The 60,948-nt window shown below is 33.0% G+C and overlaps 5 protein-coding genes across 6 annotated transcripts; 2 read left to right on the plus strand and 3 right to left on the minus strand.

Moving 5' to 3' along the window:
• The first annotated feature begins 18,026 nt into the window (after window positions 1-18,026).
• LOC145585821 (transcription factor bHLH14-like) lies at window positions 18,027-19,652 on the plus strand. Its single transcript, XM_081642536.1, has one exon. The coding sequence runs from the start codon at window positions 18,144-18,146 to the stop codon at window positions 19,515-19,517; it is 1,374 nt and encodes a 457-aa protein (XP_081498662.1). The 5' UTR covers window positions 18,027-18,143; the 3' UTR covers window positions 19,518-19,652.
• Window positions 19,653-29,924: 10,272 nt separating this feature from the next.
• Window positions 29,925-31,335, minus strand: LOC145584507 (uncharacterized). Its single transcript, XM_081641333.1, has one exon. The coding sequence runs from the start codon at window positions 31,333-31,335 to the stop codon at window positions 30,322-30,324; it is 1,014 nt and encodes a 337-aa protein (XP_081497459.1). The 3' UTR covers window positions 29,925-30,321.
• Window positions 31,336-33,322: 1,987 nt separating this feature from the next.
• LOC145585822 (GRF1-interacting factor 3-like) lies at window positions 33,323-37,526 on the minus strand. Its single transcript, XM_081642537.1, has 5 exons — window positions 37,386-37,526; window positions 37,159-37,285; window positions 35,195-35,271; window positions 34,215-34,299; window positions 33,323-34,134 (listed from the first exon to the last, which is right to left on the minus strand). The coding sequence occupies exons 2-5, from the start codon at window positions 37,237-37,239 to the stop codon at window positions 33,709-33,711; spliced, it is 669 nt and encodes a 222-aa protein (XP_081498663.1). The 5' UTR covers window positions 37,240-37,285; window positions 37,386-37,526; the 3' UTR covers window positions 33,323-33,708.
• Window positions 37,527-39,180: 1,654 nt separating this feature from the next.
• On the plus strand, window positions 39,181-44,431 carry LOC145585823 (putative protein S-acyltransferase 12). Of its 2 annotated transcripts, XR_014100732.1 has the most exons (8): window positions 39,181-39,762; window positions 41,646-41,871; window positions 42,227-42,318; window positions 42,672-42,798; window positions 42,894-42,979; window positions 43,356-43,431; window positions 43,549-43,629; window positions 43,938-43,985. XR_014100732.1 is itself a non-coding variant. In XM_081642538.1 (7 exons), exons 1-7 carry the CDS (start codon window positions 39,559-39,561, stop codon window positions 44,052-44,054), a joined length of 933 nt encoding a protein of 310 aa, XP_081498664.1. In that variant the 5' UTR covers window positions 39,184-39,558; the 3' UTR covers window positions 44,055-44,431. The 2 variants fall into 2 exon arrangements, 1 of the variants encoding a protein (XP_081498664.1); XM_081642538.1 differs by lacking the exon at window positions 43,356-43,431 and having other exon boundaries at window positions 39,184-39,762; window positions 43,938-44,431.
• An 11,711-nt stretch (window positions 44,432-56,142) lies between these two features.
• On the minus strand, window positions 56,143-60,684 carry LOC145584508 (uncharacterized). The gene is made up of 9 exons (XM_081641334.1): window positions 60,510-60,684; window positions 59,419-59,716; window positions 58,359-59,319; window positions 57,486-58,069; window positions 57,219-57,393; window positions 56,961-57,092; window positions 56,730-56,867; window positions 56,425-56,616; window positions 56,143-56,334 (listed from the first exon to the last, which is right to left on the minus strand). Exons 1-9 carry the CDS (start codon window positions 60,553-60,555, stop codon window positions 56,143-56,145), a joined length of 2,718 nt encoding a protein of 905 aa, XP_081497460.1. The 5' UTR covers window positions 60,556-60,684.
• Between the last annotated feature and the right edge of the window lie 264 nt (window positions 60,685-60,948).

Here is a 60,948-nt window from a genome sequence, read left to right on the forward strand (position 1 = left end):
ACCCATTTAAACGATTAGAGAGCCTTTTATGTACACCCGGGTGTACTGTACATCCGGTGTCATTTGCTCATTCAATCAATAAATGAGTGAAAATATTATTTGCTCATATGTTGATTAAATGAGCAAATGGGTATGTACATACATCCGAATATATATAATAAATTCTTTAATTGTGGCATCCAGTGTGATAGAGTACAAAAAATGTGGGGTAGGAAATGCACCAATGTGTGAGGTAGAGGTACATTTAGCTTTCCTTATCATGATTCAGGGTGCCTACGTTGCCTAGCTGGCAAATGTCTTGAAACTAAATGACGTCAGAAATTTATCTGACGCAGTGACGCCACTCTAACCAAGAAGGCAAGGTATCCATCTTTTTACACTTTGATTACGATATCTGGTTTTTAATTTAGCACGTGACTTAAAATTCAGCATGCCTACCAAAAATGAATAATACTTTCTCTGTTTTTATTTAGTTGATATCTTTCTTTTTTCATATTTGTCAACGCACTATTTTGATGATTAATATCTCTAATTATCGACATTGTAAAATTATAAAAAGTGGATATTAATAAAATATACATTAAGACGATTTAAACAAGATCCCACTTGACTATGTTTTGTCGTAGCTATAAATCACAAATACTAGTCAAAGTGTAATTTGTGAATAGTGTAAAAGTCAAACGGTGTCAAGTGAAAAAAAAAACGGAGGTAGTATTACGGAGTGAACACTTTATTCAACTATACGTATATTTATGAAGGTGTGTAAGAAATACAAGAGTATTAGGAGACTCTCCTCAATACAGATTTTACCTTGATATAATATAAATAACTTTACTATACGACTCTACGAGTAGTGAAGTATTCTCTCTGTTTTTAAATACTTACTCCACTTCTTATTTTCGATCAGTTTTAAATAATTGCGCTATTTCTTTATTTGGAAAGGTTTTACAATATTTAATTTATTTATCTCAACTAGTGGATTCGACGTAAATCGGTTTTTATTATCTCCTTCGATTCTTTTAACTACTTTTGTAATTTACAATTTTTTTTATTCTTCCACTTATCCCACATCTCCATATTTTATTATTATTCCCGTTTTCTTCTAAAACTCCGCGCATAAAGAATGGAACAATAATTTAAAAATGGAAGGAGTAGTATGAGTAGCATTTGTGGTGGAGGCCATCAACTACTTTCTCTGTTTTTTGTTTTCTTAATTTTTCACTTATGGCGTTGGTCAATATATTTCTTTATAATTATAATCAATAATTTATTCTTAATAAGTACAAGTTATTCTCCGTAAAAATAAAAATAAAAATAAAAACTAAATATTATGATACATAGTAGTTTTTATTATTATTGATTCTAACACAATTCCGTATGACTATGCTTTTAGTCACAAAAGATGAAAAAAAGGATGTGAATAATGTTAAAAAAAAAAAAAATTTGATTACGTAAAAAAGAACTAAGTAAAAAATTGAAAACCATTTGTTTTAATATTCCATTTATTTTTTTAAAAAAAAATAATGCGTACAAGTATATGTTATTTGTTCGTACTTGCATTGGTTGCTTTGAACTGAGCTGAACTTATTTGAACTGAATTGAATTGAATATTTTACGAGAGAAGGAAATTAAGATAAGAACTGAACTGAATTGAATTTATTAGAGCTGAATTAAACTGAACTAAACAGAAAATAAGCCGAAGAGAATAGACTCTTATGGAGTACAAGACACTCAATAATAATAATAGTATTGACAATATTGTAGGAATTGGATCACTCATTTAGGTTTCTTTTAAAAAAAAAAAATTGAACTGCTTAGTTTGGCCTTATTATGTTGGATTTACTTTAATTCAATTCATTATAGTCCAGTTCAATGTAACTCATCATTATTCAACTTCAATTGAATTCAACTCAAAAGATTAGAGCCTAAGAGCCTGTTCTCTTTAGTTTCAGTTCAGTTCATCTTCGATCAGTTTTGTTCAGTTCAGTTGTACTCCTAATTTGCTTCTCTCATAGACAATTCATTCTAGCTCTATTCATGTAAATTCAGTTAACTTCAGTTCAATTCAACTCAATTCAGTAAAATCAGAACAGGCCCTTAGTATTGCCTATTGAATAAATTAGGTAAGTCATTATCTCATGAAAATGTAAAAGATTAGTTTTTTCAAGTCATTAACGTATTTTAATTTTGACCATGATCAGATAACGCACTATCTACATTTAGTCACTGTAGTATAGTTTTTTTTTTTTTTTTTTTTTTTTGGGGGGGGGGGGGGGATGGGGGTGAAGTCACTGTAGTATAGTGAGTGCTTATTCTGTTACTTAGAAGTTGAGTTGTCTATTACTCCCTCTGTCCCCAATTGTTTGCCCTAAATCATAAATCCACTTTATTAAGGTTTGGGCAAAAAATGGTGCACATGGGTTGACACAAATATCAATAAGGAGAGAGATAAAGAGAGTGCAAGTGGTAAAACATGCCAAAAGTAGTATGGGGTAATCTTTTGAGGACACCTTAAAAAGAAAAGTGAAGCAAATAATTAGAGACGAAAGGAGTACAAGAATACATTTACAAATTATATAAACGTTAAGAAAATTCATGTTACTTAAGATGAAAAAGAAGGTAAATATAGCTAGTGCCTTTAGTTATCATACCTAACCTTTTTTGTCAATTGAAGGCATCTATTATTCTATACTCCGTATTTACTTTTCCAGTGTATGTATTGTATAATTGAAATTGGTGTACTACTATACCATTTTAGAGATTTTATGAAAGGATCTTGCTAACGAGCATCGCGGGGCGTTAGTTAAGGAATAATTTTATTGGTTGAAAGAGTATTAAGTTACGAATGCATGATAAAATCACGCGTCGTTCAGTATAATTAATGTTAGTTTTACTCTAATATTTCCACTTTTAATTCCCTTATCTAATGTCCCAGGGCGCTCATTAGCTTTTGCCTTTATGAAATTTGTTCAATTCATGTTCAAGTATTTTACATTAATACAGTAATTTTAATCATATAATCAATGTAATTTAATTAATATTACGAGCACAAGTATGCAACGTTGGCTAAAGTATGGTAATGAACAGTAAGATTTTGACCTTTGGAAACAGACTAGACATTGAGACACAAGGGGGGATGAACGAATGAACAATCCGTTGGGATTATTAAATTAGGCTGGTCCACAAATAACAATTCTTTTTTTTTTTTTTTTTTTTTTGGGTGAAGGACAAATAACAATTCTGATCTTAATAAAAGATTAAAAGTAACCTTTAGACGCGTTTTGTTTTGCTATACAAACTGTAGTTCTGCGCATTCATATATACCTAGAACTACCTTTCTACGAGCACAATTTAATATTCCTTCGGTCTTAAAATAATACTCTTTTTTTTTTTATACGTAGTTCTTTTTTTATTTGAAATTAATTGCAACACTTATCATAGATAGCAGTTTTAATTTTTAAATATTCCGTAATTGAAACGTGACTAATTTCAGTAAATTTTTCTTAAGAATATATCAAAATTACCCATGTCGTAGGGATCAACAACTAACTCCCCTTTCATTATAAAAGGTATTAATTGTTTAATCTCTATTGTTTTCTTCCATACCCACACCCATATTGCTACTAATTTAGATAGAAAAATTATTAATTTTGATTATGATTATGAGTATGATTTTTTACTACTCCGTAACATAATCGATATTTAAAACAAAATGTTTTATTATTAAGTTACTTAATATCATATTTTTTTTTTAACAATGTAAACTATACAATATTTAATTATTTATTCTGTAAAATAATCAAAATAATGCATTGACAGGTTTAACTAGGTTATTAAACAAAGTAAGTCAAATTTTAAGTAGTATAAGATTGAATTACTTCCTTTTTTTGTCTTCCGTACACTATCAGTCCACCACTACCACCGTCCACTGCTAGTCCACCAGCATCCACCCGGACCAAATTTTGTTTTAAAAAAAACTACTCGTGCTACGGTGTACTACGTAAAAAGGATTCAAGTAACAAAGTTGATAAAATAAGAAAACGATTAAGGACCACATAATTGTAATTGTAATTGTAATTGTAATTGTGATTGTGGTATCATTAGTCCATACAGCCTTACTTCAGTGCAGTTCCTGTCTTTCACGTGAAATTGGTACCCACCGTACGGATTGCTTGCTTACTTCCAAAAGACCATCACATATCATATCACACCTTGCCAAGTGTTTAATTTGCATGAGATAATAGTCTCTAAGTATCCGTATTGGATTTGCTCCATAAAAAATTGTTATTCTATAAGATAATCGGATAAAGTTGATCAAAAATTAAGATTTTTTAAATTGATGAAATGAAAAATTAAGGTATTGTTTGGTTGATATGAGAATTAAATTTTCGTATAAAATTGTATTTCGTATTTTTGAGAAGTTATATAGAATTCTTAAGAATTTAATAACTTGTTTGGTTGACACTTTGAGAACTAATTTTGATTGACCTAAGGCTTGTTCTAATTGACTGAATTGAGCTGAACTGAACTGAATATTTTATAAGAGAAGGAAATTAAGAACTGAACTGAACTGAATTGAAAATAATCGAAAGAAAACAGACCCCTAGTCACCCGGGGGTAAAGATGTCTGGGTTAGGGTTAGGTGGGTCGCGGGTTGGGGTTTCATGACACACGACACGACACACGTAAGGTAGGGTGGGTCGGGTCGTGGGTTGGGTCGGAGAAGTTGAACACACCAGGGTTAGGTTCGTGGGTTAGACGGGGCGTGGGTGGGTCGAGCTAGGTTCGTGGGTTAGACGGGTCGTGGGTGGATTGAGCTGGGTTCGTGGGTTAGGGTGGGTCAAAGGGTGGGTCGAGGTGGGTTAGTGGGTTAGGGTGGGTTAGGTGGGTTTGGGTTGAGTTAGGTTAGTGTGTTAGGGTCGGGTGGGTTTGTGGGTTAGACGGTGTTTTAATTTTTACAAAATTAACAATTTGATGGCTTGCTCTTAATTAAGATGCCTGCGTATCCTTATATCACAAAATAAGGAATCAAAGCCAACGTAGTTCTTATATTGTACTTATTTTGGAATTTGGGGGAGGGAGGGCTTGGGCCTATCTTTAGAAAATTAAAATTTAATTTTGCAATTAAATTCTAGTTTTCGAAAAATAAGTTGTCTACGTATCCCGAAAGAATCAAAACCCACGTAGTTCTTAGCGAACCTGATTAAGACTTTTCTAGCCACCCATGTTTGTTGCATCATCATCCCCAGAAGCTGCATCATCCGTTGACGACTCCAATATCATCACAGGATCATCTTCATCGTCTTCGTCTTGCTTTAAACCTTAAGTTTTTCTTTCAGCTTGATCCCAATCTTTCTTACAATGCATTTCAAAGTTAAGCGAGATCTTTTTTCATCTAACACTCTTCTACCTGCACTAAAAGCAGACTCGGAAGCAACAGATGAAGCGGGAACTGCAAGTTATCTTTTGCAATTCTCGCCACTATAGGAAAACTTTTTTGATGTTCTTGCCACCATTTTATAATTTGAAAGCTGTTGTTGGTCTTATGTTGATATGAAAAATAATCATTAATAGCAAGTGTTGAAGAAGATGATGAGAATGATGTAGATGCTTTGTGTTTTTTTTTTTCATAACTTTATCAAGAAAACCAAATCTAGAATCGGAAGTACTAGTATTAGTTGGTGTTGCTAAATCAAAACCATAAATAGATGCACAATGATCATAAAGGTCTCCAAAAACAGATTTGCATTTGTTAATATATTCACTAACATCATAATCGATACCTAAACTTGTATAATAAAATTCTAAAAGATTTTCCAAACCTTCAACTTTGACACCGGGGTCAAGAATAGCAGCAATTCCGTAAATAATTGGAAATTCACTAAAATAAGTATGCCACTTACGTTTCATGCTATCAAGAACGGGACGAAGTTCATCAATCTTCATATGCTCTTCGATGGTGTGAACAACTTTAACACACTCGATTACGACTAAATGAATGTTAGGCTCATAGATATAAGAGAAAATATGAGTTGCACTATCAAAAGCATTTAAAACATCACGAACAAAAGAAGCATTAGTCCATTGACTTTCGGTTATTAACTCAATAGGATTAACACGAGTCTCATTGGAAAGTTGGGTCAAAATATCATGATACTTTATAGCATCATTCAACAAATTGAAAGTAGAATTCCACGGGTAAGGGTATCAATAGACCATTATCTTTTCTTAAGACCTTTCTCTTTACATATAGCTATGTACTTTCTTCTAACTGACTGAGTTATCCTAATCCATTTTATAACTGTTCTAATTGGGTTTAGCAATGGTTGCAACTCAGCGAGACCCTCTTGAACAGACAAATTCAAAATATGAGCACAACATCTAACATGCAAGAGACTACCACCCAATAACAGATGTAACTCGGAGTCATTTTTCAAATAGTCAATACACTTTATGTTTGCAGTTGCATTATCAAGAGACAGAGAAAAAACTTTATTATTCAAGTGGAATTCTTTTAAACAATCCAAAATACGAACTTTTATGTTAAAACCGGTATGCCTTTCTTCCATAGCTTGAAAACATAGTATACGTTTTTGAATAAACCAATCATCATCCACTCAATGAGCAGTAATGCAAAGAAAAGGTTCGCCCATACTAGAAGTCCATGTATCACTTGTAAAACTAACACGACCATCAAAAGTACGAAATAATTCAATCAAACCACTCCTATACTTATAATAAGAAGTTTGTGTATAACGTCTTAAGGTATTTTGGGGGACATGAGTAAATACAGGCTGTAATGCAATTTTATTAAAATGCTCAACATTTGCATTTTCACCGTAACTAAAAGGGTATTCATTAGCAATAACTAAAGTACTCATTTCATCAATCATTCTATCTTTATTATAAATGAAAGGTGTACCTTCGCTTGGTAGATGGCTCATGTATCCACCCAATTGTGTTTGGACGGCCATCCCACCCCCCGAATGACGGGGGCTATTTTCGAACAAGTCATGTTAATTTTGCAAATGCCGAGTCAAGGTTCCGGTTCCATCTCCCGTTTTCCAATTATATGGCTTCACATTTGCACCTAGCGCCTTGCAAACTAGGCATGTACATCTGAACCTCCTTGGTTGACCGGGTTGCCATCCCGGGGGTGTAACTTCAACTTGTTCAAAATGTTTCCACACCCAAGAAGTCATAGCTCGACCTTTACTTTCACCGCCACCGCCTTTCATAAATCAAATTATTGAAATTAATTTTTAACGCTATTTATGAAAATGCACTTTTAAAGTTAAAATATTTTAAATATAATAATTTAAACGCATTTTTCATGGTGATTATAAATTATAGAAAATTGAAAACTAAACTAACTTTATAATCATTAATAATAGTTTTTTTAAATATTCATTACAATAAAAATTAAATTAGAAATTACCTTGAGATGAAGGTTGAGATGTTGGTTGTGATGTTGGTTGCAATGGAGGTGGCATAGTTGAACTTGATGATTGGTGGGAGAAATGTTTTGGTGGAGACGTTTGAATATTTTGCCCATCTCCTAAACCATAATCTCAATATTCATTGACAAATTGGTTTAAATTTTCCGTATTAATTTCATACGAATAATTTGCACCACCACTTCGACCACCAATTTGATTTCTTCCCATCCCTTCTCTTGAACCCATTTTTTTTAATGATTACTAACTATAATATGGAGAAGAATTTTTTTTTTTGAGAAATTGTTTTTAAGAATACTAATAATAATATTAAGGAGATTTTTTTTAACAAATATAAACTCTATATAACACTTAATAACACTTGAGATTTTGAGAATAATTAAGAATTATTGAGTAATAAGAGAGAAAGAAAGATTAAGTTGTGTGGAAATTTGAGTGAAATGGAATTGGTATTTATAGGAAAAATTGAGGGGATGGTCATACAATTAAAAAATACTAGCCTTCTTTCAAAAAAAAAAAAAGGAAAAAAAAGAAAAACAAACTAGCTAGTACATTACACTAGCCGTTAGTTTTGAATTTTTACACTTAGTTTGGATTTTTGATACAAATTGTATCATACAATTATACAAAGTAGCCGTTGGATTAGGCGAGTTGGGCTGGTTGGGTTGGCGGGTTATGCGGGTTGGTGGGCTGGTGGGTTGGGTGGGCTAGTGGGTTATGCGGGTTGGTGGGTTGGGTGGTGTAATTCCTTGTATTTTTGTAACATATTTTCTAATTAGTATTCTCTTAAAAAGGGTATTTTAGTAATTTATTTTACTATTTGAATTTTGGAGCCAAAATGATATTTGAATTTCGGCGCCTAAAGTATTTTAAAACTTAATTATTATTTTTGGATTTTAGATAAGATTTGTTATCCATTTATTTTATTTTAAAAACCGGATTATTTATATATATTTCGGATATTTTAATTAAATAAAATTATATTTTACTATTTATTTAAAAGGGCCGAAAATTCCTAAATTATTAACTATGATTTTCGGATTTTCTATGTGTAGAAAATCTGATTTTCTTAGTTATTTTATTTAGTGAATAATTGGTATTTTCCTAATTAATTATTTTATACAAAATATATTATTTACGCAATCATTTTTAATCCTTAAAATCTAGCAAATATTTCCCAAAAACTATAAGTGGAGGTCCGAAAATATGAGCATAGATATGCTCAATATTTTCGGCCCCCATATGCTAATTTTGGGTTAATTATTTTGTTAGTTTTGTATTTTAATTATCTTCCTCAAATTCCTTATTTCCTTAATTTTATTTTTCCATCTCACAAAGATTTGATCATCTTATTTTCCTACCTTTTATTTCTCTTGATTATTCCCCAAGTAATCTTCCTTGCCATATTATTACCTTCCATAATTTTGTTATACACAATAACCTTAATGTCAAAACTTTCCATATTTCTTTATTCAATTCTCCAAGTAATTCATTAATTCTTCCCACATTCTCTTGCCATAATTCTTGAATGAGCTAGCCTATAAATACCTCTTCATACCTCTCATATTCTTCACACTAAAAACCCAATTCTCTTCTTCCCTCTTATTCTTCTTTTCCCTAAATATTTTCATACTTTTCTTCTCCTCTTTTCATACATATATTATCCCGTATACTTTTAAAGCTAGTTTTCGGGTACTTCTGGTCAGTTTTCAAGGAAGAGTTATTGATTTTGAAAAGTTATTAATATGAGATTTTATTCTCAAGTATTTATTTAAAAGGTTTTGATTTTGAAAGTATGTGGAATTATTAAAAAGGAGTTTGAATTATATTGGAATTCATTGGATATTAAAAGGATTTATTGAACCATTGAATTATTATTATTAATGCTTTATAAGCATGTTGGTAATCCCACTATGCGAATTTGGTATATTGATAAGGCCTTGGAATTTGTATGACCGGGTCTTTTCTCAAGAATAACCTTGTAATATAAAGAGACTAGCTTGGGGGGTGTGCACACTTGGGTGAGGAATTGGATTAAAAGAAATTGGTTCTTAATAAAGGAATTGGTTTTATTAACTATTATTTTGAATATTGAATCATTGGAATCGGTTTTAGAATAATGAATTTGGAATTTATTGGATTAATTATTGGAATTGATTTTTAAAGCATGTTTGCAAATAAATTGAGTTTACATTATCTTGCACTTATCGTACTTAGCATATTTTGCCAATCCGTATTTCTTATTTGTTTTGGTTCGCCCTGTTTACCGTAATGGTAAGCAGTGTTGACTATTTTCAGGTGGAGTCAATAATTGAGCATATGGAGTCCCGGGAATGATTTCACCTAGATTAGGAAGTGTTGGTCTTGTGTCTTTATTTTGAGTACTCAAAACAATGTTACTTATTTTATAAGTATTTATAAAAGAAAGTTGAGTTTCCGCTGCAAGTTTTGTTATTGAGTTAAGTATTTTGAATAGCCTTGCATAATCACGCGGTGGTAATACGCCCAAGCCTATCTCTACGGTATAATTATACGTATTATACTAGTAATTCCGTAGAAGGAGGTTTGGGGGTGTTACAGGTGGGCCGTGCGTAATGGGTTAAATTGGGTGGGTTCGTGGGTTGGGTGGGTCGAATCATGTGGGTCGAAGTGAGTTGAACGAGTTGAGCCGAATTACATGGGTCGAAATGGGCTGGGCTACAATTTTTTGACCCACGACAGAACTACCTTTGCAGACGGGTTGTGCCGGGTCGGATCCGGGCAGGACCCATTTGACCCACTAGCCGTGCGGGTCAGGGCGGGCTAGGTCCAACCCGGCCCACTGGCCACCTCTACCTGTGGGGGTGTTAGGCAATTTACTTCTCCATAAATTTCACTTATTTCATTTTTACTTACAAGTGTCAATCAAACAACTTCTCACTTTTATCAAATTTCATGTATTCTTACTTCTTCCATTTTATAGTTGTCAACCAAACAAAATCTAAGAATTGCATGGTTAAACAAAAGTAACAAAAGTAGAACACGTGATCAGTAAATTAGAAATTCCTTATATGGTTATTATACTGTATATTGCACCCCATTCAATCCGATTCGCTACTTTTGTTTGTTCCATAAGAATTACTCGTAACTTACTTTTCTTAATTTTTACACTTTATTTGAAAGGAATTAATTAGTTAATTCATGTGATGGGGTTAAATGTAGGGCTGAGCAAAAAAACCCGAAAAACCGAAAACCCGAAAAACCGATCCGTAACCAAACCGAAAAGTTGGGTACCCGAACCGTTTAAAGGATTCGGGTCGGGTACCCAAACCGTTTAGGAATTAACGGTTCGGGTAGTGGGTACCCGTTAACACAGTTTCGGGTACCCGAATTACCCGAAAATCTAAAATGTCAGTTTTTTTTTTAAAAAAATTGAAACAGAAAGTTTTGAAATGCTGAAACTCCTGAAAGCCGTGTTTTGTATTTAAAAAAAAAAAAAAAAACCAAACAAACAAAAGAAACGAACCCTAATCTCACTCACTTACTCACTCACTCAGCCTCCATCAAACCATCACCATCTCTCTCCTCCTCCTCTCTCTCTCTCCTCCTCCTCCTCCTCCTCTTCTCTAATCTCTGGTTCTCTGATCTATATTCTTTATCAGCAGTTATCCAGTTATCTCAGGTAATTATCTCTTTTCAAGATCTAATTATTTGCAATGAATTCAATTTTTCCTCTAATTAGTGAAACTCTTGTTTTCCAGATCTACAGCGTTACGCTTAGTCGCTTGTGAGGTCTCCATTGAAGCGGCTTGTGAGCTTTCGTTCTCTTCCATTGAAGCGTACTCTGAGACTAAGGTCTCCATTGAAGCGGCTTGTGAGCTTTCTCTGCTCCATTGAGATTTGAGGCAACTTCATTATAAGGTAAGATGTTTTTCTTAAAATCATCGAACATCAATTTCGCATTCTAGGGTTTATGATCAATTAAATTCAGTGTATTCAATTCTAGGTTTATTGTCAATTAAATTGGTAATGTGTGATTTTCAATAGCAATAAGGGTACCCTATGTTATTTATTTATAGTCAATCCTCTTCTCAAAATATATATGTAATGTTGGCATATTTTAGCTCGTATGGTAATGTTCAGTTGTTCACTGCTTCTCTCCATCATGTTATTGCTCAACTCTCATTTTTCCATGTTGACTTCATATATTGACTCTTGACCAATGCATGATCTGATGGAACTAGTAGTTGTCTGAAGCAAATACTTAGTAAGTTAGTATTAGATTTTCAGTATGTCATTTAATTGGAACTTTGGTAGCTTGCACTTAGTGGCTTATTGATCATTGTTTTGTGTCTGGTTACTAACTAGATTTTTTGAGTCTTTTAAAATGATTATTTTTTAGGCTTATTACTTTATAGTTTATAACTTTATATGATTTTCCAGTCTTGTTATTTGTATATACATGAGTGAACTTTTTGGTTAAACTAAATTTTTGTTTAGGTTCTTTCCATTACTAACTAGATTTCCAGTCCTGTTATTCACTTATTTGTGTATACAACTATACATGATTACATGGGTGAACTTATTTGTTTTTTTTTTCATTTGTAGGAGTGTATGGAATTTGGAAGTAGTGGGGAGATGGAAGACTCATCGGCTACAAGTCAAGCTCCTCCAATTCCTAGTCCTCCTCCTGAGCCTTGGGAGTATGAGCCAATGACGGAAAATAATGACCCCTTTGTGCAACAAAATCAATCAAATGAACCTTCTGAAGATGCTGATGTTGCTGCGCCCTCTGGTGAAACTTCAAAAAAAAGTAGAAAAAGGCGGTCTCCTCATTGGGAGCATTTTATAAAGAAGGATGGAGAAAACAAGGCTGAATGTATCTATTGTCATGCATTAATTGGTTGTGCATCACTTCATGGTACCTCCGGCATGAAGAACCACATATCGCGATGTAAGGCATACCCCCCAAACATTGATCAAAATCAGAAACTACTGTCCCTTAGTCAGCAAACTCTTGATGGGAATCTTGTGGATCAAAAGAAAGGTAGACTTGAGTTATGGAAATTCAATCAAGAAGATAGTAGGAAAGCTCTGGCAAAGATGGTGATTATGGATGAAATGTCCTTTAGAACGGTGGAGCATGAAGGTTTTCGCAACTTTATGAAGGTAACACAACCCTTTTTCATTATTCCTTCTCGATGGACAGTGACTAGAGATTGTTTTAGGATTTATTTGGATGAGAAAAAAAATTTGAAGAGTTTTTTTAGCAAGTGCACTTCACGTATAAGTCTGACCACTGACACTTGGACTTCTTGCCAAAATATGAATTACATGTGTTTAACCGCTCACTTTATTGACCAAAATTGGAAATTGCACAAGAAAATAATAAACTTTTGTATAATTTCTGGTCATTCTGGTGAAACTATTGGTAAATCTGTCCAAAAGTGCCTACTTGAATGGGGTATTTCTAGAGTTATGACTGTCACGGTAGATAATGCTAGTTCAAATGATGTGGGCATTCAATATTTGAAAAGGAGGTTTGAAAGTTGGAAGACTTTAGTTTTGAGTGGTCGGTTTTTACACATGAGATGTTGTGCTCACATATTAAGTTTAACGGTTAAAGAAGGATTGAAAGAAAGTGATGTGTCTATAAAAAGAATTCGTTGTGCTGTTAGGTATGTAAGATCATCGGGTGCTAGATTGCAAAAGTTTATGAGTTGTGTTAAACAAGAAAAGTTGGAGTCAAAACGTTTTCTTTGTTTAGATGTGGATACTAGGTGGAATTCCACTTATTTAATGTTGGAAGGTGCTTTGGCATATCGTAGGGCCTTTGATTTGCTTGAATGTTCTGATGGTGGTAAATTTAAGTCTGAGTTAAATAAGTCAGATGGTGTGCCTGAATCTAGTGATTGGGATCGTGTTGCCTCTTTTCTTCCTTTCCTTAAAATATTTTATGATGCTACTCTAAGAGTTTTTGGCTCGTTGTATATCACCTCTAATGTGTATTTACAAGAACTTGTTGGGATTAGTGTGTTAATCAAGAAAAAAATGTTGAGTAATGATGTGGGGGTGAGTTTAATGGCTAGTGGAATGAAGAAAAAGCATGACAAGTATTGGGAGAATGTTGATAATGTGAATCTTTTGTTGTATATTGCTGTCATTCTTGATCCTAGGCGGAAAATGGGCTATACTAAATGGGCAATTAATCAACAATATGATTCTGAAAAAGCTAAGTATTTGTGTGCTAAAGTGATGCAAACTCTGAATGAAATGTATGAACTTTATGTTTTTGAGAACCCTTTAAATGATTCCATTCCCCCCAAAACTTCTGATTTTCTGGAGGAAGTAGAAGATATGGACTCTGATGTAGATGTTGCGGAATTAGAGTTTGAAAAGGATGTGGGTTCAAGTGTTGGAGTGCAAGGGAAAAATGAGTTGGCCAAGTATTTAGAAGATGATAGAGAAGTTAATCCTGCTGGAAAAAGCTTTGATTGTTTGGGGTGGTGGAAAAAATATGGTGAAAGGTACCCAACAATAGCTCTCATGGCTAGAGATGTACTTGCTATTCCCGTTTCAACAGTCGCTTCTGAATCAGCCTTTAGCACCGGTGGTCGAGTGCTTGATTCATTTCGCAGCTCACTTTCAACTAAGATGGTAGAAGCCTTGATTTGTGCACAAGATTGGCTACGTACATCTCAAGGTCCACTTATACTTGAGGAGAGACTTGAAGACATGGAAAAAATTGAATCAGGTAACATTTAAATATTTTCTCTTTTTCTTTTTTATTTTTATTTTTTCCCTTTAAGCCTGATATCTTCCTTTTCCTTACTCTTTTTTTTTTTTTTTCTTTTTTTTTTTTTGAAGAAATGTTACCACTTGGTGAGGAACAATCCCTCTTTGTTGATGATGATTAGAGGAAGGAGTTGTTAGAGGCAGGAGCTGTTATTAGCTTGAAGGAACATTTCCTCTTTGTTGGTGATTGGACTAACTAAAGGCAGCATTTTTTTTTAATCAGACATTATTTAAGGTTATGTAATGAGTTGTATAAGAAATTGTATGTTTGGAGTTTGGAGTTTGGAGTTTGGACTTTTTTAGTTTTTTTTATAAGAAACTGTATGTTTGTAACTTTGTATGAGACTATTTGGTTGTTATTTTTTTTTTAATTCATGGACTATTTTTTTTTCTTTGTTCAGATGGTTATTTTTTTAAATCATGGATTTTTAATGTACTTGTCAGGTATTCAGGTTGAATTTTTTATTTTTTTTTGATAAGATATTCAGGTTGAATTTTTATAGTAAAAAAAAACATAAGTAAAAAAAAAAAAAAAAAAAAAAGAAAAACTAGAAAAAAAGCAGGTGTTAAATACATAAAAAGACCCAAACAAAAAAAAATCAGCTTATTAGTTCGGTTCGGATATTTGGTTCGGGTACCCGTATTTTCGGGTATCCGAATTTTCGGGTACCCGAACCTTATTGGATCGGTTTCGGGAATTGGTTTTAGCCTTAACGGTTATTGGGTACCCGAACCGATAACGTTATTGGAACGGGTACCCGTCCCATGCTCTCCCCTAGTTAAATGTAGTGGTAAAGAGAGTAAAATTTTGATTCCTTTAACTTACGATCAAAGGTAATGTGAGACAGCTTAAAAGGATGGAACAAACACAATAAGATGTCCAAAAATGAAATATGGAGCATTTCACTAATCTTAGTGGACTGAAAAATTATGTCATTTAAATAAAGTAGGTACGAAAACAATCACAGAGCTTAATTTAACCATAAAAAAATTTAAATTGTTTGTTGAACTAATTATTTAAATGACATTAAGAACCAATGGAAGATTGCAAGGTGATTCCTGTCACAAGTTCAAATAAAATCCTCTAGTTTAACTATATATATGAACAGAATTTGTTGGTTAAAATTATCAATCGACATATACTTTGTATTTCAGATGATAGATTGAGATATATTTCATCAACCTAATAATTCATCAAGGAGGCATCATCAAAGTTAAACCGAGTATGAGTACTACTTGTGTTTTAATAACTGTATATATCCCCAGTGTTGAAGGATTATCTCAATCAAAAATCGCTTAAGCTGATGGTTGAAGGTTAGGAATATATTTATACTCTATCATGCCCAATCATATGAGAACCCTGTGAACTTGAATCATTGATGCAACATGGGGCCATCCGCATACTTTGCGTAAAATATTCCACTTGAAATGATGGGCGGATGAAATTTAAACCCGTAGTCCATGTATCACGTTGGCTCTAATATCATATTAAAGGACAATCTCAACAAAAATTTAACTTGATGGTTGAAGTCCAGAAATATATTTTAATAGTTTTATACTCTTACCCAACATTTATTGTTGCTTGATCGGTAAATAGACTCAATAAGCAGCCAACGAGTACGTATAATGCATGTATTTTTTTCAGATGCAAGCAACATATGAATGACTTTACGACGGACGTCTGTGGACTGTGGTTTTCCCCCACTCGGCCACCCTAAAATAAAAATTAAAAGTTCCAAAAATGACAAAAGAAAAGTCCAAGGAAATGTTAATATCGTATTCCCTCCGTCCCCTTTTAATAGTCACTTTTGGTAAAAAAATCACGGGAATTAATAAATATAAAATAAAAAGTAGTAAAAGTAAATTGAAAAAGTAAATTTACATTAGGTATGCAAAAAAGTAGAGAGAGAAAGTAATTAAACTAAATGAAAAAGTAAAATTTACATGGAAAAGTTAAATTTGCACAAATATTTTTCCAAGTAAGAGAGAATTTTGATAAAAAAATAATATTAATGGTACTTGAAAAAAGCAAATGTGATTAACATTTTAGGTCAACAAAAACGACATAAGTGACTATCAAAAGGGGACGGAGGAAATATTTGTTTTAGAATTGCATGTATCCTTATCATTTACAACTACATTTTTCTTAATTTTATTAGGACATTTTTGCCCTTACTTTATGGTCCCTAGATTTCCTATTAATGTGCACAACATTTTCTACCTACTTTTTTTTTTTTTTTTCATACATTAAAGGGTCTGTTTTAATTTACTGAATTGAACTTAAATGATTGGAGCTGTACTAAATAGAGCTGGAATGAATTGTTTATGAGAATAGGAAATTAGAAATTGAACTGAATTGTTTGAAACTGGAGTGAACTGAACTGAAATTAAAATGAACAGAATAGGCCCTAAATATTACAAAGTATACTATACGAAAGTATTTTTTTGGATTAAAAAACAATGATGTAAACATGTAAATATATTTATATATGGAGTAAATTATTAAGCAAAATATGAACAAGGGATCGGGGTAGGGAAGGGAGGAAAAGGAAGTTCACAAGGGGCATTTTTGTATCTCATCTTACGCTCAAGAGTCAACACATTACTTTATTTGTGATTTTTTGGTAAGAAGAAATGAATGGACTTGAATATTTCATGTTTCTGAATTCAAAATCTTAAATCTAAACACATTGATATTTGAATTGTTTTGATGAGAGTATATAACTTGGTTGGCCTCAACACAAGTATCACTAACAATTTTGTGAACTGTTGAACAATAAATGACCAAACCTGTATTACTCATAGTCTTGATTTAGGCCTTGTTCTCTCCACCTTAAAAAAACAATATTAAGTAAAAATAATTTCAGTTCAGTAAAAATAAGTTCAGTTCAGTAAAACTAATTTCAGTTCAGTAAAAATAAGTTCAGTTTAGCAAAAATAATTTCAGTTCAGTAAAATTAATTTAAGTTCAATAAAACTAATTTATGTTCAGCAAATATAATTTTGTTTCAGTAAAAATAATTTCAGTTCAGCAAAAATAAAGTGAAGAGAACGGGGCCTTAGTCTGAACAAAAAATAATTTCCTTCTAAATTAACCAAGATAAATTAGTACTTCATACTCGTATTAAGTGGTGTAACGTAAAGTGTTCCATTCAAAAAAAAAAAAAAAGTGGTGTAAAGTGTTAATTCGATAAGACATTAACTTAATAAACATATACTCGGTATTAGTATACCACTTATAAAATACGGAGTATTATTTACCTATCAAACAATTATTCACCATGATAAAAAATTAACATGACCACATTATATTAAATTTAAATATTAATTCATATAACGCGGTCTTTTGTTTTGGCGAAAAGGATATGGTAAGACTTGAAGGCACATCAGCACATGTATCTGTATGTGGAGGCCAAGCCATCCAACCGTCCAACGGCTTATTTAACTAGGATCTAAACTATGATCCACGTCCATAGAAAATTCCCGCATATGCAACTATATCCTAAAAGGGCTCTCCGTCTAACCTTAAAAATAGAAAGTTTTTTTTTTTTGTGAAACAAAAAATATTTCAATATATATTATTGGAAAGTTCTCAAGTAGTAAATATAATCTTGAATTTTCCCCAGAAAAATCCCTCCCACAAAGTAGTAGTGATATAACAAGGTCCTTTCCCTATCCCTTATAATAATGCCATAAAGTTCTAGGCCCACCTCGGGCACGGTCCTGGGCCTATTAACCCTTTTTTTTTGTTTAAATAGGGTAACCACCTCACCTATCTTGTTCAACCCACAATCATCTGTCTCCTTTACTTTCCAATACCAAGTTTTTCTTTTCCTTAAAAATATTCAAAAAAAAATAAAAAAAAAAATCCATTTTTATAGTGATAATTAGTACAAGATTAATTAAGTCAATATGGATGAAAACATGGTATTCTCATCATCTTCATCGTCTTCCTTGATATCACCATCTCCACAAACGCTTAAACAACAACTCGAGTTTTTATTACAAAACCAGCAACACTGCTGGAATTATGCCATCTTTTGGCAAACATGTACAAATAACAATAACAACGTTGTCAACCCTAGTTGCTCGCTTTCCCTTGTTTGGGGAGAGGGCCATTTTCAGGGCATGAATAGCCCAACAACAAGGCCCAAGAAGAAGCCCAACCTAGTTCTTAGTGATGACTTTGATGATGGTGGGTCTTCCATGGATGACGTAGTCACTGATGCTGAGTGGTTTTACATGACGTCACCTTCCAAGTCATACCCTTTCAAGCAAAGAGCTAGTGGGTGCGGAAGTTCAGGTACTTTGGCTAAAGCTTTTACTACTGGTTCTTTGGTTTGGTTAAGTGGGGCCCATTCTCTTCGTTTGTATAACTGTGAACGGGCCAAGGAAGCCCATTCGCACGGGCTGCACACGCTCGTGTGCATACCCGTGCCTAATGGGGTTCTTGAGCTCGGGTCCGTCGAGGTTATTGAAGAGAATTGGGCTTTGATTCAGCAAGTTCATTCTTTGTTTGGCCCGTTGAGTAATTTTGATATCGGCCCGACAAAGCCCGAGTTGAGCTTTGGTGGTGGTGAGGATATTTCATTTTATGACTCGGGCTTGGTTGGTGCATTTAACACCAACCAAGCCCAACCTGCCAGCTTTATGGGCCCGTCCGAGGAGTATGATGACTCGGACGAGCCTATAAGCCGGCAACGGGTGGTGAGGAAGAGGGGAAGGCGGCCTGGCACGGCTCGTGAGGGCCAGGTTGCAGTAGTGAATCATGTGGAGGCGGAGCGACAGAGGAGAGAGAAAATGAATAGTCGATTCTATGCGCTCCGGGCTGTGGTCCCTATGGTGAGTAGGATGGATAAGGCGTCCTTATTGGCTGATGCGGTGTCCTATATAAATGAGTTAAAAGATAAAGTAAATGTCTTAGAATCACAACTTCATATGATGAAAGTTGATTGCAATATGTTTAGTAGTATTACTAATGACACCGGATTATGTAGTCCAAGTGGGATTAGTTGCAATAATAACAAATTTAATAGTAAGATACCACTCGAAATCGATGTTAGGGTTTTGGGAAATGAGGCGATGATTAGGGTTCAATGTGAGAACGTTAATCATCCAGCAGCAAGATTAATGAATGCGTTTAAGCAGCTAAAATTGCAAGTTCATCATGCAAGCGTGTCCACAGTTGAAGAGATGATGCTTCAAGATGTTGTGATTGTTAAGGTTCCACAAGACTTGAAGAGTAACGCTATATTGAAAGCTGCTATTATTAGTAGGATGCAGTAGTAGATTATATAGATAGGTCCATTTTCTTACTAAATTTAACTATGCTTCTTTTTCTCCTGTACTCCTTTAATATTGTGGACTTAAGGTGTTATGTTTATGATTTTATGAAAAATATTTTGATTACTTGTCTCATTACGTAATATTTTCTTCTTCTCTAAAGCTATAATTTGTAGCTTACCTAATGTGATGTTTTATGTTCCTTATGTAAAACACCCCCCCCCCCCAAAAAAAAAAACAAAAAAAAAAAAAAAAGATTATGTATCAACTTTCTAAATCAATGTACAATTTGTAACTTCAGTTCCATATTTATTGTCTTAGTACATGATGTAAAAGATAAACGTAAACAGTTGGTTAATAAGGCCTTGTTTGGTTGCAACAATTTTATGTAGGCACTCAAAATTCCTAGGAAATGCATTATTGACGTGTTGTTTGGTTAACTAAAAAAGTGCAAAATGGAGGAAATAGAAATTCTAGGAATTTCATTTCCGACATAATAGGGAATTCACTTACCCACCTCCCCCTAGATCATTCAAATTTCCTAGGAATTGTAATTTCCCTAATGCCAACCAAACAAAGTAAAGCAATTTCCTAGGAATTTGAGGAAGGAAATAATTTCCCATGAATTGTAAATTACCATGGGAAGTTAATTCCCATTGCAACCAAACGAGTCCTAAATGTTTGTTGATAAACTATTATAATGAAGTTTATTATCACCAAATTAAAAAGTAATAATCACGATTACTACTTGTTGGTATTTGGATCGTCTAGACTTGTGTGCAAGATACTCCCTCCGTCCCTAAACTTCGACCCTTTTAGCCTAATTTTAGTCCTAAAATAAAATAATCGACCTATTTGCATTAAAATACCCACCAATTTACAACAATATTTGTGCAAAATTAGTTTCCCCATATAAAATTTTGTTTTTTCATATTCCCTCCGTCCCCAAAACTTCGATCCTTTTGGGTTGATTTTGCGGTTATTAAGAAACTTAAATAAGAAGAAATAAAAACATATTAGAAAGATAAATTTACATGGGGTTTGTAAAAAAATAGAGAGATAAAGTATTAAAAATACATAAAAAAAAATAAAAACAAAAAAACAAAATTTTATATGGGGAAGCTGATTTTGCACAAATATTGTTGTAAATTGGTGAGTATTCTAATGCAAATGAGTCGATCATTTTGGGACTAAAATTAGGCCAAAAGGGTTGAAGTTTTGGGGACGGAGGGAGTACTACAATGCATCTTAATTCCTACGTTTAACAGATGAGGAAAACGGTTTATAATAAAGTGTATATAATCCGGAGTAGATTTAAAAGCATTATTACTACAATTTGCATAAGTAATTGTTTTATAAATCATGCTTTTTTTGTTTTAGCTTATCCGGGGCATGCAGTAGAACAAGGCGCAGCCATATTACTGTACGTAATAATAATGATCACACAAATGACCAACGAAAATTTGAGGTTGTATTGCTACTAATTAGTCTTAATCGATCATTATTCGATCTCTCAACGACAACCTAAGGGTGGGGTGAGGTGGGGTGGTGCAATTTTATGGTCATAGTTACTAGGGAGAGAGGGTATAAGTGTATAACATTCTTGTTTTGATAAGGAAATTACCAATACGACGTATATACTATGGTCATGTGTGGTTTATCTGATAATCATTTACTTGAACTTAATTAATAAAATTGTTTAAATTATCATTTACCCGAACTTAATGAAATTGTTTTTATCATAATTTCGAGTATGTTTATTTCACCATTTTAACTTATCGATCAATACTAAGCTTATATTCTTAATTTCCACCTCTTTTGTTCACTTATTCCAAGATAAATAAGCTCTAACAAATTTAGAAATATAAGTTCAAATAAGGGTAATAAAATTTACTCAAACTACATACATTTTCAAAAAGGAAAAAAATGTTAATAATTCCAAGTTCATATTAGGATAGTATGTTTGGTTCCTCTTGATGGAACTTATTACTCCGTATTCTTAAATTTGTAGTACAAAGTATAACTTTATAAATGAAATTCTCGTCAAAAAAAATTACAAATGAAATAAGCTAAACACAATATGTTTGTATGGGTTCCTTTCCCTAAAGTATCATTAATTTGGTGAATTAGGACATTTCTTTGCTATCTTTCTTTCAAAAAAAAAAATCCAACTTTTAACTACAGTACGTATAATGTATTATAATTTAAAATTACATTTGCTCTTTTTTTTTTTCCTAAAACAGGAATGCATTATTATACCCATCCGTTCTCTAGAATGTACTCATTTTTCCCAAAAGAAAAAATGATATTGAGACCATAACAAATTAACAATAGCTTTATAAAATGGCAAAAGCTAATGAGCGTCCCCGGGGCGTTAGATAAGAGAATTAAAGTGCAAATATTATAGTAAAATTAACCTTAATTACACCGAACAACGCGTAATTTTGTCATGCATTCCTAACTTAATACCATTTCAACCAATATAATTACTCTTTATCTAACGCCCCGGGGCGCCCGTTAGCAAGATCCTTATAAAATTATAATAGTAAAATACATGCGTGTTGAGTGTACATTTGTTTGAAAATGCGTCTCACTTGATTATTCTCTACTCAGTAGCTAAGAAGAGCTAGCCTAAGAAGCCTTCTATATATATTCCCTTGTTTACTTATCTAAATTTAGTTTATATGGACTTATTTAAACTTATCGAAATTTAAATTGTAAATTAAAATTGAGGAACCTTTATGAACACTTATTATTGCGAAATCGCACACCAAATAAAATAAAAAAAAATAAAAAATGGCTAAAGGTTGATGAATCCCACCGGTTGGTTTGATTTTTTAACCCATCGGTAGGGTGAAATTTTTTAACAACTCAAGATCTAAACTATTCTGATATCATGTTAAACTCACAAGAATAATTAGGAGAAAACGGCTTAAACTCTTTATGATTTAAGACCAATATATATAGGCATATCAATGTGCAAATTTTAATATAATACCTGTCAATATGTAATCGTAATTAAAAATATTGATAGTGAAAGATGTTTCTTGAATACAGTACAAAACAACACATAAGTTATATTATGGAGCAAAGGAAGTATATAAAGCTAATGTCTTGAAAAATTACATGTAATTTGACAAATATTAACACTAAATATCTTATCCAACTATATTATTGGATATTTACTAAATTGACTAATATAACAAAAGTGTTTATCAAAATGTTATTCTTAAATTAAATTTCAAAACTAACTAAATTAACTTCGAAGGAAAATTTCCTACTTGTATATGTTTTTTTCCTTCATCCCGGTTTGATTTTTTTTTTTCCTCTCTTATTTGGTGCTTAGAGAGCCACAAGAATAGGGGAAAAAATCGATCCCATAATCTTCTAAAATCGGGAGGGAAACTCTAATCACTTGAGTTATTCCTCACTCGTTAATTTGGTTTCGTTTTTCTTTTTTTTAGTCATACTCGTAAATAGCCGCTAATAGCAGGCTACTCTAGTAACGTACCCTACACAACCATTCTCATCACTCCCTTAAACCCTCCATGGCTCCATATATAAATCATTTATTATTCCACCTAATTTTAAAATTTTGTCTGGATTACTAATAATTGTAAGTTTGTTTCTGTCTATCCCTAATTTCGAGTAGTATTGTTCATTGGTGGTTGGTAGCTTAGCAAATCACTTTGTAGATCACAAATATTCTTGCTAATAATATTGCATTGTTATTTATCGTTTAAGCCCTTTTTGGTAGTTTCTTAAAAGAGTTACTTTACTGTATATTTTTTGTTAATAAGGGTCGGGGATAACTTAAGTGGTTAGAGCTCCTCTCTCGGTTCCAGGTGATCCTGTGATCGATTCTCATCACCTTGCCTTTGTGGCTTTCTAAACACCAAAAAAAAAAAAAAAAAAAAAAATTGTTAATGGAAAGTTTGGAGCAACTATATATATGGCAGATGAAATTCCGTGAGGTTGTATTAGAGAGTATAATTAAGTGCTTGTTTGATTGGAAGATATTTTCTTTGGATATGAAAATTTTCTCCAGGCAATAGCTAAAATATGTTGTGTTTCATTAGAAATTTCCTAAGAAATGTAATTTTTAAGTGAAATGTAAATTCCCACATAACATTGGAAATAACTCACCAAGCCCCTCTAGGTGGAATTGATACAATGCATACAACTTATATCATAGTGTAGGAAATACTAATCCTATAATGTCAACCAAACACTTTTGTACAACTTTTATGTAATTAGCAAAGAAAAAAACTTCCCATGATATATGACTTCATGTGAGAATTTATTCTCTTGTTGAACCAAACGAACAGTAAGGCCCTGTTCTCATTTGATTATTTTCAGCTCAGTTCAGTTCAATTCAATTCAACTCTAATAAGTTCAGTTCAGTTCAGCTCCTAATTTCCTTCTCTCATAAAATATTCATTTCTTTTCAGTTCAATTCAGTTCAGCTCTAATAAGTTCAGTTCAGTTCAGCTCATCTCATTTCAGTCAATTAGATTGGAAGTGAAATGGAGTTGAAATTTCTATTCCTTGCATGGGTGATTTTTTTGCTTAGTGTTACATAATATCATTGAGAATTGTTACAGAAATGTTGTGTTGAATGTCAGTTTTCCAAAGTTTGTATTAATTGTTTGATTTGGATTCTTTAAGTGTAAATACATATTAATAGTAAAAAATATATATATATAAAAAATCCAATTTAAGGGAAAAAGTAACGGTATTTTACTCGTAATAATTTAGCTTGTTTAGGAATCTAATTTAATAGCCATGATAGTAAATAGTTTTGTTAAATTAGCTAATTCGATAAAAGTTTTTTTTTTTTTTTTAAAAAAAAAAAAATATATGTATGAATCGCCATCTATAGTTAAAAATGAAAATGTGAGTAGTAATAAAAGTCAATATATATCAGATACAAAAATAAATAAAGAAGTACTTGTAATAATATGTCTGTCGGGCTAATATTTACATTGTACTGTACATGATATTCTTTACCTTCGATTATTTCTCCATAGACATAATTTTGATTTTAAATCATTATCATGAACATGTATCTGTAGTACCTTACTTAGAATAATAATAATGCACCTCGTGCTCAAAATTAGTATTTAATTGATTTAACTTTCTATTTGAATTTCCAAAATATTTTCAAGGCATAAAGAAATCAAGTTCATGCATACTTCTTTACTGGTTACTTTCACGAAGGATGATTCAAAGACTGTACCATCTCACTACTCGTTTATGTTATGGTTCATGTATATGATTGACTCTTTAATATCAATGTGGGCCCCACAAAATTTGATAATAAAAAAATTAAACTGCCGAGTGAAAATTGACCTCAGTGATTTGACCTCTTGTATAATTTTAATGTTGAAGTAATTCTTCTTTGACAGAAATGTGGAAATGTTCCATGAACCTGAATCTCTTTCTTGTCATTCTATATCAAATTTAAACATGTGATACAAAGAATAAAACGATGCATATCATATCTTCATATATACTTCTTCTGTTTTTAATTACGGAGTAATCTCAATGTAATACTCTTTACGTCCCATAATATTTGACACAATTTTCATTTTTGTACATCCCAAAATACTTGACACGTTTCTAAATATAAAATGAGATCACTAATAAAAAAATATTTTCCTGTACTTGTTTGGGACCACAAACCCCAAAACCTAGTTAAATCCTACATTTTTTTTTCTCCTCACTACCCTTACTTTCTCCACTTTTTATCTTCTTCCAATATAAAAATATGAAAGAGAATCCATTTTATAATAAACAAATGCTTTAAATGGATCTACTTGTATTTTTCTTAAACTATGTGTCCACCCCAACGTCCCAAGTATTCTGGGACAAAGGGAGTATTAAACTAGATTAAACCCCATGCAATATATGCACGTTTGTCAGATATTTATAATGACAATAAAATTATAAAAATAATATATATATAAAAAAAAGGTCTCGACTCACCAATATACGGAGTAATTATTATTATTATTATATATATATGTATACATATATATATATACATATACATATGTATATGTATATGTATATATATATATATATATATATATATATATATATATATATATATACACACACACACACACACACACACACAATCATGTTCGGTCATATTTTAATGCTTTATTTGTTCCAAATTAGATAAGATGACACGTTTTAACTTTTAGCACTATTCTCGAATTCTTTTTCAACTAACTTATATGTTTTTTTTTTTTTTTTTTTTTTTTGTTTTTTTTTTTTTTTTTTTGATAAGAGCTTATATGATTTATAGATAAATAAAAACATAGTCATATGAGATATTGTTGAGATCCTTTTAATATGTATTTCCAAAAAAATAACTTTTTTTAAAAAAATAAATAAATTATATTTATTGATAATCAGAGATATTTATCGTTGAATTTATGCATTGACAAACGTGATAAAATAAAAAAGTGTCATCTAATAAGGAAAGGAGGAACTACGTTTCAATATGAAATTTTGATTTCTTAAACTCTTAATAATTTTTATAAGGACACAATTATCAAAAATACATAATGGTGTTCAAACTTTTATACTATACTAAGCAGTAGCAAATGTGGAAAATTTATGAAACGCTAACATCTATATGAAACAAAAATAGTACTCCCTCCGTCTTTAAAAGTTTGACCCTTTTGACTTAATTTTAGTCCTAAAATGATCGACCCATTTGCATTAAAATATCCATCAATTTACAATAATATTTGTGCAAAATTAGCTTTCTCATATAAAATTTTGTTTTTTCATGTATTTTAGTACTTTATCTCTCTACTTTTTTACAAACCCCATGTAAATTTATCTTTTTAATATGTTTTTATTTTTTCTGATTTAAGTTTCTTAATAACTGCGAAATTAACCCAAAAGAGTCGAAATTTTGGGGACGGAGGGAGTATATGAACACCAATAAAAATCAAAGCAATGAATTTGTTTAGGAACAAAGGAGTATTATAAAATACAAGTACTCGTGTTAAAAAAAATATACAAATAATATAATTGGATGAATAAATGAGAGGATTATTCAATTAGTTTGTAAATAAAAAGAGACAACATTAAGGGCGTGTTCGCGTTAGCTTTTGAGTAGCTTTTAGGTACCTTTTAGTGGTTTGACTAGGTCAAACCACTACTTAACAAAAAAAAGTAAGTGTTTGGCAAGGTAGTGGTTAGGGTCGCTTTTGGTGGTGGAGGTAGCTTTTATGAAAAGTTAGAAATGTTAGCTTTTGAAATTAGAGGTAGGTTTTGAGGTAACTGTTGAAAAATTAATCTATAGTTTTAAATATAAAATATTAATTTTTATATGTAACAGTTAGTCAACTGCTACTTTACCGAACACTCATACTTAAATGATTTACCTTCACAAATAACATCTTGTTGACAGCTAACAACTACCTACATAACTAACATCTACCTTTACAGTTAACAGCTTTCTTCACAGTTATATTTTGCCGAATATGCCTAAAAGACCCATTGGCTTAATAGTTAATACTACGTAATGATGTTACTCGTACTTGTAACAAAATTAAAGATGATAGGAGACAACATTAAAGATAAGTGAAGTGTGAATCCATAGGCTTCATGTTGTCCACTTGTCTTATCCAACTTACAGCCAACAACGAACAGCCCAAGGCCCATTAATTACATTCGCATAAACACGATCCAAATTTCCCGTACCTTGTCGAAACTCGAAACTGTGTTTACTTTATTAGCTACGCCGTATATGCTCCATTTAGTAACCATGTTTGGATGAGAGATTCATGTTATATGATTTTAGAGTATATTTAATGCTTATATGTAGTCCTAAGGGTTATATATATCATTTTTCTTGTTTCAAATAAATAATAAAAAAGAAACAAAGGTAGTATTTAATTGAATTTCGACACAAGCCAAAATGTCTATTACTCGTAGCAAGCTTGAAAATAAAAAAAAAGAGATACATATAAAGTACTCCGTATATCTTTATTACAAATAGTTAAATATAGCAAGGAGGGCTTTTTTTTTTTTTTTTTTTGTTAACAATGGTAAAAAAAATTGTAAATATTAGAAAACCTTCCTTACGAGGGGAATTTCTATTGCGTAGCAAGGAGCTCCCTTTTTATTGTTTGACTAGATTAGTCTCGTGCGATGCACGATTTGATTAAAATAAAATTTTCTAAATTTGTTTACTTTTTCATACCACAATTAAAAAATAAAATATTTTCAAAACAAATAAAACATCAGATATTAATAAAAAAAATAGAGCTCATAGAAAAATTAAATGATGAAAAAATACCTGAGAAATAAAATTAAATTATTATTGTTGAATAGAATAGATCGTTTTTCAGAATTTGTTACTAATAATTATGTAGCTGGCCAGAATTTTAATAGAATAAAATAATATCACAAAATGATGATATCAATTATAATTTTGGAGGGAAAATTTTTAATAACAACATGACATGCGTCTAATTTTAAATTAAAATGATGTCAACGGTTACTACTTTAGTTTTAGTTATAGATTTTTTCTTACCTTTTTTTTTAAAAAAAAATAAAAATACAGTTGTCGTCTGCTGATGGTTTGGGCCGATTATGAATCACAAATGTTTTATGCAGGAGATGAGGATTGAGACTGTATAATTTTTCAGATCGAACCCACTTCGTTAATGGACTCAAATATTTGAGATAGATTTACTCCATCAGGAATTTAGAAAGCTTACTTCAGCCCACTTTATGTATAAGAGCTTTGCCTGTATCAACCCATTGCATATTAAGATTATTTCAGCTTTCGCTCTCATAATACTACGTATAAACCAATTGAATAAATATAATAATTAAATTTGTAGATTACTCGTATATGATGTATAAACCAATTGAATAGATATAATCTCGTCATTTATGATCTCTTATAATCGTTTATAACAGGGTGTTAGACTCAAAGGAATAAATTGAAAAGAGACTCGATAAAAACAGAAGAAATGGAGGGAGTATGCATCAACACGGCAACACTAACAGTGTGTTTGGATAGATTAGTGGGAAGGAAAAGAAGGGGAGGGAGGAGAAGGGGTGGAAAGGGAAGGGGAGGAGAGGGAAGAATGAAGAGTTTTCCTTTCAAATCTCTCCATTGTTGGAGAGATTAATTTCTTGCAATTTCTATCCCTCCATTTCTTTTCCTTCCTATTCTCTTCTTTCCTCATTTGCTATCCAAATGAGAGATAGTATCCCTCAATTTCTCTTCTCTTCCTTTCTCTCTATTTCCTTCAATCCAAACAAAGTGTAAGTATAAGCCTCGTTTCTCTTTTATTATTCCATATGTGATCTTCCTACTTTGACCAATTTTGTCTTACAAAAAGTAGATTTTACGTTTATGTTCACAAATTACAATGAAGCTCCCTTCGCTATTCTGCCCATATTTCTAGATCAAGGTCATATCCATCTCTATTTGCGAAAGTTTTGAGAATTGGAGGCTTTTACTTGTTAACTTGTTTCATGATTTAGAACAAAAATTAACATTTCTTTGTGTATACCATATCGAACCTGATAATTCTACTTCAAAATTACAATAGATCCTCTCCTAAAATGCTGTTAAACATTGATATAAAATACAGTATGCAGAGGGTCATAACTCTTCTACAACTACAAGGATCGTGAAAACTTTCAGAGCCACTAAATTTGCATCCTATTCCAAACAGACTAACAGTATGTTTGGATAAAGAGCCGGGAGGGAAAAGAAGGGGAGGGAGGAGAAGAGGAGGGGATCAAGGGAGAGAAAGGGGGGAAGGGAAGAATGGTGAGTTTTCCTTCCAAATCTCTCCATTGTTGGAGGGATTAATTTCTTACATTTTAATCCCTTCATTTCTCTTCCCTCCAATTCCCTTTCTTCCTCATTTGTTATCCAAATGAAAGATACCCCCATCTGTCCATTTCCTTTCCCTTCCTTTTCCTCCATTTTCTTCAATCCAAACAAACCGTAAGTACTTAAGAACTTACAATATTCAATAGCACGGAGTACGTAATAGCTTGTACTCTAGTAGGATGTCAAGTTGTCCACAAATCATAAAAAGCTTGTCACTGAAAGTCAATGTAGATACGTAATGCAAATTAATGGGAGCTCAAAACATTTATTTTTCCTTTCATTGGCTAAACTATCATTGCTTTATTAGGAGAAAGCAAGAGACAATCAATATACAAAATTACAAATTAATTCTCATAGGTCATAGATAATAAGCATAAGATATATTTATCTAGTCATTACGTATGAGTACATATGATTATTCCTTACAGAATTACAAATTAATTCTCATAGGTCATAGATAATAAGCATAATCTAGTCATTACGTACGAGTACATATGATTATTCCTCACAAAATTACACATAAACTCATTTTATTAAATCATGGCCTATCATTCTATAAATCACTTATACAGCCATAATTAGGCATAATGTGATGATGACATTAAACATAATTTGAGCTATACAAGTTAAATCTAGAGTCACATACTCACATGATGCAACTAATATACGTATTCAAACTTGTATAAATACATCGACTTCACTTTCCAACCACAAACTAATTAAGAAGATAAGACAAAACCCTTGAAAAAATCTTAGTACTTTGTTTCAATTCATTTCTTTATTTTCTACAACCGTATAATCTACACATTCGTGCAAATCAAATCAACCGTAAAACAAAACATTACTGTATATGTATCTGATCTCACACTATTTGCATAATGTCTTATCTACGTATGTATAAAACACAAAGTCGAACCAAGTTTACTCGATAACCCAGTGTTGACCATCAACATTAACCTTAACCCCATTAACCTTAGCAAACAAATCAACAGCTCTCCTAACACCTCTATCATCATACTTAGTAAAATAATCATGCCCAAACATGACCCCACCCGGTCTAAGTAATTTATAAGCCCGGTTTATATCCGACCAAGCCGAGTGAAAATCATGACCCGCATCCACCTCTATCAAATCCGCCATTACTCCCCATTCGCAAAGCTTCTCAAGCGTTGACCCCGTCGTAAACGGAATCGGCAATATTGACTCGCTCGAGTTCAGGTAAATCACGTTTTGTAGAAATTGCGGGAGGAGTAAAACGTCGCCGTTTTGGACGGGGACGTAGTCAACTCGGTCCCGAAACCCGGGCCAACCGCGGAAATCATCGAGGCAGAGGATTTGAGTTTGGAGTCCGAGTTGCCGAGTTAACTCAGCCATGTGAGTTGCTGACGCGCCTAAGAATGTTCCGACTTCAATGATTGTTTTTGGTTGGGTTTTTCTGATAAGGTTTTCGAAAACGGCGCCATAAGAGCCCCACCCTTTGACTCGCTTAGGACGGAGTAATTCTGCCACGTGGGGTGGTGGAAAGTTCTCGTAGGGTGAGGTTCCGTTGTAGACCCGGTTAAGGATTATAGACCGGATTATCTCTGGTGGGACCGGGTTTGAACAAACCGGGCCGAACCGGTTATGGTCGTTGTTTTTATCGAGGATAAGAGATGACGTGGCAAGAGGACAGTTATTAGCTGTTGTAACGAGATTAACGACAGTTGGAGTAGTGGAAGCAGAATCATTAGGAGAAGGAGGAGAAGTGAGTTGTTTGTTGGAGGAGAGAGAAGGTGACGCGGTAAAGTAGCCAAGGGCGTATGTTAAGATGAGGAGGATAAAGTACGCCGTTGGTTTAGGGTTACGTAGATAGTTTGAGGAATTCTTCCAGAAGCTTCTATGGTGTAACGGTAGCTGCTGCCGAGGGTGGTGGTGTTGATGATGATCGTGTTTCATGATATATAATATTGTTGAGGTGAGAGAGAAACGAAGGAGAAAGGGGTTATAGGAGAAGGAAGGAAGAAGGTTGAAATGGAAGGAAGTTGGGAAAGTGTATAACTGTATAATAAATAGATATTGGTATTTGAATGTGAGGCTAATTAATTCATTAATTAATTATTTTGGAATGTCAATATTCAACTTTTTCTTAAGTTATTTACGCATTAAGCAATACTCGTATTATGAATTTTATTTTTTAGTGTGAAAATGGTGACAAAAAGTATGATTTAAATGAAAATTATGCTTTAATAATACATACGGTACGAGTATTAAGTTAAATCAAACACATACTAATATTTCATCCGTCCTCAAATTACATTCTCACTTCTAGCATTTATTACTCACGTAATAGAGAGAAGTAGGAATGTAACTTATCGATGAAGGGAGTATTGAATTTGGAAAAACAATTTTATATACATAGTAGAATTGAAGGTTGCTTTTCCATATAGATTACGAGTACCCCATTGTTTCTACTTCCAAAATTATACTTCGTATATAATTGTATTAAGTTTCTGTTTTAATTAACATTTATGACCTACATTATTCTTATTCCTTAATATAGAGTTTGAAAGCTACAAAGACCATCACTCATTTGATTTATATGCTCATGTTAAAATTCTAAAACTAAAAGACGGTTTTGAAGTTTTACCTCAATATTTTAAATTGTTTATACCTTTTCTTGTATCATTTCAATGATATAGTCCACTCCAAATTAATTAGTCATGGACAAATGTTATAATTAAATAGAGTTAAACGTTAATAAAAAAAATGTGACACTTATATAAACCTCATTAGTACCTTTTCTTGTACCATTCGTCGCTTGCATGTCATTAGTAGCTGATTATTATCTTTTTTTTGTGGTTGCAGTCAACGTAGGTTGTGCATAGTTTATTATGTACAAGGAATTGTTCATATTTTGCAACATTCTCATATACGGATAAATCTCATCTTCTTCATATTTCTTGCACGTCGTGTTAACCTATGCAAGCCACTAATTTATCAACAATAATTTGGACTATATTATAGTAACTCCTAACACTAAACAATTCTAAGATATACAATGTATATGTAATCTGTCTTTCTTGTAGAATTATTATAAATTAATTTATGTCTCTTTAAAACCATTATTGCTTAATTATGTTGTCCATGAGATTGATATGACTTTTGCAAATTTGACTTTTTAAACAAAGCACATGGTATTACAAATTTACAATATCAAACTTCCAATTTATGGGTATTATCGGACCACTTCAGCACTTATATTACATCTAAAATTTTGTAAATACCATACTCCAAAATATAATTACGTTCTTTAAAAACATTGACAACACAATAACAATGACAGTGTAATTTTCAACTAACTATACTTGTTCGATAGCAAATCCATACTTTGTTTATTACAGAGCATTCCGTACTATGTACTCATAGTTCATTATTTCTAGTTTATCTACTAGTCCGTACTTTATTCATGTTGTTCCTTACAAATGAAATAAAGCCCTCACAAAAACCAGAGCAACTTTGTATTACCACTACACGTCTCACTTTAAACTTTTGTTGCTTTTAAAATATGGCCAACTTCGACGTCCTTTTTCTTTAATTATATCCCCCTAACCTTTTTCTTCATTGCTTGTAAATGAATATTCTTCTTAATTTCTCACCCACTAACATTAATTCCTACTAGTTTGCAGTACCTGGACCAACCTAATTCATCTATAGAATGTTAATACTAAATTAAGCCTAATAATACTAGACTATCAAATTATAGGTCTCTCAGTTAGTTCATGATTGAGATAGCAAAGAGCCAACCAAACCGTCATCAGCCCAAATGATATAACATCCCTTCTTTATCCTCGAAACCTTCCCCCGTTGCAATTTAACCAGATACAGATGCATTATTCAAGTTATAACTACAAGTAGTTATTGGACAATACTATGGCAGGAAGAGTTAAAATGGAAAGACAGTGAGAGAGATTTTACTTCAGAAGATTCGTCTGGCACAGCTGCAAATCCACATCCGCAGCATAACCCTAATGAGTACGTAGCCAAGAGGAAAGATCAAACATCAATCTTTTCCATAGATAAAGATGGTCTAGAATCATAATTGGATGCTGGACTTGATTTTTGCCAACATGTTAGGACATAGCAACATAACAGGAACTCTACAACTTCCACTAACTTAAGCTAAATTAAGAAACAAACACGAAAATTACACTTCCTATTTTAAGCTTACCAAAGATGAGGCCAGACCACCACCACTACCTTCTTCCTGTATGAGAAAAACACATATTCCTACTTATCAACATTCATATGCCTATAAATGAAAAGGCATTGTCACTTTCCTTCTTCTGAACCTTTTAGGTAAGACGGTTCTCCTTCAATACTGCACCCTGCAACTGCAGTGGAATTTCCTGTTCCGTCACCTGTAGACCCTGCCTCAGGGCCATCTTGCTTGTTTGCCCCACGTGTGTCACTAGGACTGGCCGATGCAAGTGGCCCACCACCACCTCCATGCATTGCTTCAGTTTGCATGGGATGCATCCCGTCACTAGGTCCAGCAGGTCTAAAGTTCATTTGCCCAGCCATAGCCTGCTGCTGCTGATGTACCTGAGATTGTTGCTGATGTTGTTGCTCCTGCATCTGAAGTGGATTGGTGAACTGAGCAGGCATCCTAGGAGTGAAACCTTGCTGTTGAGCCATTGCAGCAGCTTGCTGTTGCATGTAATATGCTCCTTGTTGCATGGCAGGATGCGGGGCCACCTGCAGGTGATGCTCTATACATAAGCACAGAGACTACATCAAAATTAGAGTCAGTTAAGTGATGTTGTAAGCAAGCATACTTGGGCAGGTACTGTTGCCATCTGAGGTTGAGCATCAGCAATTGCAGCCAGATACATCAAGTTTTTCTGAAGCTGTGCTTGATATCTGCAGAATCAAGATATACATATAATTAGTTAGATCAATGGAAGCAACATTGCCCAAAAACAGAAAATACAAGATTGTGGCCATTATAACTATCATCAATTCATCACTTGTAGTAGTACAATCCATAGAAGTTGAGTTAATAATTGCCAAAGAAATATTATAGGTCACTGAAGGCCTCAACTCTTCAAGTCTAGTGCTTACCACAGTTATCAGTCCTCAAATTCAAGGTCAATATCAATGCCATGACATACTATTACAAAGCAAGCATATGAAACATGGCCTTATCCAACCATCTAAAGGCAAAGTGGTTGATACTGATAACATGTACACAACTTTTAATACACCACACATTACATAAATTTCAGCGTCTCTGAGCTCTAATAACCCAAACCTATATCTATACAGATTGCACTCATTTTTACACACCAATACACCATCATTCAGACCTAGTAGCCATATGATAGTACCATGAACTTATTTAAGTTTCCTTTCACTAAAACGGTATAACAATCTTAGTACTTGGCTCGCTGCCCATGAACTATTTCCCTGGCATCGCGGTATGATTCGGAAATAAAGGGTAGAAGGGTGGGAGAAAGGGGATCATAATCAACAGCATGTATAAAGGGATCCTTTGATAAGAGAAAAACTGAAGACAGGGCAATCCTAGAGAAGCAACCACATGGATGCATGTTGCAAGTTTACCAGATTATAAACTTCTGATAAGGCATAACTGGTCACACAGATGCAAATCTAAATCATAAAAAGAAACCATCCCATGGACCCTTGAAAAAAAAAAACCGGAATAACCAACAATGAGCCATGACCAAGAAATAGATAAGGAACCAGTCTCAGTAGATAAGCAAGAAAGCTGAACAGAAATTAAGCAGTAACTTACTGAGCACACTCAGCAAGCTTCCCAAGGTTTTGGTTATCCAATATAGCCAGGATTAGCTTTTTATTCTCGTCAAGATACTGCAATCAAATATGAACATAAGGCCAGTAAAGAAAGTGGTTATAAAAATACTGCAATTGAATATGATAACTGTAAGTGAATCAAAACTTCCAAAACAGTCACCAGTTAGAGTCAGTCTCTATGTTGCTATGTAAAGGAAGCAACTAGATCATATAATTTATAGCTATGACGAGGCTACATAACTGTCAATCTGTCATGGTAAAACATCTAAATGGAGTTTAATATAATTGAACAAATCTATTCACAGATCAAATCAAAATAATGCAGGAGTCACTGGAAGAAAATACAGTGTGAAGCTAACTAAGACAAAGACAAGATTTGAAGATCTGAAGGATAAAAGCACACAACTGCTCTTTACAGTCAGGCTGAACTACCTCACTTTTGGAAGAAATAATACAAGGAGGGGGTTAACTGGAAGGAAAAATGAAGCTTAATGTACAGAAATCATAATTATTTCATACACAATATTATGACAAAAACTTTTACATGTAAGGTATACGCATTTGAAATCAAATCTGTAAAATGAATCATGAGCATGCCTAAATTTCTTTGTTATATTGATTGAGCAAATCTTGTACAAACATATGCATAGAACTATGTTTGACAAGAGTAAGAAGGGTCTATAGAACTACACATAGAGTGCCAAATTAATGAAGAAACACGCTTCAATTAAGATGAATATTATTCTGGTCGAAATCACACAACACCAGATAAGGAGATTTGCCTGGAGAAATGACCTATCCATATCCATAAAGTGACAAAAGTACCCAATTTGAATAAGGTCACATAACGTGCCTGATGAGCAAAATATTAAGCAAAAAATAGAAGCATGTGCAAATAAGGCCTAAGTGTCAAGTCCAATACAATACAACACAACACCTTAAACTAAAATTTACTTCAGTAACCATAAAATTGGCCAACAGGTCTAGAGGTTAGCAGAAATAAATCATGATCCGGGCAAGAATATATGCCATACTATGCAGCAACTAACACATGTTATCCTTTAGTACCAACCTCTCCATTTCTCCATTATGTAAAGCCTCATACTTCCGGCATCTTAACCGTGCCATCTCTCCATTTCTCAAATCTCATATAACAATGTGTCCAATCAACCATCTCTCATCCTTCAGCCAGGACCTCCCTTGCCTAACTAGTCAGCATCACAACTAAAAATATTATTGAAACTATAAACACCTAAAGATCCTCATCCTTATTTCTACCCCAATCCAAGGACTTTCAGGCCATAATAAGACTAAAAACTCCCCAAACACCTTCATTTCTAGAGGATAGTGTCAGTCAGCTTTGCTATAAGCATGCAATTGATAAATTTGGGTGGATTGAAGTAATTTATACCACCGGCATCCCCTCCAACAACCACGGCCCATTCAAAATTCGCAAAGTCTTGAAGCAACACGCGTATAGCAGAGAATTTGTATCTAGATTGTACGACAATTGGGCAACCCAGTGAAGTGCCCTCCTTCTCACTGGCATCATCCACCTAAACTAGTCATTTTGTAATAACATCTAGACACCAAAATACATACTCCATAATACTAGTTTGTTCACAGAACAACAATTAGAAAGCCCAAAAGAAATAGGCAACACCAATTACTGCAACATCTAAACACCCAATCACAATAACCTGATTTGACAGTACCACCATGATTATTAATTTAGCATAAACTCTAAAATTTGTTCATTTTCGCACTAAATTGAACTAATTCTGCCATAATATTACTCAATTTTTTTAATAAATAAGAAATCCATCAAATTAATCAAGCAGCAATAATCAAATTACCAAATCAAAGAAATTAATAACAGATCATAATCAAATTCTAGATGATAAAAAGATTAAAAAAAAAAATTGAAAAAGGAGAGAGAAATACCTTTTGAATCTGCTCAGTGGTGATGTTAGCCGGAGGAAACGAAGGCATAACAGGCATCATTGAAGGCGTAGGCTGCTGCATTTTACTATCGATGAATTTCTTTCTCCCCTGGTTAATTTCGTAGTTTCTGCAAATTTAATTGAACAGAAGAAAAACCCTAATTCTTAATTTAGCCAAAATTAGAATGAAAGAAAAAGGGAAATTGATGAAGAATTTAGTGAAGTTACCTGTAGATGAGAGAGAAAAAATGTGAAATAAAATTTGAATTTGGAGGGGAAGACAAGGTATCGTCGATGATTCTCGAATATTGAACCAACCCCCCCAAATAATATAAAAATAAAAATTGAAAACAAAAAGTTTGGGTTTTAATTATCAGGTGTCTGAGTAGTAGGAGTGCCACGTAAAACAGTAACCGTATTTTAATACAGTACTAGTACGAGTAGTAAGTAACACTGTCTATTTTGCCGGGAGGGTCTCCTGGCACGTGTTGTCTGAACTAGCATCACTTTCTTGTCTCTCTTGATTAATTCTACCATGGTTTGTAATTTGTATAGGGTACAACACAGTCATTAAACTCATTATGATAATGTAAACAATTTCTACTAGGAAGAATAGAAATCATGAAACTTATCGATGTTAAGCAAGTTGTTTGCTTATATAAAGTATGTTGCAACGGTTGTTGATACGAAGAAAATAAGTAATAAATTTAATGTTTAGTGTCATTCTGGTAATTAAGGATATCTATATAAGATTTCACATAAACAACACCATTGAATCTCCTCTCCCATTAATTGTGATGGAAAGAAATTACTATGAAGGATAGTAATGATAAAAGGTGTGCCAAATCAATTAGAAATCATACACGTGCACTGAGTTCCAATTAAGTGGTTGGATGTCATGATGTATTTGCAGGATTTCCCCTTTCTAACTCAAATCAACACTTATGTGGGAGTGAATCAAGCACGAAACAAAAAACTCTTCCTTTTAAGCCAAACAAAAGACCATGTATCTATTGTACCCCTTTAATGTAGAAAAAAGGGTTTTTAAACTTCCCTAGATAAGTATTTAAAATTAAAATAGGAGTAAAACTATCACGTCACTATAATACTACAAATACGTTACTTTAAAACTAATATTAGTATTATAAATACATAGTATGTATAAATCTTTTCTTATTCTGGTTTTATCAAAAGGTTAACCTATCTCTTCAACCCTAGCCTTCATTGTTAATTTTTTGAGGGACTTCCATCGAATCTTGCCGGTGGAAAGCACCAATCTATTTTTTTATGCCTTTTGTTTTTTTTTTTTTAAGCTTATAATAATAGTTCCTCCGTTTGAGAGAAACTTGTCTCCCTCGAAATTAAGGGTTTTTCTCCTTCGAAAGATAAGGTTTTTTGAACTCCTTCGAAAGACAAGGTGTTCTCTGTGCTTGGAATAGTATCAGGTCGTGCGGGGCTACGGTTGATATTGGTTACTCTAATTCAGGATACAAAATTGTCTCAAGAGTTTTGTTTCTCCAAAAATTATGAAGCGACGACGGATCCACTTAAAAAGTTGTATGAGACAACGAATTGAGAATGTGCCGAATTGTTATACCTGTGTATTTGGATTCTTAGTCCTTCTTTAGTTAATTCTTGTCTGATTTTGTTAAATATATTTTCTTTGTAGTTAATCATCAATTGTAAATGTCGTATGGCTTTAATCAATGAAAATTAGTGTCTTTTGGGACTTCTTTCAAAAAAAAAAAATAAATAAAAATAACAAACTAATTTTAGTATTGAACTCTTTCATCAAACATAATTAAAAAAGGAGATTAGATTAGATAAACAAACAAATTAATCAAAATTCTAAAGATCCCTGCTCTTCACCATATCAATGTTTGAATTTACTCCATAACTTAATTTTTTAGGTGCAAATTGAGGTAACCTAAATTGATACTCAAAATTTAAGATTGCCTAAAAATAAAAACACAGGGCCTGAAATCAAAGACAAATTCAGTTGCGTGATGTGACAGGCATAGAATCATTTGGTGACAGGGCTCTACAATTCTTAAATTTGGTTTTCAACTACTCCCTATAAACTGTTCATGGCTTACTTTCTTTATAGTCCGCCATTGATTGATTGATTACTTCCATAAATATTCCCAAAATAACCCTAATTTTCTTCTTCCCCACAGTAACCAACCTTCAAATCAAACTTCCCAAGATTCAATTTTTTCTAGAAAACCAACCAGGATTATTCCTTGGTTTTCGCATATCAAGAAAACAACTTTCCAACTGAAAATAAACGACCCCAATTAGAAACACAAATAAATAAATCCTGGCTTCAGATTTCTGCAAATCGCTGTTTCAACCCAGAAGAACTAAATCCCCGCCTCTTCTCTCAGTCCCCCAAAATCGAATGCTCCGACGAACAATGGATATTAACCCGTTTAAGTATTGTTCGGGGCTCCGTTACTTGGGCTACTTGATGATCTTTATGGTTTTGGGTATCATCGCCCTCTCTTATTGGGCCGTTATCGTTCTTGTTTGGGGGCCCAAATTGATCCACGGTGGTGCTCCGGCTGTTTTGGCTGCATTCATTGTTCTTCTTTTCCATGTTCTTGTGAGTTTGCTGATTCTTTACTGTTTCATCATGTGTTTGTTTGAATTAGCGTTTTCTGATTCCTGTTTGATTGATGATTAGCCATTCTCATTGTTAAATTTACTACTTGATTTGGCTAATTTAGGGCTTCAACTGAAATTGGTACTCCGTATTTTAGTTGTTTGGTTATGATTTTGTGGAGATGATTATATTGATTGTTATTGTCAAATTGCCATGTTAGGGATTTATTATTGGTTGGAAAGGTGACAACTTTCACGAGTTTTGGTATAATTGGTAAAGTTATATGTTTGAGAGGAGGGAATAATTCAATTGATAGGATTACAAGGTTGGCAGAGTTTCGGAGGTTAAGATGAAATCTAGACTCAATCTCACTCCTACTAATTGAGTCTAGATTTGCAAGGTTGGCGAGTGATCAAAGTTAAATTTTGGCAGGAAGTTGGGGGAATAGAAAGAGGGGCTGGGGCTAAGGTAGTGTAATGCTTTGTTTGGATTGCAAAGAAGGAAGGAAAGGGAGGGGAGGGGAAAAGGAGGAAGGGAAGGGAAAAGAAAGGGAGGGAGAGGTGAGCTTCATTTTCCCTCCATATCTCTCCAATTTTGGAGGGATTATGCTTATTAGAGAGAGAGGGAAAATAGATCCCTCCCTCTCCTTCCCCTTCCTTCCCCCAATCCTTTACCCAAACAAGAGAATTTGTCCCCCTCCCTTTCTCTTCTTTTCCTTTCATTTCTTTCTATCCAAACAAAGTGTTAAGTGTTTAGATTTTAGAGGTTTATTGGTAAGAGATGCTGAACATAAGTTGAATAGTTATCAGTTTGCAGCTAATTTGGTTGGATGGAAAGATGTCAACTATATAGTATTATCTCTTTGTTAAAGTGATTGGCTTGATTTGCCAATTGGCTAATTTTTTGGAATTGTCTTCCTAGGAGTCTTAGGTGTTGAGATTTGTGCTCTTAGATCACGTTACTCTAAACCATACAGAACACTCAATTTAGTAATTGTCAGTTCACGGCCATTGGTTCTTTGTAACATAGTCCGCAAAGGAGTGAGCATGATCTATAAATTTCGAGAAACGAAGGAAGGACATTGATTTGGGCTGAAACCATCAAGCAGTTGTCGTTGAAAGTTCAAGCGGTTTTATGTACTCTCCATTTAGGAAGTGGGCATGCTATGGTTCTAGAGGTCAGCATGCAACCAAAGAGGTGGAGTTGTTACATGAATAAATTGAATGGTTTACATGAATAAATTAAAGAAAAGCAAGACTATTTCCGGCCCAAACGGCCAAAAATTTAGAAAACACTAGAAGAGAGGAGAGGGAGATTATTTAGCAGAGTTTATTTCGTAATTATTAAAGCAAACTTATATTTTCAAAACTATTTAGTCTCTTGCATGAATTTTATACTTAATGCATAACACTTGGTTTCTTACAATGACATCATAGACTTCTTGTAAGGTTATCAGAGTTTTGGAATCCTCTTCTGTATTAATTCTTCACTGCATTAGTTCTGTGTGTCACACTGACTTTGAGTTTAAGAAAGTTCTAACATGATTTTTGAAGAGAATCATGTAGGGCTATGAACTCAATGTAGTATTGTGTCTGACAACGCACATCCTTACTAATCCTATTTGAATTCATAAGATTGCTAAACATTTGTGCTCTAGATGTATAGAATTACCCAATAGCAATGGCATTGGATATTCGGACTATTGGATTGCAGTTAGTGGTTTTACATATATCTAATGGACCAATAAGCAAAGTTGTGAGCTTGATAAATTCCTTTTTGGCTATAAATATCATTTTGTATGTTTGTTGCTGTTTGTTCATGTAGCTTATACGTATTGTTTGTAATTGGTTATTCTGATTGTTTGTAGACTACTCCTTTTGTAGCTTATACTGTTAACCTGGAGCTACCTTATGGTAGTCTTCCGAGATCCTGGTTCTATACCTCAAAACTGGGCTCCAGTATTGGATGTTAATCTGGAGGAAGGTACTTCATCATCATCTTTAGCGACTCCATGGCCTGCATCAAATGGATCGGAGCGAAGATCAACTGTGGGGTATTGTAGTCGATGTCAGAATCCCAGGCCACCACGTTGCCACCATTGTTCTGTCTGTAAGCTACTCCAACATTTTGGCTTTAGTTTCATGGTTGTTTCCTGACTTTTTCTTTTTCTTTTTTTTTTGTGGCATCTTATTAACAAGTGAAGCAAACACTTGCATTTACGCATTCTTCCCATTCTAGTGCTGTGGGCATCACATACTTGTACTTGTTTGTAATCTGTTCCATACTTCTGTTGAAGTAATTGATACTGGCTTTTAATGCTCCACCATAACACATCTTTATCCTTTGTTCTTTTATTTACATCAGGCTGAATAGTTCTTTACTTAATTTCCTATTTGGGGGGTGGGGGAGGGGGGTATTTTGTTGTTGAGGGACTTTAACTGATTAAAACTGCTTGTTTATATAGGCCAAAAGTGTGTTCTCAAAATGGATCACCATTGTGTATGGGTAGTTAATTGTGTTGGGGCACGCAACTACAAATTCTTCCTCTTATTTCTTGTAAGTCTCTAATCTCTATTATTTTGATATATTTTCTTTTGTTTCTAATTTTTCATGGCAGGAAGTTCTCTCCCCCACCCCCCCACCCCCCACCCCCCCCCGGCGAATTGAGTGTTGGAATTGGAGAAGATTAATTTTTCATCGTGACTGATAAAGTGATAATGTATCTTGTCTGAGTTACAATGGCTGTTATCTTGAAGAACCTTATGAATTGTGATTTCATTTTAGTGTAACGATCTCTTTTGATAGTGAGTTATACTGCTTGCGAGTATGTTTTGAATAATGTTGGCAGATATTAATTTATGGGATTGACTTCCTTGTGTCCTCTCTAATCCTCCTGGTTTTCTGTTTAGATATATACATTCCTGGAGACAACATTGGACACATTTGCATTGCTTCCTAAAGTTATTACTTTATTTGGAGAAGCAAGGAAACATTCTGCCTCTCCTGGTAATCTGGCAGTCATGGTTTTGGCATTTGGTAAGGGTTTTGCTCTCACTGATCATGTCATTATTTACATATTTCAGCATTCTCATCTTATCGATTTTTCTTACAGATGTTGTAACTTAATGCAGTTCTAAATTTGGCCTTTGCCCTTAGTCTCCTCTGTTTTGTGATCATGCATGCAACACTTCTTTGGAGCAACACAACAACTATCGAGGTATGGAGAGCCCTAGTAACTTAATGCAGTCCTAAACTTTATTTTCAATTTTGTTGTTGTATTTGATTGTGCTCTATTAGAGCTTTGCTGTAGTAGGTGAGGTTGTAGCTTTTTTTGACTTTTGCCTGTTTGATCTTATAAGCTTTGTGATGTATTATAACTTCCTAATGTGCTATCGCCACTACAGTCCTGAGAGTGTTAGTTTGATTTCTCTTGTTAATTTGATTTTTTTTTTTAAAAAATATAATTATGGCGATGAGCATGCCCACTATGGACCCTTACCTAGATAGACGAGTTATAGCCTTATAGGAGCTTTTTCCATGTGGCAAGTTGGGGTGCAAGCCATTAACCATACCCAATTTTAACAATTTTCTAGATCAGCTCAAAGCTTAGCTCATTGCTGGTTTGCTGCTCACCGCCAGCATGGAAGTGACTAAGTGAGACATCCTAAGGTTGGAAATAATGATGGAGTTATGGCATCACATAACATTAATGATGTTGCCCCAAATTTCCACCTGGTAAATTGGTACTATACTGTAACTTATTTGAGCTTGTATTTTATATTCCAGGTTTATGAAAAGAAGAGGGATAAAAAGGAAACGGCATCCAGATGGAAGTATGACTTGGGTTGGAGAAAGAATGTTGAGCAGGTTATTGGACTTTGCTTCCCCTTCCTTTTCTCTTAAAGTTGCATTGCAGAAGAATGAATCTAATTTTGCTGTTTTTGTTTACATCGTATACTTATTAAAACAATATTACTAACTCTAACTGATCAACTAAATAAACAAATTTTAAATTTAGTATCTTTCTAGTTCTTCAAGAAGCCTGTTTTACTTCATCAAACTGAATTATATCTAGAGTATTTTTCATGTTCCTTTTGTTTCAAGTTCCTGACCTCCATGTTTCGTGAATGCTGAAGCAAAATTTTAATGTATTCATTTCTGTCACAATTTTGCAGGTCTTTGGCACGAAAAAAGCGCTATGGTTTATTCCAATGTTTACAAAGGATGATTTAGACAATGTACCCTCACTACAAGGCACACATTTTCCTGTGCGTGATGATTCTGAGTCGTAAAAAGCTGGTGAGTAAAGATTAGTTGACCCTAGTGTTACTGAGGGTGCCATCACACCAGCCAGATGACGCCATTGTAATATTTGAACTTGAGTGCGTCATCACTATTGCAACGGTGGAGTGGCAAACCTGTTCCATAATACTTCTTTATGTAATAGTTCCTCTTACATCATCATTGTCAAAAATACAAGTAGGTGATAACTGGTAGTCTGTTACATTCATTCTTGAGTGTAGAAAATTTATCTTCCCTTCTTAAAATTTATATTGTAGTGTGGACGTGTGGTACTACTAGCGTCTTCTGCATATACTGCTCATTATCCCTTGCGGTTCTGCAGGCTTCAGATTTGTATGAATTTGTCATGCAGATATTTTATTTCCTTTGCAGCAAGTCTCATGTGATATCATTCCTCACAAACTGTGAGCCCCGCGCCATACGTAAGACTTTGCCGTTAAACCCAGTGGCTGGCATGTTGGTTTTAAACAGTTATTGAATCCATTATCATGTTTGCGTGCAATGGATTTAAGGGCAAAGCTTTAACTCTCTTTGAATTCTTGCAATATATACAGGAAAGAAGGTAAGTTGACTCGCAGCAGCGCAAGTCAGTTTACCTTTTTTTCCCTTCAGGCTGGTTAAGAACTCAAGGGGAGAGAGAGTTAAAAGTTTAAAACTCTTGCTGAATACGAAGTAAATATATGTTGATGGGAACAGATTGAAAAGCCAAGCGTACTGGAGTACTGGTCTGTTGACTAATATTAGATGTTTGGTCTACACTAAAAAACAAGGTGTTTGATATCCAACACAATTTAGAGTTTGATAGTTCCAAAACAATAATTTGTATGACACACCTTTGGTTTTGACTGGAGTTTTCTTAGTCATCGCTTACAATGGGAACAATCTGACTATAAGATATTAATATCTATCTTAGCTTATTTCCAAGGTATGAGCACTAAATAAACCTTGAAGATCTATAATAAGCATGGAATTAGATGTGGTAATTGTGGGTTGAGACTTCCGAAGGCATGACTAAGTTCATCTCGTGTTGGCCACTCCAAGAACTAGGTCCATGATACGCTAGGCCAGGGCAAACATGTCTTTAATTACTTCCCCTTGAGCATGTATTAAAGGGCGGACTTATACTTGTGAAGTTACAGTCAATATTCAATGCTATTCGTTGCATCTATAATTCTATATGCAAGCATTATACCTTTGACTTTTGTTATGTTATACAACTATTTGTCTAGCTTAAAACCTTCACCTCAATTTTGGACCTTAAATATGAAGCTGTTAAATTTCATGTAAATGGACCATTATACTTTCCTTCGACTATTACTTGGGGAATTTTTATTGAGGCTTTCTCAATTTTGGCCAAGCATGACTTTTGTTGTGTACTTGGATGTTTTTCCATTTTAATTGGTAATTATTATGTGAAAATAGGATAGTACAACAAGGTGCACATGGTGGTGCACCCTAAAAAAAAAATAAAAAAAAAAAAAAAAAACATAATTTGGTTGAATAAAGAATATACTGTGTTTAACAAAGAACATACTTATCTTTGACAAAGAACATACCTACATATGTTTGATAATATGTTCTTTTACTTATGTTCTATAACATATATTGATTAAATATGTTTTTGAGTTTCAATAATACAAAGTATGTTCTTTGAATTTGGCCCATATGTTCTTTAAATTTGGCTCGTATGTTCCTTGAGGTAATGAGCGACGCACACATTGTATATATATTTTATTATTATTATTATTATTATTATTATTATTATTATTATTATTATTATTATTATTATCATATATTTTTAAATTGTTTTTTATTATCGTATGATATTTGAGTTTAATCGATGTGTTCTTTAGGTATGAACTATATGTTCATTACATTATAACTTATGTTCTTTTAACATATGTGATTTTGAATTTTAAAATTTGAAATTTAATTTGAAAATGAAATCTTGAAATATTTTTAGTTGAAAATAATTTTTAAGAGTGAAAACTAAAATTATTATGGAAAGTTGAATTTTTAGAGAGAGAAAAAACTATTTTTGGGAAAATGATATCTTTGTTAAAAAAAAAGCTGTTAATGTGTAATTTTTCATGAAATTTTAATAAATTTTAAATAAGTTAGCAAATAAAGAAAAGATTCATGGTGAAGACATGGGGTATGTGTGGGCACATTGATGACTTTTTAGCCGGTTATTGTTTCCTTCAAACAACATGCTGTGATTATACTGTTTTCAAGGGTCTCTTCGGTAGGATTAAAGTTTTCTTAACATAGGTTTTACTATAATACTTTTATGAAAAAATAATTTCGTGTGACACAATTAGTAATTAAATAAATAGTAAGGGTCTATTTTTTAGATACTACTGTATCTTTTTATCGAGGGAGTCACTATATGTGATGATTTATATGGCGTGTTAGTGGTAGCGCTCACCTTGAATTAAGCGCTATTTGATTCGGAAGCAAAAGCAGAGTATTATTAAGCTTATTAGTTGACTGGTACAGCCTTCTACTGGGGAAGGTTGTAAGACTGTGACAACAACTTCCTCTTTTTATAATCAATATTATTTCTAAATACTAGAATTATTGCTCCTTATGGAATATTAATTGAGAATTATAGATTTTATTTATCTATTTGCTCTTTAATAATTAAATATTCTCAATTGGTCAATTGCTGATTTTATTGAAGTGATGGTGAGCTAATGTAGTCATTCACACTACCAACCTCCCACAATTGTGTTTTATTATACTCTAATACTCCGACTCACTTATTTTTATGCATGAAGACAAACAGTGAGTTTATACTTGAAAAAAGTGTATAAAGTAAGAGAAATAGAGTACCCGTAAATTTTTTTGTGGAGATTACAGAAAAAAAATATTTGTAATGCAAAATTGAGTTTTGAAATGACTTAACAAATTTTCAAAAGTAGAGGGAGTATATATGTAAAAATTGGAAAACAACTATTCATATAACGATATAAGCACGGTTGAAATAAAAGTTTAGCACTCAGTAATTGGTGGGATGTAATGTGTGGGTGCTAGCTCAAACGTTTTAGCTAATTAACCTCTGCACCCACGTCGAAGGCAAAACTAATCCAAGGATTAGCATAATAGCTTGGATGTACATGATGACAATGATCAGTAATTAGCATTAGATTGACCTGCCTGTTTAAGTAACGCAAGGTTTGTGTGATCAAACATGTCTTTAATTATATGTTACGACGGGTACTAAGATATAATTTGACACTGCCTCGACTTTCAAATTTTAAGTATCCCTTAAAATTTGCACCCTTTCTCTGTTTCATGTCAGTCATCATAACAATCAAATCGGGATAAAGGAAAGTGTATGAATCGTGATAATTGAGTTACGAAGCTAATCTAGTACACAGTCTAAAAATTTATATTAACAGTAAGTAGTCATTGATAGGTTCTAAACACAAAATCTATATTCCTAAAATAAGAATTAAGGAAAAAAAAAATCCAGTATTCAAAATACATTCATATTCACCTTTTAATATTGAAATTTGAGTCCTTTGATCAAGCAATCATCTCCTTTCCATGTCTTCAACCGGTTGACTGAGCGAACCAACAGCGAGTTGATGACTAAGCTCCAAATCAGCGAGTTGTTCTTCCTTAGGGCAGCAAAAATCAGCAGCAATAGAGATGAACCAAACAAGCGGAGGAGTAGTGAACAACACCAACCCAAAAGGAACCATCCACAATTCTCTGTTTTTTGGGTGGTACTTTATAACCCAATATACCAAAACTACCCCTCCAATCATGCTTACCAAAGTTGATAACAATAATAAAGCTAGGATTTTTTGTGTCTTCCTCTTCCTTGGGACCTCTTCTACACCATTTCTCTCAACTCCCATCAAATACATTCGAAATATACAATGTGAACTGAAAACTCGCGATTTCAGATAGGTCAGATGTACACAACCTTATCTTAAGGACCGATCATTCTTACAAATGATCAACGACTTTAAGCATATCAAGTACTTTCATTTAGAGGTATTTACCGGGAATGTTGTTTGGGTTTGTTTGAGGTGGGATAAATATGTGACTTGTGAGGCGTAAGAGGAGAGTGTTACTAAATTAAGTTTTTAACAAACGGGTCATTTTTGTATGAGCATATATTATACGTTTATACTAGTATTAAAAATAAGTAAACTCACACTTCCAATGAGTTACGTTTCAAAAGTGGGTTTTTTATTCCGAGTCTAACAATAGGCTGCCTATCACTGACGACTTGGAAATAATGGTCGTATCTGAGGAAAGATGTTTCGATCAGATTTTACTCAATACTATATTAGTGCATTGTGTAATTAATTAGGTGGTGATTAATTAATTGTTAATTGATTTTTTGTAGTCATGTGGCATGGCATGATCTTCCCTAATTATTATCCGAATTCATGCCGTGCAATTGTTGTATATACTGGCGTAATATACAATGGTGTAATTTGTTATCTTTCAACCATTCTGAATAATGTAGTAATTTTTTTTTCTTTTCATCTAGGCTTGCATAACACTCCTAATTTTCTACAAAATAAAATTGAACTTATACTCTGTCCTTCATATAACCAATGATTCAAAATTAGTGCATAAGTTATACTCGTGCTCCTTACTATTTTTGTTTTAACTGTGCACACAAGTTTGTTAGTGATTATTTCATCTCACAATATTATAACTTGTACTCGGGAACAATAATACTTATATTACCTCCATTACATATTATAATTTAGGTACTCTGTATTATTTTTGTGATATAAAAAATTCTAAAGTTATACACAACAGGCGACCGAGATAGACAAAGACAAATACAGGGAATATAAGTGAGGCATCAATTGGAATAGTAGCCAGCTTATGGTTAAAAATCTAGTAATCACTATCAAAAAGGTTGAAAACCTGACCTAAATGAGTGAGAAGGTTCCATCTTGACTCAAGCTGATTGAGACTCCCTCCGATAACAGAATAACTGGTCTAATTCCGCGAACCTAAGCTAGTGGGAACGCCATTAATTCTATTTTGAATTCCAAACGAACGTGTAGAATCTTGAAACTCGTCGTTTTATACGCATTGGTGGAATGGTGGGCCTAAAGTGGATTGTGTTTTTGGGCTTAGCAGCCAACCTGCGCCACTTAAATATAATCCCATTATTTACTTTAGTTAATTAATCTCATTTTATGAATGTGGGACCAATTTAACATGGCTGCTCTTATTTAGTCGCTATTGGTGATTTGCAATTTAACTACTCACTTGTATTTTACAATGTAAATTACTTCATGTGCCAAATGTTAGGAGAATTCTAGATATAATATATAATATTATTAAAATTCAAGGGATTAACATGTTAATGATATGTGTCATATTTTGTCATCATAACATTTATGATATAGCGTCACATAGATAATGACATGACAACACATTAGTATTTGGATTAGATTGAACCATTACATCCTTTGATATTCCCAACTTTTCAATACCACTATTCCGTAATTAATGTCACTTTATTACTTAATCAACATTCATATATGAATTGTAACTTTTTTATTAAGCATTATATGTAATTCCTTACTTAATTGTAAAACAAATACTACTGCAGCTCTCTTTCTATCCCTAACTAATTTTACAATTTTTATTTTATTATTTAAACTTAGGGTATTGATTCCAAAATATTATTTAAACTCAAGATAATTTTTCATTTTGTATTTAAACATAACCCGGGGCATCGCTCGCGCCCCAAACTAGTTGCTTTATAATATTTCTATGAAGTAATTCTACAGTATTTAGTTGCATGCCTGCCTTTTTACTTTATTAAAGTACTGAAAAAAGTTTAAGCAGATAATCTAGGATTAATTGTTTGAGCACTAATGATTGGATTAATTTGTTTTTCAGTAAACTAGAGTTCTTGATTGGATTTTCTTAAGGTCGTTTTCAATTGATATCAAATTTGTAAGGCTATTACTATTAGTTTGCTTTGGACATGTTTATAACAAAGTGCTGCACAATGTACAAAATCTATCTTTGTGCTCGATCTTTATATTCTTGGATTCTTTGGGATATTTTAATGATTTGATTCAGATTGGAAGTATTTGAGAAAGTCATCCTCTCTTTAGAATTGTTAATTTTGCCGCCTTATTAAATTTTATGATTAAATGATTTATGACTCATGGTATAATTTTGACTTCATTGTGGAGCAAAATATAGAATGGAATAATTATCATGAAATAGGGCATGCATGGATGAGTGTCATATCTCATTACAATTATTGTAGTTCTTCTAGAGGAGAGTTTTATTTGACCGTTTGATTAAACCATTTTTAGAAAGATCCACCATTTGCAACTTGTAATACTTAATTATTTTTTTTATTTTCTTTATTAGTTGCAACTATTAGAATTTAACGCATCTTAATTCACACCTTTATCCTTTATTATCTTCAAGACTTGAACTATATACTTCTTTCGTTCTTTTTAATTGTCTTGTTTTATTTATCATGCTTACTAATGCGTAGTTGTAACTATCATGTCTTTGATTCTCAACTACTAAAAGCCATATAAAGAAAACATAAATATAATTAATTGAGGTCATTTTAACAAAATCTTACATGACTATATTTTGGTTAAAGAAGAGTGTGAAAGTAATACTAAAATCAAAGTAGGTTGAGTCAAAGAATTGAAGAGTAAAAATAAAAATTTATTTTAAAAAAAAAAGAGAGATCTTTAGAGTATAATCTAGATGGTTAACATAAACAAAGAACACAGAAATAATATATGTAGTAGTCATCAATAATAGATAAAAACGTATATTGCACGAGAAATTAGGGATAATTTTAATAAATTGGATTATTGAATTTCTTTTGCATTTCCTATTAGCGTATTGAGCTTATACAACTATACTTTGCAACATAATTATCGCACACATACTCTCAAGTCTCAACCTTTTATAATTACGAACATGTGATGATTCAAGTTTATAATAACCTTTGTGACAATATATAAACAAACAAAATTTGACTACAAAAACTAGGTGAGGACATACTCTCAAATCATATCATTCACCACATATAAGAGCTTTCTTTAGCTAGTGCCAGTAAATTAAAATTGAAATAATATTCTCCATGATACTTTATATAATTTTTTAAAAGTTAAGTTATACGTACACTACAATATAATGTGAATCTATTTTATTATCAAGATAATTCACATCTATAATTTATTAGACAACAAAAATAATAAAGTATACTCCATAATATATTGTTATCACAACTCCATTTGCATGTACCCGGTGTACAGTATTTTTACTGTACATCGGGTTTTTCTCACGTGCAACTTCTTTATTGTTTTTTTTTTTTTTTTTTAAAAGTAGCGGAATTTAAAATCACGGAATTTTATACCTAAATCAAAAAAACGCAGAACAATGGAGGAGAGAGAAAGTGAGAAAACGCAGCTCTCGATCATCCATTGAGGAGAGAGAAAGTGAGAAATCGCAAAAATTGCAAAAAACGATCATCAATCGAGGAGGAAAAAGGTTAGAAAACGCAAAAATTGCAGAAATCGATCATCAATAAAGGAGAAAAAAGGTGAGAAAACGCACAAATAGAAGAATTCGATCATCAATCGAGGAGAAAAAAGGTGAGAAAACTTACAAATTGCAGAAATCGATCATCAATGGAGAATTCGACTTTCGATACAACAAAATGCAGCAATCTCATTCACGAATTGCTACAAAAACAGAGGCAAGTTGAGACTGAATTTGAAATCGATTTAAATCGATCGATTATAGAAGAAGAAGAAACTTATTGTTTTGGAGATGAATTCGTACCAATATTCAACCATCCAGACAATGCAGAAGCAATTGATAATGCAGAAGACGCAATACACAATGCTGAAAATCAAGTGGTTCCTGATAAATCAATTAATTCAAATTCAGAACAAACAACCAAAACAAATGCAACTGAAGGTAATTTCTATAAATTTTTGAGATTGTATGCTAAAAAGAACCCTTTGAATACATAATTGTTACCCTTTTTATGCATAAACGTGACCCTATTTATGCCTAAATGTTACCCTCAGATTGAATGCAGAACTTTTGAGATTGCATGCAAAAAGTAACCCTTTGATTGCCTAAATGTTACCCTTTTCATGCTTAAAAGTGACCCTATTTATGCACAAATTTTACACTCAGATTGTATGCAAAAAGTAACCCTTTGAATGTCTAAATGTTACCCTTTTCATGCTTAAAAGTGACCCTATTTATGCACAAATGTTACACTCAAATTGTATGCTGAAAATTCAAGTTGTATGCAGAAAGTATCCCTTTGAATGCCTAAATGTTACCTTTTTCATGCATAAAAGTTACCCTATTTTCACACGAATGTTACCCTTTTTTATGCTGGCTGTGGTTATTATCTGATTTGTTTGTATTAAATAACAGATACAAATCCAATTGATGCTTCTGGTTTAGATCTTAGAGGATCATTTGTTGGTGTGGTAAGAGAAACTTTTGAAGAAATTTTGGAATTGTATGAAAAACATGCTGCTATACTGGGATTTTCAATAAGAAAACATACAACTAGATTCAAACAACACACAAAAATAGTAACTGAGAAAAACTATGTGTGTTCTGCTGAGGGAAAGAGACATTCAGGTCAGAAGAAAACAAAGTTAGTTGAAATGGTTGATGAAGAGGATGTAAATGTAAAAGCAAGAAAGCCAAGACAAGTCGCCATTACAAGATCAAATTGCAAGGCATGCATAAGAGCAAAAGTGAATAAAGAAGGACAGTTTGAGGTGGTGTCTCATGTTATTCAGCATAACCACGAGCTAACAAAGCCACAGTGGCATTATTTGCATCGTTCTGAAAGAAAAATGACAGAGGAAAAAACTGAAGCAATCAAAACAATGAAATCTTCAGGTTTAACTACAATGGACACTTACTATTACATGGCTACAGAGGCTGGAGGAGAACAGAATGTAGGCCATAGTGTTGTAGATCACCTGAATTTCTGCTCAAGGTTAAGAATGGAACAAATTGAGGCTGGAGATGCTCAAACTTTAGTGAACATTTTAAGTCAAGAACAATCAGAGGATCCAAACTTCTTTTTTAGAGTGAAGTTTGACAAAGAAGGAAGAATTTGCAATATCTTTTGGAGAGATTCAATGATGCTAGAAGACTATAGGATATATGGAGATGTTCTTGTCTTTGATACAACATACAGAACCAACAGATATAATCTTATATGTGCTCCATTTGTTGGCATAAATAACCACTGGAATAATTGTATGTTTGCATGTGCTTTTATTGGGGATAAAACAACAGATTCATTTGTGTGGTTATTACAAACCTTCTTCAAAGCTATGGAGGATAGAAAACCAACTTCAATATTCACTGACCAGGACCAAGCAATGGCAAATGCAATTCTGGAGGTAAAAGATTTATATTGACATCTTACAGATTTGAGATCTGACAATAAAGTTTTTCTTTTCACATAAAAGTTACCCTTTTATCTGCATAAAGTTATCCTTTTTAGTGCATAAAGTAACCCTTTTAACAGCATAAAGTGACCCCTTTATTTTCAATGCAGGTGATTCCAAATACAAGGCATAGACTTTGTATATGGCATTTGGAGCAAAATGCCATAACCAGATTTGGAGCTCTTAAAAAAGACAAAGAATTCAAATTTGCATTCAACCAGTGCTTAAAGATGTGTGTGACAGAACAAGAATTCGAAGAAAAGTGGCAGGCAATGTTGCAGAAATATGAGTTGACAGAACACTCTTGGTACAAAAGAGTGTATGAGTTGAAAGACAAATGGTGTCCTGCCCTTAGTAGAGATTTCTTTTCAGCAGGAATCTTATCGTCACAAAGGAGTGAAAGCACTAATCATGCTATAGGATTCAGAGCAAGTAAAACAACTACTTTGACATAATTTTATACCATATTTAAGAAGACAACCAATCGTTGGAGAAGCACAGAGAAATATGATGAGTTTACCTGTAGCAAGTCAATAGCATTCACTTCATTGCCTCTCTCTGGAATGCTAAAGCATGCTGCACAGGTAAAAAGTTAACTGACAACTACATAAATTACACCTAATATATGGCAATTTAAATGAACCTACATGATTTTGATGTACAGGTTTTCACTTTATCACTCTTTAGAGATTTTGAAGAGGAGTTTGGATACTCTATGGCAACAACTGTTCAGATGTTAGGCAGTAATGAAGAATGCCTACTTTATCAAGTAACACTAGAAGACAAGCCATGGTCTGCACATCAAGTAAACTATATACATGAGAGCCAAACTGTATGGTGCACTTGCAAAAATTTTGAAGCATCTGGATGGTTATGTTATCATTGCATCAGAATTCTACATTTGCATTCAGTAACAAGAATACCAGATAAGTATGTTTCAAAAAGATGGACTAAGTTTGCAAAAACAGAGGCATGGGATAGGTTGAAGAATCAGGATCCTAAACAGCGATATATTCCATGGAGGCAAACAATGATGAGGAAATACTACAATCTAATCTTAAAAAGTCAAGAAAATGAAGACACAAGAGCATTTATGGAAGAAAGCTTCAGAAACAGTCTTAAAATGGTGGAAGACTTACTTGCTATTGCTGCTCAGAAAGAAAGTGCAGAAGCTGCTTCTAACATTCCTGATGTGGCAGACAGCACTCAAAGCAATACTGACGTTTCTTCAGCATCGAGTACAAGCACAAGTGTACCACAAATACTTGATCCTAAAACGGCTGTAACAAAAGGAAGAAGCAAGAGAGCAAAAGGAGGACTTGAAAAAAGCAAGAGAAAAAGAAAACCAGCACTGCCACCTCCAAATTCAGAATTTGGATCAAAAACACCTAACTTACGACTCTTTTAAGATCTTTTTTTGAACATTTTTTTTTTCGAAATTAATATACCTTGTATTGTTAAGCTTCAGAAACAGTCTTAAAATGGTGGAAGACTTACTTGCTATTGCTGCTCAGAAAGAAAGTACAGAAGCTGCTTCTAACATTCCTGATGTGGCAGACAGCACTCAAAGCAATACTGACGTTTCTTCAGCATCGAGTACAAGCACAAGTGTACCACAAATACTTGATCCTAAAACGGCTGTAACAAAAGGAAGAAGCAAGAGAGCAAAAGGAAGACTTGAAAAAAGCAAGAGAAAAAGAAAACCAGCACTGCCACCTCCAAATTCAGAATTTGGATCAAAAACACCTAACTTACGACTCTTTTAAGATCTTTTTTTGAACATTTTTTTTTTTGAAATTAATATACCTTGTATTGTTAAACTATTTTTCTTTTGTTTTTTTACTCTATGACAAGTTTAATGAAAATGTGATTGACACTTTTATTAGCAGATATTTAATTCTTGGAAACATCAACTTATGTTACCCTTTTAACGTATAAAAGTAACCCTTTTCATGAATTAAAGTGACCTTTTTCATGCATAAACGTTATCCTTTATATCCACTAAAAGTTACGCTTTCTGGTAATAAAAGTTACCCCTTTTGTCAATAAAAGTTACCCTTTTCACGCATAAAAGTTACCCTATCTATCCAAAAAAAGTATACCTTATCCTTTCTATCCACTAAATTAACCTTTTCTTTGTTAATAGTTACCCTTTCAAGTAATAAAAGTTACCCCTTTTGTCAATAAAAGTTACCCTTTTCATGCATAAAAGTTACCCTATCTACCCAAAAAAGTATACCTTATCAAATATAAAAAGTAACCCTTTTTATGCCACAAAGTAACCCTTTTTATGCACAAAAGTGACCCCAAAAAACATACACAAGAACCTTTCAAATTACTTAATGTATGCACATACATCAGTATTCCAAAAGAACAAAAAACTAACCACTAAGTTTAATTACATCATTTAACTTGATGTATATGCACAAACATTAAGTTTTTTCATTGTTCAAAAAATGCTCCTAGACCTAATCAACCTTTGCTTCTAACAGTCATTTCACCCTTTAGAAGGAGTGTACTTGTCTGTCTTCTTTTTTGCCCTTTTTCCTTTGGGATTCTCTTCGTCTGCCTCTGCGTTTGCTTCTACTTCAGCTGCCATTATTCTTTCTTAATTATCTTTCTTCTTCTTTGCAGCAATTGCATCCTTTCTTCTCATTTCAATTTCTTGGCAATAAGCAGGATCTTTCTTCTTCTCATTGAACTTCTCTAATTCTGACAACACATCATTCCTAGATTCATTCAAATCACACAGCACCAGTGTCGTACAGATCTCACCTCGCAGAAATTTTCTCCCAATAATCTCACAACAGAAAAAAAAAAACTTATCAATATGTAATTAATAAAAGCATTAGAAAGGGAAAAACTACATACAAAATAGATGAATAATTACTGTTTTGAGTTCATTTAATTTGAACGATTCGCCAACAAAATGGAGCATGTGATACATAACAAACACCCCACAGTCCAAATTGTCAACTTTTTCTTTTCTCCATTCCAACTCAACAATTTGAAACCTATAAGAAGGTAGCTGAACACTCTTTGGATGATTTCTTTTTCCGAGAAAAACACCCATTTGATCACACTGACATAAAATATAAAAGTTTAGAATAAAATAAAACAAGAAAAAAGAAAAAAAAATTTAAATGGAAACAATAAGTAAACAGAAACATAACAATGAAATCAACATAAACATACCAAGTGTGAAGACAATTCTTTGGTATATTCAAGAGCATCATCACGCCAGATGATATTGTCAAGATAATATACCACCTCTTTTGTATGATCAATAACAAACAAAATATAGTGATTCTCAATAAGAACAGGAAAATATATCTGAAACAGAAAAAATTAAAACACTGATTTAGACAGATTAACACAAAACAGAACTTTTTTAAAGTTTTGATAGTAATTTATCATGAAATATACCAGTTCAGCATCCATAATATCACATTCAGGATTCTCATAGCTCACCCAACCTTCCCATAAACCGTGCAAATCATTAACAGCTTGTGAAACTTCACCTTTGCCAATGTTTTCACAAACATGCAAGAATGCAAACTATTAAAAGTATGAGAACTTGTTTATATAAAAAGATAATAACTTTAGTGCACATAAAGGGTAACTTTAGTGCACATAAAGGGTAACTTTAGTGCATATAAAAAAAAAAAAAATCAAATTACTTACACTTTGCCTCACACCAAAGAAGAATTTTCGAGGACCAGAATCAAAACATGCCTTCTCGTTCAAATACAGACAGTAGCAATCAATGATGCACCATCTAATTCTAAGTGGAGCTACCAGGGATACCATGTCTTCTCTTGGAATTAAAAAATTCATCCCAATAGTAACAAGATTCTCACTGCAACAATAAAAAATAAGATAAGCATTAAACAAAAAAATAAAGGAAAAAAAACATATAAAATATAATTATTATAAAAAATGACATTTAACTTCCTCATCATTGAATCATCCTTCAGTAAACAATAATCAAGAATTTCCTGATGTAACTTGGGCAAATTCTTGAAAATCCGAGCATTAGACCTCAAAAACAGAGTAAGAAAAGGAACATCCACACCTACTGGCCCACAGTCGAGTGAGCAAAAAGATTTATTGCCTCCGACGATACGTCTAGAAGCATTTGCTACAGAAGGCCCAGCATCATCCTCAGACCTATTCATCAAAACACTTTTTCCTTTACCATTGACATCATCCTCAGACCTATTCAAATTCAAATCTTCTGCAGGTTCATTATCAGGATCATCATTGTTATGACCTTCAGGTTCATAAAAATCACGAAACATTTCATGAATAGACTTCATCTTGTTACACTCCTCAATTAAACCATCTAAAAGCTTCAAGTAATGAGGATCAGAAAGTAACTGTTGTGTTTGAGAAAATACAACAGGATCATCAGAGGATAATGATTCAGTTCTGCGAGAAGCAATCATATCACTCAAGGTTTGAAAACCTTGTGACTGAACCAACAATAATACATCCATATTTCTTTTGACCAAAAGAAATGTTTCATGAACAGCCTGCAAACATATGAACCAATAAGAAACTATACAAATGTAAAAAATAAAAATAAAAAACAAATGAAAATTCATGATATATGCATAAAGTTACCCTTTTAAATGCATAAAGTTACCCTTTATTATGCATAAAGTTACCCTTTAAAATGCATAAAGTAACCCTTATAATTGAATATTTAGGGTAACTTTAGTGCACAAAAAGGGTAACTTTAGTGCACAAAAAGGGTAACTTTAGTGCATATAAAGAGATAATAACTAAATAAAAAAAAAAAAAAAAAAAAAGAGCACTTACATCAGTTGAAATTTCTTTAATTTCATCATCAGTCATCACACTTTCTGGAAGATCAAATGCAAGAATGCGGCCACTTCTACCACTTGTAGAAGCCCCTTGACCACAAGTTTGCTTAACAACAGGAGTTACAGGATCCCTAACTTCAGGCTGTAAAACAGGATATGTAAGGGTATCCAATGGTCCCTGCCCAAAATCACCAGCTTTAATCTCCAAATTGATCCGCTTCTTAATCTTCGCATCAGTCCAATGTTGAATCAAAGGAAGGGTACTACTTTCCTTTTCTCCTTGGAAATTTAATCGATGAAAATACATAATTTGCAAAGCTAGCAAACAACCACTTACATTTTGAGCATTTTCATCATTCTTATAATTCACAACAACCTTCTTTAATTTTTTCAAAACATATGAACACCAATCAAATGTTTTGATTTCATCAACATTTTCCACAGCCTTCAGCAACTTCAATGAAACAGTCCTATTAATAGTAGGAGCTAAGAAGCTAGACATAGCATGTAGCACAAAACATCTCTTGAATTCTTCACCACCATCATCCAAATCAACCATCCTAGACTCCACTTTTGACAAATGTAGAGGTTGCTTCTCAGTAAGACCATAATCATGTCTCCATGACTGAATGATACGTTTATCTACACTACCTTCTTCAGGATTCTTCTGAAGTTCAGGAACAGCAATCTCACTCATAGGCAAGCCAAAGACATCACATATATCATTTTTAGTAACTACAAACTCTTTACCAGCAGCAATAGTGAACATGCAGCTACCTCCATTAAAGTGTTCAACCAGCCAATGTAGCATTTGACGATTCAAAGTTTTCAATTTCAGATGTAATAAACCACCAAAACCTATTTCTTCAACAGCTTTTTGTTGATTAGGACTAAAATTACTCATCATTAATTCCAATGTGTGTGGTCTGCACCTTGCAATCAAGGGTCTTTTTTCCCTAAATAATAATAATATAAGTAAAACAATATCAGAATCAGAATCAGAATCATGATATATATGATTAAAAAAATACAAAACAAAAAACATTTATACTTACACAACAGTATCAGAATCAGAATCAGAAACTACTTGCAATTCAGCATCTGCTTTGGCCTTCTTAGATACAATTTTAGACTTCTTAGGAGCTGCTTTAACCTTCTGAGACTCTGCTTTGGCCTTCTTAGGAACAGTTTTAGCCTTCACAGTTTTAGCCTTCACAGTGTTAGACTTCACAGTTTTAGACTCTGTTTTGTCCTTCTCAGGAGCTGTCTTGTTCTTTTTAGCATGCTCTTTACCCATTCCTTTTCCCCTTGAAGGCGATTTATAACGATATCCACCTATTGAACCACCTATATCTAATTAATACAGAGGATAACCATAAATTACAAATTCACAAATTACTCAGGGGAAAATTTAGAATATATGCATAAAAATCCTTTTAAATGCAAAAAGTGACCCTTTTAAAAGAATAAAGTGACCCTTTTTACTGCATAAAGTCACCCTTAAAATACAACAAGTAACCCTTTTAACTAAAAAGTAACCCTTTAACAAGCATAAAGTGACCCTTTTAACTATATAAAGTGACCCTTTTCACTGCATAAAGTCACCCTTTAAACTACAACAAGTATCCCTTTTAAATACAAACGTGACCCTTTTGACAGAATAAAGTGACCCTTTTCACAGCATAAAGTGACCCTTTTCAAAGCATAAAATAACCTTTGTCATGCATATAAATAACATATGTATATATTACTCACACACAATGCACAATGCACATATTACTGGTACTCAAACACATATACACAAACACAATGCAGATATGCATACTATTCTCATAATCTAACTAAAACCTAACATCAAAATTTGAAGAATAATGAATAAAACTTCTGAAAACAAACATGCAAAATTTGTTTAACATGTAACAACACCACAACACATATATATCAAATTTTGAACCAATTATCACAATGAACAATAAAATAAAGCAAAATTAAACATAATAACTTCAAAATTGAAATTCAATTATCATAATATGCATAATAAATCAACAGAAAACAATAAAAAATAACATGCACTACTAATTCGACATATATAAGCGAAAATTCAATTGAAAATTCGAAAAAATGATGAAAAATTAAATAAACACACCTTCTTCAGCATCTACAGCCTTCTTTGTAATCTTCTTCTTCACCATTGCTGAAACTAACACTACAAAAAACGAAAACAAAATCAAAATCAAAAAACCTAAAAATCGAAGAACCAAAACAATTTAAACTAACAAAAATCTCAAAAAAATAAGTAAACTAACCAGAATTAAGCGATAAACAACTTCACAAGTGAAAGAAAAGTGAGAAAAAGCTCGAAATCGCAGTTAACTGGTTTTTAGAGAGAGAAAAACGAGGAGAGAGAAAGCGTGAATGAGTGAATGAAGGAGAAAATCAAGGAGAGAGAAAGTTCTTTTTCTTTAATTTTGGAAATCATAATGAAGCACGTGCCCAGGACAGTTTTCTTGTCCTTAAAATCCGCCATTCAATATCATTATTGAACACCCGCTTTTTTTAAAAATTTGTGTTGTTATCATAGGGTT

The sequence above is a fragment of the Chenopodium album genome, chromosome 16 (genome assembly GCF_948465745.1).
Source record: "Chenopodium album chromosome 16, dcCheAlbu1.1, whole genome shotgun sequence".
NCBI classification, from domain to species: domain Eukaryota; kingdom Viridiplantae; phylum Streptophyta; class Magnoliopsida; order Caryophyllales; family Amaranthaceae; genus Chenopodium; species Chenopodium album.

What these genes read in the sequence shown, in the direction of transcription:
- LOC145584508 (XM_081641334.1), bottom strand. Translation starts at nt 60,555, where the DNA reads ATGGTGAAGAAGAAGATTACAAAGAAGGCTGTAGATGCTGAAGAAG. An exon ending in GGCTGTAGATGCTGAAGAAG is followed by an intron (nt 59,717 to 60,509) that starts GTGTGTTTATTT and finishes TGTATTAATTAG; the next exon opens with ATATAGGTGGTTCAATAGGT. An exon ending in AATTAAATGAACTCAAAACA is followed by an intron (nt 56,335 to 56,424) that starts GTAATTATTCAT and finishes TTCTGTTGTGAG; the next exon opens with ATTATTGGGAGAAAATTTCT.
- LOC145585823 (XM_081642538.1), top strand. Translation starts at nt 39,559, where the DNA reads ATGCTCCGACGAACAATGGATATTAACCCGTTTAAGTATTGTTCGGGG. An exon ending in TTCTTCTTTTCCATGTTCTT is followed by an intron (nt 39,763 to 41,645) that starts GTGAGTTTGCTG and finishes CTCCTTTTGTAG; the next exon opens with CTTATACTGTTAACCTGGAG. An exon ending in AGTCATGGTTTTGGCATTTG is followed by an intron (nt 42,799 to 42,893) that starts GTAAGGGTTTTG and finishes AACTTAATGCAG; the next exon opens with TTCTAAATTTGGCCTTTGCC.
- LOC145584507 (XM_081641333.1), bottom strand. Translation starts at nt 31,335, where the DNA reads ATGAAACACGATCATCATCAACACCACCACCCTCGGCAGCAGCTACCG.
- LOC145585821 (XM_081642536.1), top strand. Translation starts at nt 18,144, where the DNA reads ATGGATGAAAACATGGTATTCTCATCATCTTCATCGTCTTCCTTGATA.
- LOC145585822 (XM_081642537.1), bottom strand. Translation starts at nt 37,239, where the DNA reads ATGCAGCAGCCTACGCCTTCAATGATGCCTGTTATGCCTTCGTTTCCT. An exon ending in CCACTGAGCAGATTCAAAAG is followed by an intron (nt 35,272 to 37,158) that starts GTATTTCTCTCT and finishes ATTTGATTGCAG; the next exon opens with TATCTTGACGAGAATAAAAA. An exon ending in AAGCTTGCTGAGTGTGCTCA is followed by an intron (nt 34,300 to 35,194) that starts GTAAGTTACTGC and finishes TTGATTCTGCAG; the next exon opens with ATATCAAGCACAGCTTCAGA.